Genomic DNA, 68,964 nt, shown 5'->3' on the forward strand with positions numbered 1-68,964 from the left:
AAGTTGATGTAGTTTTTGCTCTTGCAAGCAAAGATGGTGCAGCCTTTCCTGGGCACAGGAATAGTTTGTCTGACTTTGTCTGACTGCCTTTTTCTGGGATAGTCCACAGTGAAGGAGGTGTTGTGGGTGCTACAATGAAATCCCAGACCCAGCTGCTATGAGTTGACTCTTCTTGTGAAAAGGGTCATGCATGGCTTTCATCTAAACACCACTGATGGGTTTGACCTTGGACCTGGATCAATTCAAATGACAAAAACACTGTGGACAAGTGAGTGTTGACCTGAGAGCGAGGTAGGTCTGTCTCCTCTGCTGTGGACTTGAGATTTAACTTTGGATATCCCTTTGCTTCCTTGTTTTAGGTTCCCTTGGATGTGTGGCCTTGTGGTGGCAGGAGGAGCCCTACCTCTGGTTCACAAAGGATGCGGAGATGCTCACACATTGACAGGAAAAGAGGTTTCCTCAGCAGCATCCGGCCATCTGGAAATGCAGCTCTGCCTGCTGAAAATCTGCCCTTTGAAATGCCAAGTCAGTCTGGACACAGCTGTCCCCGTCTCTGTTAAACATTTGCTAAGTGTCTAAAGGGCAGGATCAGAGCACAGGTACCAATGCGCAAGTGGATGTGGGAGGCCAATGTCCTGACACTTCCCAGCACAGGAAAAAAACCCTCCCACATCTGCTCAGCCCATCACAGAGGTTCTGGTGCTGTCACACAGGCAAAGAGCCCAACTCTGTCTCAGGAAGCGCTTGCGTGGGTTCCTGGAGGCTGGAGGGGGCTCGGTACTGTCGTGTGCTGACCCTGTTCACGTGCGCCTTCCAGAGGCACCAGCTGCAGCCAGCACCGTGGAGCAGGAGCTGGAGGGGCTGCAGGCATGTCCCCATGCAGTGCCATAGCTGAGGAGGCATCCTCCAAGAAAGGTGCCACTGGAAGGGACACAGTAAAAGGCCGGCTTAATTTGCTACCACGCCGCTAACTCCCGTCAGCTCCAGAGTGTTTCTGCAAGGACACCAAAGACAATTTTGTTCAGAGTCCATAAATTTTCCTAGTTAAGAACTAAGCTAAGAACATTCCCTACTGACACAAATTGTGACGGAAAACAACAGTGAACTCTTATAACTGCTGAGAACGAACATGACCATGAAAAATTGAGCACTAGAGGGCTACCTAGCCCTGAAGGGAGAGGACTCTTCAGCTTCTTTTCCATATCCAGTTCCACACTCCTCTAGAATCTTGCAAAGTTTTGTAATGCGCAATCCATAGCTGCCCAAATACTTTTTCAAAGGGGGAACCCATAGGGAGCACCCACCATCCAAAACCAACAGAGCAGACTGCAGACAGACCATGGCTGATGTTGGCTGGGTTGTTGCCTTCAGCTAAGTGTGTGGCTCTTGGTGCTTGTAGCGAGAGTCATCTCTGCTGGAAAGATGTCAGACACCAGCTATTCCAATGTCTGGTGGAAATAGTTTGCTTCTGGCCTGCAAGCCTGTGGAATTTTCCACTCCTAGAGCAATACCAGCGTCATGGAGTGGAACGGCCTCTCCCGGTGCGTGCAGACATCACGGCAGTGCTGAGCACGGACCTCCTGCAACAGCCTCTGGCCACCGTGGGAGCAGCATAAGGGATTTGGTGAGCTGAGGGTACCCCACAGCTGTGCATCCCCTCGGCATACATTCCCCATCCCTGTGCAAGGAAGTCTTGCAATTTCAAGCTGTTTTTTCCCCTTTTCCCATTGTCCTCTAAGGCTACACAGGAAACAGGAGAACGGCTATTTCCTTGTTTCTTTTGTTCAGTTGATCCCTTAGCCATTCCCAGTGGAGAGCTTCCCACAGCCCAGAAAGCCCCTATAAACCCACCACCCCGAGATTCACTGACCAAACGTCACCTTTTCCGTTTCCTGGTTAATCTTTCTCCCTTGCATGCTCCACAGACGGCAGCTTTGCCGGGGTCAGCTTCAGACTGAACTATTTGAACTATTTGTTGACCCAAGACAGTGGTGCTTAGAGGAGGGACGGGTCTGGGGAGGCAGGAAAGGTCTTCTGCTCCTGCCTTGCTTTTCTTTCCCACTCCATCCCTGCAGACCCGAAGGCCACATCATGATCCAGCAGCAGCTGAGGCAGCTCCTGCCAGAGAGGAAGGTGGATACTTCTGCTGCCCTCACACTGCTTGGCAGGTCAGTGGCAGCTGTGGTGGTCTGGAAATGGGTGGGCAAAAAGATGATCCAGAAGAAAATGAAAGAAGCTCAGAAAACCTCGGATGAGGGTCTGAAGAAAATGGCAAAGGCTGTCCAGCAGTTCAGGGACCAGGTAACCCGTCCTTCTATAGCATCCCCATCAGCATCAAGGATCACATCAGCCACAAGGTTCTTCCCTCTGTGCCTGTGAAGTGTCCCACCATGAGCTGGGCTGGGTGGTGGAGTGGTGGGACATGGAGAATGGGGGAGGCACCACAGGAAACCTGGCCATGTCTGAGGCTGTGGCCCCACACCTTGTTGCAGCTGCAACCCTGGCAGTTAGAAACCTTGCTGTGGTCTAACCTCAGCAGGCACTCACTGCCTCACCCTCCCCCATAGGTGGGATGGGGGAAGAGAGAATAAAAAGGGTGAAAATGAGAACATTTGTGGGTTGAGGTAAAGACAATTTAATAGGTAAAGCTGTGCACACAAGCAAAGCAAAACAAGCAATTCATTCACTACTTCCCATGTTCAGGCAGGTGTTCAGCCATCCCCAGGAGAGCAGGGCTCCATCATGCGTAACGGTGGCTGGGGAAGACAAACACCACCACTCCGAACATCCCCCCTTCCTTCTTCTTTCCCCATGCTGAGCATGGTGCCATATGGCATGGAATGTCCCTCTGGTCAGTTGGGATCAGCTGTCCTGGCTGTGGCCCCTCCCAGATTCTTGTGCACCTCCAGCCCCACCACGGGCGAGGCAGCAAGAGAAGCAGAAAAGGCCTTGGCTCCCTGTAAGCCCTGCTCAGCAATAGCTACAACATCTCTGTGTTACCAGCACTGTTTACAGCACAAAATCCAAAACACATCCCACTGCTACCTACTGTGAAGAAAATAAACTACCTCAGCCAAAACCAGCACAAACCTCCATCAGCAGGAAAAAATCCAGGGATCAATAGTTATTGATTTCTCCTCTGATACATGACACAGTGCAGGCTGCACTAAAGTTGAGGGCTCTAAGCCCAAAGCAAGCCCCAAATACCAAGGCTAACTGAAGAAGGCTCTCACACTGTGTTTATCTGGGATGAATATTCCCCCCCTGAACATCCACTGATGGCTTCACTTGGACAGCAGGAGACTGGGTTTGATCCTGAGCTGGTGCACCTATGGAGTTGCATTTGTGTCAGGGAAGAGAAGGAGCATCAGCTTGCCCTCCAGCTTCTGTGGGCTGTGTGGGCTCAAACCCACGGCAGAAAGGCTCAGGTGGATTCTGGGGTCTGCCCTTCCAACCCTGCTAATTGCCAGACTCAGCCAAAGGGGAAGGTACTCGGCAAGTACTTGGAAGAAGTAGAGAGGATGGTTCTTAAGGGGTGGCTTGCTTTGCTCAAAACCTCTCCCAGCAGACAGCATGGTTAGATTTTGTGGGAAATGGACATGTTTTCATTGTAAATCTATCCTGGAGATAAAAGTAAGAGGGGGTTAAAGTGGTTGAATAATGCCAAAACGGGACATTTTTGGTTAAAACAAAACTAAGATTTGTTGGGATTTCAGTTTGAGGGGTTTTTTTTCCTTTTGGGCAAAATTTCTTGTTTCACATAAATCAAATACTTGAAATAATTTCCTCCTGGTTCTGGTCCTGAACTGAAGGCCCCGCTGTGCTATTCAAGTGTATTGGGAATATCTCCCAATTACTGAAATGACAATATACTTCTTTCTTTTTTTCCAAAAGCCTGTCTGGAGTGACTGGCCCTGTCAATGGGATCCTGGCAGGTACAAGAATTTTTAATTGCTTTTCTCTGTATCCTGTGAAAAGCCCTATGCCAGAGGAAAACCTGAGACAACCAAGACCTATCTGGAGTCCATCTGAAACATCCCACCTCATTGCCTGCCCACCCCTTGCACAGCTTCTTTAAGGGTCCAGTTGTCTTTACAGTACTGGTTTCCAGTAACATAGCTTTCTTTGAGGGCACAGTTCCTAATTACTAGGGGGGAAAAAATGGGCTAATCAGTAGTTATCCTGTCTGCCTCCTCAGTGGGCATGTAGCTTATCAGACTGAGAGAACACAGAGAAGAGTGGAGGAGGAAGGTAAACAGCTGAAGGAGCAAACAGCTGAAGATTTTTAGAGGGAGATGAGACAGGATCAGAAACTGCTGCAGCAAATAACTGAGGGCATTTCCTTTCCCTCTGCTGCAGACCAACTTCAGAAGGTTTTTTCACCTCTGTCCTTTGTAGCAGTGATTGAATCTACCGGTGTAGAGAGGCTGTGCTCTCTCTGAAGGGCAAGATAAAGAAGGCTGGAGAGAAAGGCAAGGGTAGACATTTGGGAAGGGGAATGTATGGAAACTGTAAGCAGCAAACCAGAAAATTAGTTACTCCCTAACACCTGGAGCTTTTGCCCCCTTCTGCAGTGGGTGTCAGCATGGGGGCAGATCTACCCCCAGCTGGGTGGGTGTCACAAGTGAGTGGTTTAGGTCACTTAAAGAATTACTGTCAAAGGCATTGGAAAAGGGGGCAATACCTTCTCCTCTAAGTGTCCATATTTGGGGTGGACTGGATTTACAACAGGCTCTGACCTGCTCTCTGCAGGGGTTGTCCTTCTATCCTGGACATGGCTTCAGCCTTTAGGCACACAGCTCCCTAGTGCTGCACTGCCCTTAGTGATATCCTGGCAGGACTGAGGGATTTGGATAGATAAGGTCATACAGGAAGCCTGTGGAAGAGAACGAGTACTAAATCCAGAGTACTCATCAAAGAAACCTTCTCTCCAGCACTTCCAGACATTTGCTACTAATTGCTTGGCCAGGTGCCAAAGGAAACTTTAGATTGTGAAAGCTGTATTGTTTTAAGTAACTGCTAAAATCACCAGGGCTTATCAACCCAGAGGCCTATTTAAGCAATTCCTCCTCTTAAAGCTTAAAGATGTTGCTATGATTTCCACTTGCAGGTCAGTGAAGGGGATGTGGAATCATAACCATCAAATTCAGGTATGTTTTGAAGACTTTTCTCTCTGGCATCTTGCTACAAGTTGAGGCTTTATGGCAAGTGCCAGGTTGGAAAGTCATCGGTTTGGAATGGGGTTGTGCAGGAGAGGAGGTGCTGGGGAGGAGACAGGACAGAGGGAAAGGCACAAAAGAGAGACAGGAACGGGTAGATGGGCTTCTGGGTCAGCTCAGACAGGACTTTGCCCACACAGCTCACACACAAACATCCATGTTCAACAGTCCCAGCACAACAAAGGCTGTCCTGGGAGAGGGAATGGCTAAAGAGGGACCTTTCCAATTCCTGGCCACATGCTGTAGAGGCAAACGTGCATTCCTCTGCCTCTTCCCTCGAGCACTGCTGACTGCTGCTGCCTCCTCAGTTGTGCCAGAGCCTGGTGCACACCCCGAAAAAGCTGAGATGCCCCAGGCATGGGCATGGGCTTCATGTCATCTCCCTTCTCCTCCCCAGGGTGTACCGCTCCGAGTTCATCACCCAGTGGAAGGAACTCCATCTGGACGTTGTGCTGTGCTCTGTCCCGAGGCCTGCCTTCACCACGGGATACCCTGGGAAACTCCTCAGTAAGTGAGTCTGGGACCTTCCTGGGAGGGACCACAGTGGTTGAGACTGGAGAGAAACAACTGGCACCAGGGAGCTTCACCACCCACCTAAGCATTTTATGGGAATTAGGAAGGAAAAGTAACGACCATAAAGCTATCTGAGCAGGTGGAGACAGACACACAGTTCTCAGGGGCCTCAGTGAACATGGAATGTGTAAGTTTGAAACAAGACAGGAGGCTGTGACTGGCTGGATTCTCTCTTCTGCTGCTCTCAGCTGCCATCTCCTCCACGATGCTGTACAACACCTTCAACTCCCCTGCTGGGGTTGTACCCGTCAGCACAGTGACAGAAGCGGATGAGGAAGAGCTGAAGCTTTACCAAGGATGCTGTGATGACCCCTGGGACAGGAAGCTGAAACAGGTACGGAAAGTGGTGGAGCACACTGATGACTGACATTCAAGAAATAGTTTCACTCGAAGAGCAGGCAAACCACAACCTCCCCACTCTCTGGGATGAGCCACGTGCTTACACCAGGTTTCCAGAAGTTGCTGGAAGTCTGAGCCCCTGAGGTAACCCCTCACTGCTTCTGTGCCCACTGCAGGCTGTGTCAGGAGCTGTGGGGATGCCCGTGGCAGTGCAGTGTGTGGCCTTGCCGTGGCAGGAAGAGCTTTGCCTGCAGTTCATGAAGGAGGTGGAGACCCTCAGCCATGAGAAGAGAGGGGCATAGCCCCCATGGTCCCCTCAGGGCCAAAGGGACAGCACTGCACGACTGCCACTGGCAGTGCAGAGACTACAAAGAGGAGGGAAGGAGGAAGGAAACACCATTTCCTGACCACTCTCCTTGCCAATAAGCATGGATCCTGTAAGGAACCAGGATGCCATGCAGACAGCAGGACTTAAACTGGCTTAAGCTGGGTTCAGATGATGATAAATCTATGCACTGCACCTTCCTGCAAGGATGGACATGGGTGAGTTTTCACCCCTTCACCCCCATTTCCATCGATGCTGCCCCTTGCAGAAGCAGGGTGGTACTGAGAGAAAAGGGTTACAAAATCTCAATAATACTTTCTTGCTGGCACTGGAGTAACTTCATATGGGCTGCCCTGTGAGGGATACAGCCATGTCCACCCTGTCCAGCACTGTATTTTCCTCACAGAAGTAAAAATGTAGCTATTAAGCAACTTTTATCATAAACTCCAGTAATCATTCACTGATGGCTATGGTTCTATGACTAGTTACTATTTGGAATCATACAAACACCTGCCCCCCAAACATTACATGGCATCTTGCATAGGAGCATTCACACTTTCCCACAGCCTTCCTGTCTGTGAGGGATAGCAGCAGTCACTGGCCTTTCCACAGCACCAAATCTCCAGCATCACGAACATATTTTCAGCCTCACAGGAGGGGCATTCTTAGGAACCTCTGATTTCAGGACCTCAGGCTGCTCTTTCTGAAGGCAGGAGATAAGCAGAGACAGATGCAACTCATTTATGCAGATGGTGAGATCTGGGACAAAGACTGAGATCCCCAGATGGTGTTTGTTAACCCAAACCTGCTCATGTAGGATCAAAGCAGTCAGACAGGAGGGAGAAAGCAGCACCCACACAGGGCCATTTATCCTGCCCCACACAGATGGATAAATCGCTCCCTCTGATAAGACCTCTCTTTCCTAGATTAAACACCTCAGTCTCAAACAGATAAAATATTCAGGAGACTTCACAGCAGGTCTTTCTCATTTATTTTCTACGCCTGCAGTAAAAAAGCAGGCTTCCTTTGGGACACTTTAAAAAGAAAAATAAATATAAAGCAGTTGTACTTCCCCTGGAAATTTGGGGTATTTCCTGACAGCAAACAGACATAGTCTGTTGCCCCTTCTACATCCGACGTAATTTGCAGAAATACATAGGTCCAAAGTTGGCTGTGAGGTGAGGCAGAACAAGCTCCCCCAGCCGGCAGTCTGAGAAGAAGGAAAACGTGTCCTGGAAGAGCGTCCGTAAGTGGCTCAAGTCCTCAACGTGGACACTGACGTTAAACTGGGTTTCTGCAATTTCTACCGCTCTCTCGACCACACACTCGTTCTGCAGCGGGGAGAGCGAGCACGTGGAGTACACCACGTCTCCTCCTGGCTTGGCAGCGAGGATCCCAGCCCTGCAGGCAAGATGAACACACACATCATCACAGGAAGGAGTGTGGGGCACAGGCATTACCACCCACCAAAACTGGGGAGCCAACAGGTGACTCATAGGAAGTGACAGACAAATCTTGAACTCCACAGACTCAGCAGTTTGTGTCACTGCAACGTGAGGACTGTTTTAGGCCAGGGCAATGAGTCAAATGGATGCTTAGACTGATAATGAATTTAACATGGGAGAGATGCTACTGGAGAGCAGCTGGAAGGTATAATCCTGCAGTCATGTCCAAGGGAATGGGATAAGAGCATGTAGAGGGGAAGAGACTCTTGCAGTTCAAGCACTGCCATGGGACTCTCTAATCTGTTTCCTTATTGTCACAGCACGGTGAGTCCATCCAGCCTTCCCAGCAAAACGGAGTGATGAAGCAGCCCATGTGCTAGGAGATGTGGGCACTCAGGGATCCTCCAGGGCTGATCAGTGGGATCTGGGAGACCGTCACCCAAAAGGACAACACAATACCTATCATGTTCCTTAGACCCTTCTCCCTAGCTCCTACAGCTACTGCTGGGGACAGGCAGGACCTGTCATCTGACCAAGAATATTTGCACCTTCTTACACTTATGCTTTGATGCATTCCAACTATTGCTCTTCCAGAAAACTACACATGGTTTCCACATTTCCCAGTTGGGGACAGACAAAGTAAAAAGAGGTTTCAGTGCTGGCCATGGAGAGCTACGACGGTAACAGAAACAGCATGAGGACACAGCATCGAGCTCACTCACATCAGCAGCTGCAGCTGCAGCATGGGCAGCATCTGACGCTCCTTGGTTCGCCTCTTGTGGAAGATGTTGTTGTCCTCCTCCATGGCAGAGTGCCTGTCTGTCGTGCAGGGCACATCCACCAGCACCTGCAGCAGCAGAGGTCCCTGTCAGTCCCATGCCCAGGTCGAGCTCAGTGAGTCCCCTTGTGCAGCTTCCCCGTGCCCACCTCCTCCACCCTCACCACGCACAAGCAGCTCCCGGTGGCTGAGCACGGGCGTGCACCACACTGAACTGTAATCATCTGGCTGCTCTGGCATTTTGGGAATGTGCAAACAGACCCAGAGATGGTGGAAAACATCCCGCATTCGTGCATGTCCTCGTTTAATGTTCCTCCTCTGGGTGTCTGCCTGGAAGATGTCACAGAAGCACACACAGCCAGTGCTCCTACAGCGACGCCTCCCAGAGCATCAAACCCAGCCCCTGAGGCTGGACATGGCTGAGAAAACAGAATTATCTAATCTTCACACTTAACCCCTTCCAGGTGATGGACAAGAATAGGACTTCTACATGGTATTACACAGGCAAATAAAGGTGTAACTCTGGATGCACATACGCACTGGATCCTGAAGGAAGGGATAGCAGGAGGAAATATTACTCCCTATGTATCTTAGTCCTCTTTCTTTCTCTGCATTTAAGATTGTGGAAAACTACACAGTTATACTGTAGGATAAGCTGCTGCCTTCCTCAAAATGAGGGTTTATCTTCACCGGTTCCCAATAACCTACCTTATGGAAAGTGCCACCGTCCACATCCTGCCAGTCCCTTCCGTCGTAGGATGTGACACTCACAGCTTCCCTGACTTCTCTGGGAACATACTTATGAAGGATCTGGTGCAGCCTCTTTGTCCGGGAAATGGAGACATCGTTGGCTGCCAGATGCCCTGCAGGGACACAACAGGAACACTGGGAATTGCAAAAACACACCTGATTCCCAACTCTTATACTCAGAAATGATTAACGGTCAGACATTAATGAGCACAGCACGCTCTTCCAGTCCTGTTTAAGGATGGGGAACAAGGGAACACCCACCTCCACTTACACAAAGCCCAGTCTGCAGCAGAGCCAGAGTCTTGCCACCCGGAGCTGCACAAAGGTCAAGGACAAGGTCATCCTGCTGCACATCGAGTGCAAGGACGGGCAGGACAGATGCTGCATCCATGAGATAATAACCAAGGAGCCCCAAAATGTCTGGCCTGGAAAGCACACAAGCAAATGTGCAAGGGGAAAAGAAAAGAGCAGTTGGAAGTGAGGACTGGGATGAAGGGAAGCAGCAGCCCCCAAGGCTGGCAACGCGAGTGGGTGGTCTGTCCAGGGATGTCTCACCGTGCAGGGCAAAAGCGTGTGATGTCACCCCTGGGGAAGGTGTAACACTTGATTTTGGGGCTGATGGAGGCACGAAACGGTGGCGATGTCTCTGCCTGTGTCATCGTCTCTGCCTGTATCACAGTCCTGCCCTGAACACAGCCCTCCTGGGAGCCTCTCACTGCTTCCCTCGCAGCCGCACCCCGCTGTGATTGCTGTGCCTTTTGGAGGGCTTCGGAAACGAAATCGGTGGCATTCAGCAGCTCCAGCTCTTGGGTGACGTGGTCGACAGCAGAGAAGTTGTTGAGGAGGGCGCCGTACTTCTGCTCACAGAGCAGCCCGGCACGGACAGAGGGCCACAGCTCCCCCAGGTGCAGGCTGTAGCTCGTGTCGAAGTGGTGCAGGGCCAGCCGTGTGGATGGGATGCGGGGGGCCGTGGTAGCCTTGGGGGGAAAAATACCAGAGACATTAAAAGATTAAATAGTTCAGCATCCCAGTACCTCCACCCAGCCTCCACGTTTTTCCAGGAGAATCCAGCGCTGGATTCTGTGCTGCCAGAAGTCCACAGGGCCTTTCCACTGCCCCTGAAAGTGGCAGGGACAGGTGAACCCCTACATCCACAGGCTGGTGGTGCCCTGGAGAGGGTTCAGGAGCACGAATGTGACAGGACTCGAGGAAAAAGCATGAAGCTGATTTGGGAGAATTTTAGGTTAGATATCAGGAGAAGGTTTTTCACCCAGAGGGTGACTGAGCAGTGGCACAGGCTCCCCAGCGAAGTGGCCAAGGCCGTCTGAGTTCAAGAAGCGTTTGGACAATGTGCTCAGGAACACGGTGTGATTCTTGGGGAGTCCTGCGCCGGGCCGGGAGTTGGACTGGACGATTCTGATGGGTCCCTTCCAACTCGGCATATTCCATGATTCCATGAATGGCCGAACGATTCCACGATTCCATGGATGGCCGAAAGGTGCTGGGCGCACGGGGCGGGCCCGCGGGGAGAGAACGGCCGCGCACTGAGCAGCGGAACGAGGGTGCAGCGAGAGGGGCGAAGTGGGGAGGTCAGAGGGGGGAATGGGGTGCCAAAGGGTGAGCGGGGAGGGACGCGGGTGCGAAGCAGCGCGGTGGGGGTGCGGGTGCGCCGGCAGCCCCGTCGGGAAGGGACCTCCCCGGCCCCGCTCACCCACTTCTCCTTGTGCCGGTGCCGGCGCTGCCCCGCTCCCAGCACCGCTCCCGCTCCCAGTCCCGGTCCCGGTCCCCGCCGCAGCAGCGCGGCCGCCGCCCCCCCGAGCAGCGCCGCCATCGCTCCCCGACAGCGCCTTCCGGGGCGGGACCCGGGAAGTGCTCCCGGCCAGGAGGGATGGGGCTCTGGGAATCCGGGTCTGGTGGCAGCGGGCTGTACCTAAATGACCTTTGGAGTGCCTTCCAACCCAACCGTTCTGTGGTTCTGTGATTACTCGGCCGGCTTGGGGCTGGGAAGGATCCAGCAACAAACGGGCTTTGCGGCAGGAGAAACGTGCGCGCAGCTGGACCTCGCACAACAAAAACTCCTGAAAGTAACGTTACCCTTACCCTAATAAAAATCTGTTTCGGTCCTCTAGGGATTAAGATTGAAATCCACCAGCAAAAAGACTATGGACCACTACATGAGTAAAGAACAGCCAAGTTAAAAAGGTGGCAGGCTTAATTCCACTTCGAAGAACAGCTGAGAATTTTTCTGCCCTGTGACATGTCCTAGTTTTCCTGCTACTGAACATCCTGCTCACAAAAGGAAGATGAAGAGCACAGACAGGACAGTCTTAGGTGACCAAGAAGGGACTGGTGACTCACAGAGAAAGGCTTTATGTCCCCCAGGTGACCCGCTCAGTGTTTGAGAAGGTGAACCAACACCATACGCCTCCACAGCCATGTTGTTGGTTTCCTGGGCAAGGAGGTAAAGCTGGCTGCAGCCAGGAGGCTCTTCCAGCCACTGGCAGCAGCAGGAGGCAGTGAGGGACAGGTGACAGCTTTCCCCCAAGGGTGGGGAAGGAAGTTTACTCTCCTAGAAAAGGGTCTTGAAAATAATCTTTGTGGCTCCAACAGATAAATTCTTCCCCGTGGGACTGGGCTGCAACTGCTGCATATCACGGCTGAAAAAAAAGGACACTCCCACAAGTGAGGATGACTCTCTCTGCTAAATTGGGCTCTGACACCCACTGATTTCACCTTAACCCAGTGCAAATCAGAAGCACAAGAACCTGGAAATAAACAGAAAGCACTTCCATGGGAACTGAACATTTTAATATGGAAAATTACAGAACATCAACATGTTTTTTTTTTGCACAGCTTCACATCTTCCAGGAGCACAGAGGCAGTGACACGCTGCCAGGAAGCCGTTTTATTGATGCTCAGCATGGAGGATGGACGGCAGGAAGCAGAACTGTGATCCAGGAACCGCTGACACCGGCTGTGGAAGCAGGTGGACATTCACACCCACCTTCACTTCAGTTTACTAAAAAGTTTGTGAGCAACCTGGAAAAGAGAGAGAGAGAGACCTCAGTAATTTGTGGTTTAGGGATGGAAATCAGTAGTGTTACCACCTGCCTCTTGGTTTTCTGGACCACCAATGCACACGGCCCTGCAGCTTCCCCCCAGTTCCTCTTGTGGTTCTGCAACAAGTCACTCGAGAAAACTAATGAGACGTCTTACAAAGCTTCAGCTCAGGTTAAAAAGGCTGAACTTTAAAATGACAAATACAAGACTGAAATAGCCAAGTGCCATCTGCAGGCCACAAACCATGGGTGTGACTTATTTAACTGTTTAATAACCTACTGAATCCCAGCTGGATCTGATGTAACGGGAATGAACCAAGCATTTAATAAGAAAACACAGTTTTTCAGAGCTCCCTCTGACTGAAGAGCTACCACATGTCACACTCGACCTGCCAGCACTGCCAGCAGCGTGGATGAAGGCAGCTCTGCCCCCAGCCCCAGCAGGGACGCCGCACTCACACAGTGGTCCCTGGCGTGCAGGAAGTCGAAGAGTTCCTCCGTGCACTGCTCCTCCGTCTCGGACCGGGAGGACACCCTCGCGTCACACAGCTCCAGCCGCTCCCGCGCCTTCACGCATTTCTCCGTCTGCTCGCAGTGCTCCCGCACCGTAGTTAAGGGATCCTGCGGACACGGGGCCGCGCTGAGCACCCGGACACCCCCACACGCCGCTTCCCCACGAGCCCCACGGCTTCAGGAGGGAGCCATGTCGCGGCTCGGGCTCAACCCCCCTCCCCACCGGGTCCTGGGCCGCCAGCACAGCCCGGCCCGAGGCCCCCGAGCCTGGCAGTCACCGGCGCGGCTCCCCGTCTTACCACCAACTCTTCCTCTTCCTCCTGGGGAAAGAAAAGAGAGCACAGCGTTACGGCCGCCCAAACGCCCCGTGTGCGCCGTCCCCCGGGCGGATGGGAGGAGGATCCCCCGCTCACCTCGGGCTCCCCGCCGCGTCCCATCGCGCTCCCGCCGCACAGAAGGACTCCGCAGGGTCACCCGCCGGAACTGCCCCTGCCCGCGCCGGCAGCGGAAGCGCCGCCTCGCCAGGCCGAGGCTTCCTCCCGCGGCGCGGCCCTTCCCAACATGGCCGCCGCCGGCTGCCGCGTCTATGACAGCGCCAGCACGGCCATTGCTGCGCTCCCTGCTCGCTTTATCCTTTCTTCCCGGGGCTCGCTGCCTTGGAGCCGGCTCGGCCCGGCCGCCGCCCGCCCGTCCGGCCCCGCCGCCCGGCGCGACCTCCCCAACATGGCCGCCCGCTGCCGCCGCCTCCCAAGATGGCGGCGCGGGATGGGTGGGCGGTGCCCGAGGCGGCGATGGCGGCGGAGGGGCCGCGCAGCCTGTTCGCGCTGAGCGCGGCCGCCGTGAGCCGCAGCATGGGCGCCCTGGAGCGGGACGTCTGGGGTAAGGCGCGGGCGGCGCGGGGCGGCGGGGCGCGGGGCCCGGGCCTGCCCGCACCCTGCCGCCCTCTCCCTCTCCGCAGCGCTGCCCGGGCACCTCCTGCGGGGGCTCCTGCCGCTCCTCACCATCTTCCGCCTCGAGCGGGCCGAGGGCGCCGCGCGGAGAGCAGGTGACACCGCCGGGGACGGCGGCGACCGCGGGGGGACCTCCGGGCGGGAGGGATGGGGCCCCCAAAGTGATGGGGTGGGAGGCTGCGGGGATGCCCCCAAACCTGGAGGGACGAGTCCTACACTAGAGGGACCCTCCGCTGGAGAGGGGAGCCCCGACCCAGGGGGGTGAACCCTCTGTGCAGGAGGGATACCCCCAGAGCACCGTCCCTGCCGCCGGGGCTGGGACACTCCCCTGCATCCAAACCCTCGTGCTCTGTCCCACACCCCGGCAGGGTTCCCGCACCGCTGCGGGCCCTGCTGTAACTTCGCTCCTTTTGAGGACCAACAAAACCTGACATTTTTAACTCGTGCCCCGTCAAAGGCGGCGGTTTTCCCCCTGCCTGTCCTTGTGCCGCAGGGTCTGGGTCTGTGCTCCCGGCACCCCGGTGAGCCCCAGGGCAGAGCACTGGGATGGGGAGAGGGGTGAAAGCACCCCGTTGATGGTTTTTCCCCCCCAGGCCTCTCGACACAGCCCATCTGGCGCCAGCTGTGGGATGATGTGATGAAAACCAGGCCGCCCAACTCGGAGGTGAGGAAACGCTAAGGTGGAAGAAGGGGCACGACACAGGTGCCGTTTTCCATGAGGTTTTGTTTCTGGCCACTTCTAAGCAATTGCTGGCACTTGTTTAGAAGCGTTCATAGAGCTCCGGACCAAGGCATGACCGTGGTAGCACAAACATTTTGGGAAGCAGGGTTCATAAAAGGAACAGAAGTGTGCAGCCACACCCTTCATCTCCCAACAGCGAGTTTGCCAAAAGAATAAATTCTGTCTTCAGAGATTCTCAGGGAAACAAAAGATAAAAGTATCTTATGTCGTGCTTACGCTAGTAAAAACATGTGCTCATGTGTTAGAAAGGATGAGAAAAATACTTAGAGAAGACAGTGAGTTTGCAGAATGGTTTTATGTAGGAAAACTGAAGCAGCTTCATTGAGTCATCATAAAAGAATCATTAGCAGGCAACTTAATGACAGCCTGTAAATAAATGCTCAGGAAGAAAATTGCCGATGACGTGGTTTTCAATAGGCAAAAACATGGCTCAGCTTCAAACCACTGAATATGTTTTAACTGGGCCAGAAGCAGAATGAAGACAGCCATGGGAGTAAACTCAGGTTTTCAAGGAATACACTGAGGAAGGATGTTGAGAAGTAGAAAGGTAGTCTCAGTGGAGGTAGCAGGAGGGGTTTTTGGACACTGCATTTACCAGGTTAGCAGACAGCAATAATTTATCTTAAAAAGAACAAGAAAAACGCTGAACTTTTTGTTCCTATGCCCTGTTCAATTGCAGAATATACCCTGTTGGAGGAAGAAGTTCCTTGAAACGTTCTTCTCCAATGTTCTCCACGGTGTCTTGGACGTTTCCTCCGACTGGCGCCTCAACGACCATCACTTTTCGCCGCTGCTCCACAGCTCCCCGCACGTGTCCCAGCTCACCCTCTGCAACATGCTGCAGGGCGCCGTGGAGCTCGCTGCTGAGCACAACCACAAAGTGCTGGAAAACCTGGCTGGCTCTCTGCGCATCCTGAAGTTCCAGCACCTCCTCTCCTCCGACCAGTCCATCAGGCGTTCGCTGGTTTTGCTCCTCCACCGGTTGATTCACCACGGCTCTGTCAGCCAGGTGTCCATGTATTCCTGGCCTGTTCCCGACACGGTTCTTCTCGTTCTCATTTTGAGCATGAGCGCTGGGTTTTGGCGCTCAGGAAATGCCCTCGCTTATCAGTGTGGCCTTTGCAGAGAGGACAGAGCCCCAAGCCAGGAGTTGGTGCAGGAGCGAGCAGAGAGTGGCCGTGACGCTGAGAGGGAGCGGAGCAGTGGTGAGAACCAGAAGGGATTCCCTGAGGCCTCAGTGGAGGCTGATGCTCACCTGAACTCTGTCCTCTCTGTCCCAAGAAGTTCTCCCCTGCAAAACCAACCGTGTGAGGAGGCCAGCAGCGAGGGGCCCTGTGACCACACCAGCATTCAGGGGGGATCTTCCCCTCGCTGTGGCTCAGGGCACCCGTCCTGTCACCCTGTTCTTCGAAAGACACGCAGACGGCTGAAACCCGCCGTGGGGAGGAAACGTCGCTGCCTCAGAAGGAGCAGGGGACCCTATGCTGACCCAGAAGACCTGTATGATTTTGTTTTTACTGTTGCTAGAGAGGGTAATTCAGGGCTACTTGACAAAACCAGCAGCACGGAGGACGAAAACACAGAGAACTGGACTAGTTCCTCCCCTGGATCTCCGTGCACTGGCCGTGCTGGCTGTAAGAAAAGAGGAGGACCTGCTGGGATCTTTTCTCTGAAAGCTGCTCACCGCTTCCGAAGCGTGTCCACTCTGGAATTGTTCTCCATTCCTTTGACTGGGGAGACATGTCGGACTCTGAGTAACCTGCTGAGCTCCTGGGTGTCTTTAGAAAACTTGGTTCTGTCTTACAATGGTCAGTGCTGTGAACAGGGCATTCCTTCCAGCCCTGCTCTAATGGTCTGACTTACTGCTCGGGTGTTACCCTGGTTTTGTTTTTACTGGGAGGGGCATTGTAAGAGTATTGGTGCCTCATCTTAGGTGTCAGGAGAGATGTTTAATCAGTGTGAGAACTTGTTTGAGGGAGAGGATGGGGCTCTTCTGCTCCAGAACACCCCCAGCTTTGTGCTTAAACACCCTTCAGAGAGGGCGAAGGGAAGAGCTGGATCTCCATCTCCCACGTGCACAGTGTAGCTTTAGAACGCACGGATGCAGCAGTCAGTGAGTTTAGGCTTTGACTCGGGTTGCGTGGCTGTTGGTGCAGCTCCAGCTGCATGTGCATCAGTGTCTGTACGGACACAGCTAACACCTCTCTGTACCGATGCTGTTCCAGGCCTGGATGCCAACATCTGCTGCATCCTCTCTGGGCTCCGGGCCCTCTCCCGCCACCCGGGCTGCCGCCTCCGTGTGCTGCGCGTGAGCGACGTCTTCTCCCACATGCCTTGCATGGAGCTCGTTCGCTGCATCCTGAGCGCCTTCCCACAGCTCCACACGCTCTCGGTCAGCTTCGACCTCAAAAACCAGCCGGAGGGGAACAGGCCAGAGGGAAATCCAAGTTGCAGTGAGGTAGAAATCCCAGGTAGGAATCATCCTCCTGAGTGATGACCAGGACTTGGCAGGCACATACGGCTGTAAAAGCTTGGCACACGCTTCACTCCACACTATTATGGTGGTGTGTTATTAGGCAATTACAGCCTTTCTGATTTAGATGTTGCAGTTTGTCACTTCTGGTCTGTGAGCTGCTCTGTGGAGCCTGAGTCTTGGAGAAAGCTGTATGCCAGCCTGCTGCAACATCAGCTTCGTACAGGGCCAATCATAACCTGCTGGCTGTGACTGCCCATGGGGAGCGTATCCCACCAGATCTGTAAATTGATTGGGAGCTTCCCTTTTGTCCATGCCATTGACTGTGAGGTTCTAACCCTTAGACAGATCCTTAAGCAGAGGGAAGGCATCCCTTGATCATCTCAGTACCACAGAAGGTAGCAAAGCAGTGGCCAAGCCTCTGGGTTACAGCCTGGGAGCTGCAGCAGCATGCGCTCAGCTCACAGATCCCCGTCACCCTTATTAGCCCTTGAATGGCCAGAAAAGCAGTGAGCAAAGTGTGAGCGAGTCTGCAGGGGGCTCAGCAAAGAGTTGTGCTCTGGAGAGACACTGACTGGTTTGTGCATAAAGAGTGACCTTTTCTCAAGCTTTATTTCACTGCCAGAGCCCTGTAGAAATTAGCAGCCCTTTGGTCTGGCAGGAGTCCTGGAGTGAGCTGTAAGTGACTGACATCACCACAGGTCTGAGTTGCCACGGAGCTCTGTGGGGCAGGGCACGTTTCATAAGCAATTTCTACCAACCTAAATGATAGTGGTGTCAGGCATACAGGCTTCCTGCCTGTTGTGGGACCAGCTACATTGAAGATGGGAGCTCCAGGCCAAACTCACTCATTGTTGCTTGTTTTTCTTCCCTTAGAAAGCTGCCTGGAGCAGCTGGAGATCCGATTCCCCAGGGAACCTCTGCACACCACGTTCCTGCTGCCAGTGCTCAAGGCATCGAAGTCCCTCCAGCAGCTGTCCCTTGACAGTGCCACGCTGCCCTGCTCTCAGGAGCTCGGGCTCCTTCTGGAGGCACTCAAAGGTACCCCTTGGGCAGCATCACTGGGGCACACACAGTGTAGCTTTCTTCAGTGTGGACCCTTGAAGTCTCCTGAGAAAAGGAAATGGGTGTCAGCCATGGTTCCTTTTTAATTACTCACAATCCAGCACAAATTACCTACAGTCCAGCTCAGTTTCTGGGTGTTAGCTGGTAGCTGGGTCAAGGGCGTACAGTGCTTTACCTGAGAATTTGTTTTGCTTTTAGAGTGTACTCCAAATTTGAAGAAACTGAGCTTTCATGATGTGAACCTGGCTGAGCACCAGAAAGAAGTTCTGCTTTTGCTTCAGGATCCCGTCCTGCAAGGTACAGCAAACTCCTGGGTGCTGTTGCTTGGAAAGATGCTGCTGGTGGCTGCTTTCAGCTGGCTGACATTTAAGAAGTGATCTTTGGACGTGTAAGGTTTAGCCAAATGTCAGCAGTCCCTGGAGCAGATCTGTAGCTGCTGGCAGAGTGGGAACGTGCCTGGTTCTTTGTGCCAGCAGGGCAGAGAAGAGCAGCTGCAAGGCTGATGTATGGTGCAGAGAAGAGTCTGTAGTCTCAGCTATAAAACAAAGATTTTTAACCTGCAGAGCACATCAGCCTTTAACTGGGTCAGCTGGCAAAGCCACTTCCCTGGGTGTGATCTCAGCTGTCTTCCTGACAGAGCAGAAGTGCTGTTATATGCAATCCACGGCTGGAGTAGCTTTGTTATTCCATATGGATTAGGGACTGGAGCTGTCTGCAGAATGTAATCATGGAATAATGAGGCGCAGGGAGTACTCACATGTACTGTCAATCCATTTCTTCCACAGAAATCACGTTTTCCTTCTGCCGGCTGTTTGAAAGCTCTACTGCTGAGTTTCTGTCAGAAATAATCAATACAGTGAAAAGAAATTCATCCCTGAAGAGCCTCAAACTGCCCGGGAATCGCCTCGGTGCGTACAGTGAACACTGCCGTGGGGCCTTAGACCAGCTCTCTTGGAGGTAACTTCAGGGCTGGAGTCACTGACAGCTGGGGACACTGCAGTGCTGAAATTATCACATCCATGAACAGAGTCCATTTAGCTCACAAAGTAAGGAGCACTGGGTTCATTTTTTAAAGGCAAAATTTCAGTTGTGATCAGCAACATACCAAGGGCCCAAGCGCCACATGGGCATTACAGCTGCTTTTCTCTGCAGCAAAAGCAAGTATCAGCAGGTCTCCAGATTTGACTGAACACTGATCTTCCTCAGGCTCTTGGACAGGAACAGATCCAGCAGCAGATGTTCTGCCTCTCATTCAAAGGCGCAGATTTTGCCCAAGTTTGGGCATTTTGTGTCTTAACAGCTGTTGGCAGCCACTGGAGGGATGGGAACAAGTAAAGTTTGTGACTAAGTGGATCTGAATTTTGAGAAATGATAGGCTTTTTGGATCAGAAGCCAAGAAGAAATGTTTGAGAAATTAATTTCAGGTGAATCCAGAATATTCTTTTCTGTTCTTTTAATGAAATAAAACAGAAAAGCTTGGCATAACCTGAATACGCTTAATTTCTAAAACAAAGCTGCATATGGACTTCTCAAACAAAACCAGAATTTTTCTAGTGAAACAACTGCCCTATGAGCAGATGTCTTCATTGCCTTGAACACTGTGCTCATGAGGATGAATTCACTTTAGGCCACTTAGGGGGACAAACTGAGGGTGCAGAGATGGGCCCTTTGTGCTGTGTTCACATCATTACAGCCTCCTTTCTGCACTGTTATCCCAGCCCTGTGGCCATTTAAAATTTCAAAACAGTTCCCAGTTTGCATCTAAGTGACATTTCTCCCCTTTTAGGGAATCACAGGCTGGTTGCCCTTGCAGACATTTTCTCTGAAGATTCCTCCTCTTCTCTTTGCCAGCTGGATGTCAGGTATTCTGCTGCACTAAACACTGAATTTCTTGTTTGGGGAGGGACAGAGCTGAACTGGGCTCTGGCATCATGAGAACCTGAGCATGGTTTTGTTCCTTCCTTGAGGGAATGTGTGCCCAGGAAAAGCTGAGAGTACTGCAATGGGCACGTACAGCCTCAGGAACCTCCAGCATCTCTGAGGCATCTCACTGTTCCCTTTATATATGAGTCAAGCTCCATCTTAAAAGCAGCTTTGGTTTGCTGCTCCCTTGGGAGGCTGCTGCAGGCCCTCCCCAAGCTGTAGGTAAGAAGTAACATCTCTATGTTTATTCTTAGCCCTCAGTATGAACAGCTCTGTTTCCACTGCCCCTGTGGAGGGAATGTTGTCAGTGCCTGTCAGATCCTGTGGAGGCCTCTACATTCCTTTCCTCATCTTTGGTCTTTCATCTGAAGTGCTGCTCTCTTCTTGAGCCTGAGTGGCCATAAGGATAGGCAGTTAACCTTCATGAAGTATGTGGGGGGTGGCATTTCTGCAATATTAACAACTGCATTGCATGATTCTGCCCCCACCCTTTCCTTACATCCTAATGGCTCAGGTTGCAGACACACAGGCTTGACAATTTATTTAACCATGGCTACTCCTTCAGCAGCCTTGAATCCTCATTGTTACTGTACCTCTGACAAGATTCAAGTCCAGCACGCAGCTTGATATTTATTTACACAGCTGTGCAAGGGAAGTGACCTGTGAATCTCCTAGAAACACCAGGACCTGACACATGCTCTTCAGATTTTCTCAGAAGGAAGACATAAATGATCACTTACTGCTGAGGCTGGTGCTGGGGCTTGTAGGTTGGGGTAAGCCCCTTGGTCCAGGCAGCTGACAGCTGCTGTGAGACTGAAGTGCTCCTGGCACTGCTTAGCCTGCAGCTTGGGTCCAGCAACATTTTAAGGCCACATCTAGATCTACTTAAGTCAGTGGTAAGGAGGATAATGAGTTTAACTTGTCAGCGGTTACCACCTTAGTTTTAAGATGTTTCCAGCCCTTCATATTACTGTGCTTCAGTTTTGTTTTTCACACTTTGTACTGCTGAAGGGGCACTTAGCCTTGAAACATCCCCACGTACCTGCACTGGCAGTTACTAGAGGGAACAGTAATTTAAACTGCTCAAATTATAGCCTAGACTCTTAATGACATTTTTCAATCTTTCTTTCCCTGGAAAGCTCAAATTGCATCAAACCTGATGGGCTCCTGGAGTTCACAAGGAAGCTGGAAGGCCACATCCAGCAGAGAGGGGGACAGATTCAGTTCACACACCTCCGCCTCTTCCAAAATTGGCTGGACCAGGACACAGAAACAGCTCAAGAAGCGCTTCGGCGTCTCAAAGCTGTGTGCAGTGTGGTCAACGACTCGTGGGACTCCTCCCAGGCCTTTGCTGACTACATCAGTGTCATGTGATGGACACAGGAGCAGAGAAAACCCATCAGCTTGAACCAAGCAGTTTGGTCCCAGGCCAGGACGATTGATTTCGCAGCACAGGTGGGGGTTTCTTCCCCTGCTTCAAGCAGTACAGAGTTGTTCTTGTCACTTTTCTATTCATTTGAAGGGTTATGACAGTGAAGTGACACATGAGACCATGTGGGTCAACAGCTATATTTCCAGGTGATCTAAACTCTACCATCTTCCTTTAAGTGGGACATGTATCAAAGGGGCTTCTGTGACTTCCTGCAGGTTTCTGAACATGCAGTTATTTATTTCACTGGGTGTTGTGACAAATTTCATGTTGTTTCAGCCAATGCCTCATCCATAACCACCTCCATTGTGGGAGAGACTCAAAAGCCATCTGGTTGTGGTCCTTGGCAACCAGCTCTAGGAGACCCTGCTTTTGAGGAGGGCTATTGCACAGTATCACCTGAGGTCCCTTCCAACTTCAGCCATTCTGTTAAATAAGAACTCCTTCCTCCACTTAAAGGGAGTAGAAGCTAATCTTAAACAAAGCCCCCATGCCTTTCCCTTTGGAAAATTTTACTTTATACCAAAAAAAATGCTTTATGTACCAAGTAGCTTGCTGTTTATTTGCAATCCTGTTGCCCCTTTCCAATGTCTGCAGTCATTTTACAGAGGTTTTAAATAGTCTGGTCTTTTGTAACATTTTTACAATAAAAATATATTTAAGACCCGTAATGTACTTAAGTGTGAATTTTATTTCTGGCTGGTAAGGTGATCTCAATTAAAACACTCTGCTAGATCAGGGGATCCTGCCCATAACAAAGCAAGTGGTTTTAGAAATTAGTTACCATAATAGAGCCTGATTTTCTACTGCCTGCATGATCCTTCCAGTCAGATGTTCAACATAAAAGCTAAAATTTTTTTCCCTTGTACAAATCCTGTTGTTCCCAAGTAATAAGCCAGGTTCACATTTCACAGCAGAAATGGATCCTGCAAGTTTTGATCAGCAGCTGTAAGCCATAGCTGTCAAGGAAAAAAAAAAAAAACAAACACATGACTGCACATCAAGCACTCTAAAACTCCAGGCCTAACTTACACCTGGCTGAGTCGAAGGCACAGACACCAACAGCAGGAGAACCAGTGCTAAGTCAGATCAAGCATGCAAGGTCCTGTTATTCCCAGTTCCCAAGGGGATGTTTTTCAGGCACACAATACAACAGCAGAGAAAAAGCCACGGACTCCTTGCTGTTGCAGTAAACTGAACACTGCCAAGGGCCCTTCCAGCCGCTCAAAGCCACGCTGTTCTGCTATTCCACAGCCACACAACAGTCCAGCAGGCACAGCTACCCACTGCCCCTTTCCTTGAAAGGGATTAAACTTGCCCCCACAGGGGACAGTAACCTGTTAGGGAATCCCTCGCTGCTCCTCATGGGAGTGATGATGGAAAGTGAAGGTGACGGCGGCGTCCCAGGCAGCCTTCAGCACGGAGTCCTGCAGCCCCCGCTTATCCGCACAGTGGTGCCACTGGGACAGGTCCGAGGTGCAGTCGGAGCCTTCGGGAGGGGGCCGTACCTGGTGCCCGTTCACACAGCGGCGGCACTTGATCCTGGAACACAGTCGGTGCAAGATCAGTGCAAGGCTCCTCTGCTGCTTCAGTGTATGGGTTGTTTAAAAATGCAGCCCCGGAACATTTGGATTAACTCCCCTCCACCTGTAACACCAACAACTGGATTTCCAGTTTCTGAATTACTACCGTGTTTCATTTAAACACACAATTACCTTCTGGTGAACTTGACAAATACAGAGTGACTCACACATTCTGGAAACCCAGAGGTTTTGTTTCTAATGGCACTCCCTCTCCACATTTAACCACGTGGGAATAGTCCAGCAGGACCGAAAGGAAGTTGAAGTGGAGTTTCCCCTGAAAGGTGTGGGACATTGCTTTGAGCAGCTCTGGAGTGACTGCTGCTAACTCCTTCTTAGTATTGCATCAGGATTCCTGAATTCAAAAGAGCACACTATACTCCAAAATGCTCCATCCTGGCTCCCACTACAGCCACCTGGTTGTGCTTGGGCTGTTTTGGAGATGCCCTACTGAGCTGTCACATAAGGAGACAAAGAGCAGCAGCAGCCCTGCCAGCAAGGGCTGTTGCCATGCAGACTGGATACCTACACTGAGCTAAGCTTTGAGTCACCTTAAAACTAATCCTCTTCATTTCTTGGCTGAACTAAGAATCTTAACCTTCACAGTGAAGCATTTTTCCTGCACTCCCTGTTCTCTTTCTGGTGGCTACAATATCACAGGTCTCAGGAGTGGGGGAGAAGGGCAGACAATGGAGGATTGTTTTAGTCCCTGGAAGAGCACTTGGGTTGGCTTCATGAATTCTTAGCAGATAGAGAAGCCCTAGCAGTGGGAAGCAGTTCAGCATTCAGAAATCACAGACCAACAGGAAGAGAGCGACAAGGAAGGACCAGGTTGGGCTCCACCAATCTGAGCAGCTCTGATCCATTTCTCTCTTTTCACTAACTGCAGTATTTTACAGTTTCCAACCACAGGCAGCAACAAGATAGTTTGCTCACTTGTCCAGCCAGCACAGCTTTTCTAAGACAACAAAAAGGGAGGACAGCAAGGAAGTGCTCATCCCCAGACAGTTAACAGCTTCAGAAGCAGAGACGCTTGGGCCCCCCCTCTGAGTTTCCTCCTGCAGCCTGAGGAATGCCTGAGGAATCCCTGAATCACAAGACCAAACTGTGGAGTGGTTCTTTTGCTGTCTCAGCGACTCATCATTCAGACTACTCACTTGTCATGGGTGTCACTGGTGGTGGTCTCATTCAGTGTGAAGAGCTCCTTCAGCTCCCCAAGGGAGAAGTGCCTTTCTACATCCTGCTCTTCATCCACCACACAGCTGCTGAGGGCCTTCTTGTGGGTCTGGCGTTGGAATATCTTCTCCTCTATGGTCCCTGTCTACACGGGAGAGAGTCAGAGATGAAGCACAACTGGGACACCAGTGTTATAGGAAGTGTCACAGATCAAACAGCACTAAGCTGTCAGGAACCCTCAGGGCCTTGCCAAGCCAGTACAGATGACAGGCAAGTTTTACTGTGCTGCACTCCAACCATGTCTGTTTGGTTCCTGATCCAACCCCACTCTGCTTGTCTTTCACTGTGGCTACAGGAGTGGATCCAGTGGACATATGGATGAGGAAGAGGTGGAGCTGCCACTCGTAGCTAAAGCTCAGAAGTGCACCAGGTTGTGCTGACAGGAAAGAAGGGAAAAGAGCTGAGCAGCTACAGCTGCTCCCTGACAAAAAATCCCAAACACAACCTTGCCAAAACACAGCAACAAGGGCTAGCCCTGGGTGACACAAGCATCAGAAATATTTGCTGGCTCACCCACACACAGATCAATCACACCCTGTCTGGAGGGAGATGACTGCTTGTAAAACAGATGTGCAGAAAGCCCAGTGTGCTACATTCTGAAGGCAAAAATCTAAGAGCAAAATGTCTGTTTTGCAAACAAACATAATACCAAGGAGAGGGGTGATTAGTCATGATTTGCAGACTGGTTTCCTAATTCTACAAGCAGTGCTTCCAAGTGCAGCCAGGCCAGAGAAGCAGCGTAACTCCATCAGGAAGAGATGGGCAAAGAATGTCCGTTTTGTTAAAGTAAAAATAATAATTGGTCAAGGAACCCAAGCTTACACTCAAGAAAAACCCCAAAACCCCCAAAACAACCTCAAAATACACACTATAAAAAAAATAAAAAAGAAGAAACCACAGTCTGAACTAATGGGAGGTGAATGTGAACAGGGGCAGAGAAGGGACATTTCTGAGCAGTAATCACTACTGGCATTGCTGGACAAAGTGTTACAGTAGCCTGAAAAGACTAGTCTCCTTCATGGTTTTCCACTACAGAGCAGTTACCCCACCTGCTAACTGGCAGCCCCATCCCAAATGCTGCTGTAATTCCAGGAATGCACCTGCTGTTTCTTAAGCACACGTACACCCAACTAAAACAGGCTGCAGCCCGAAAAACAGCAACTTTGGCATCAGACATCCCACGAAATTAAAGAAGTCAGATGCCTAAACGACTTCAAAGGAGCATCTCTTATCTGCAAAGCCACAGTTGTTTCTATTTCCCAGAAGCCAGACACTGTTAGAAACCAGGGGCTGCAGTAATGACCCTCCAAGCTAGAGCCTTCATGGTTTTCCATGGCAACACATCTAAGGGTAGGAAGCAATTAAGTTCCAATCAATTCTGGTCACCGACACAAAAAGGAGTTCTTTCCCTCCTGGCCCAAATCACAGCAGCTGCAGTCTGGGCTGGCACCCAGTCTGGGCTGGCACCCAGAGCTCCACGCTGGGGAGGTGAGAGGAGTCTGACTCACCGAAAGCAGTCGGTAGATGTAGCACATCTTCTTCTGGCCGTCCCGCCACACGCGAGCCATGGCCTGCTCATCGTTGGCCGGATTCCAGTCGGGGTCGAACATCACCAGCCTGTTGGCCCCAATCAGGTTCAAACCACAGCCACCTGCTTTGCTGCTTAACATGAAGATGAACTCGGGGCTCTGGAAAAAGGCAGGCTTGGATTAGACCACAGAGGCAGCCACACTTTTACTCGCAGCCCTCAGAACTGGCAGGAGACCTGCTCGCATCTGGCGGGTTCCACTCACCGAGGGGCTGTTGAATCGCTCCACAATCTTTGCTCTCTTTTTAATGGACATGGTGCCGTCCAGCCGGACATATAAATACCTAGAACAGCATTTACTACAATCAGACTGCTGCCATCTTTAGAGCATCCTACTTATAAGAGAAAAATCTGTCAAAACCAGCTCGTAATGGGCTTTAGGAACTTTTGCAGAGGGCCAGAGATTTTCCGCTAAGTGACCCCAGCAGACAAAGCTCAAGCCACAGTAGTTCCAATTCAGGAACACTTGAGGTAAAAGAGATCATGAGTTCCTGCTGATAGAAAGTGTAGAAATAGACAGTTCTTTTACAGTGTAGGCTGCAAGTACAGTCTCACAGGATTAAAGAAGCAAAGCCCAAAGACAAACCTTCTGCTCCTGCAGAGCTTTTCAAATAGATCCAGTGTCTGAGTGTAGTTAGACACTAAAACCACCTTGTCACTACTGGTGCTTTTGGTGACAGCAAGGATGTAATCCAGAACCAGCATCTTTCCTGGATAAAAATGAAAGAAAGAAAAAGCTAGAGCAGAAGCTCCCAAATTCCAGACCTTGGAAGGGCACTTGATAAGATGCTAAATACAGTCTCATGGCTGCCTGTGCTAGTCAGCACATCTGTACTGTTGAGTTCCACAGTACCTGAAAGCTGGGGCTCCACAGATTTGGTGCTGTAGCCAGCAGGGAACAAGTCCAGGGCTCCCATAAATCCTTCTTCCTCTTCCACACACTTATCATGGATAAGAGCAGGGTCTGGAGAATAAACAGAGCTCAGAAAATGTGGAGTGCACAAGGGAGACCCCAAAAAACCCCACCAACAGTGCAAAACCCGAAGCCACTACATGACTGGAACAACTCACGATTACAGAGCTTCTTCAAGGAAGTGATGGAAGAGAGAGATGACACACTGATTTTGCCCTCCTTCAGCTCCTCCACTGGCTTGGCTTGCTTCAGGAAGTTCTTGTACAGCTCAGCCTGCAGAGGTGTCAGTCTGAAACAGAACAAGAGCTCTGCAGTCTCAGCTTGCACCCAAACCAAAGCCCATCCTGCTCCACCTGCACAGTGTGTTCCTTTCAGCTTAATTTTTTTTAGCTACAGTATGGACAGACTAGAACAACCCCCAAAGCTGCTGGTAGAGCATTGCTATCCCAGCCCAGAGCTGGAAGAGAAGCCTACAGATGCTCTGCATGGCCCAGGGCTCTGCTGCACACCACCAGAACACCAGAACCACCAGTTGTGGGTTGCCCATCCTGGCTTCAGGAGGAAAAGCAACATATTGCCAATGGCTACAACTTCATTCCTAGAGGGAAGCAGCCACAAGAACTGAAGGGCTCTTTGCAACATTTTAGTCCTTCCTGTTGCTCATTCCATTTCCCAGGCACAGTACATGCTTTTTTGGTACCTGCAGCAGACCACCTGCTCAATCTTCACTGGCAGGTATTTGGACAGGATGTCTGAAGTTCTTCGAATTAAACATCTGCAGGGAGAGAAATTAAGATCAGATGCTTGGATGACATCAAACCCCTGTTTTATCACTAGTTTTCCTCATGTGGTCAAAACACAGTTCCTTTGACATCTTATCTCCAAAAGCCTGTGACAGTCTAACACATGGAAAAGGCCAGACACCCACCATCCACACGAAGCCATGTTACAGAGCTCAGGATAACCCACTGTCTTTGACAGACTTCCAAACGTGGTTCATGAAATTTGGAGGGCTCATGCTTGATTCCATCTAACAGAGCTCAGTCACTTACAAGAGAAACTCTGTTCTTTCTCAAAACACCAACAGCACTCACAGTTTGAGCTACAAAGACCAGTAGGATGGACAGCAAATGAGGACAGGAATTAACCATCACACACCGTGGGCATAATCCAAATTACAAGCAGGCAGCTCCCCACTTAGTAGCCATCCTCAGCCAAGATGGCCCAAGGTTTCAGCAAAGGGCAAAATCCTTTGGGGCTCTGGAAACGCCCCATGGAGCAGTTCTACCACACTTAAGAAAAGATGGGATGAATTAGAAAAAGTGCTGAACTGAGCAACTAGAATAAGAGGTGCAGAAACCCAGTTCTGCCAGGAAACATCAAAAATATGTTACAAAACCTACAGAAGAAAGCAAGGATGTATGACAGCTCCAAAATCTGTCAAAGGCTGGTAAATAAAGGAATAATCTGATCTCCAAACCCATAAGCAGTAGGATGAAAAATAATAGGCTTAAACTGCAGTAGGGGAGATTTATGTTACACATTAAGAGCATTTTCTAACTGCAAAGACAGTGATGCCCTGGAAAAGGTGTCCTAGGGAATTGCAAGGTCTTCAGTGCTGGGTGGGGGTTAAGAAATGGTTTAGGCCTAACATCTTCTACTTTAGGACAGCAAAACGGATTAGATGCCTTCTCTGGGGCCCTTCCAGCCTTACACCTGTTATTCCACATGGTTTTACATCACCATCCCATTTGCAACTCCTACCAAACCTATCAGATTCATCTGTTACTCCTTGTGTGCTCCATCTTCCCTATTTGTGTACTATGACTGTTGCACAATAAAGGAAGGGACACAGACCTCAACAGAGCCAGCCACAAGCATTCCTGAACACACTTTTACACCCCTTTTCCATCAGCTATAAAGAGAAATTAATGCACCTAAGGAATAAAAGCTCTTCTCCTCCCAACGTTTCCTTTTTCTTACACTTCTGCAGTTGATCTGAGTCAAGGTCAGGACTGTCTCTACAGAGACTGCACTTAGTGTGAAATTCAATTTATCATGACTATGCACTATTGTATTTGTGATGGTTGCAAAGGATTGGTTTAAAAACAAAACAAAAGAAACAAACAAAAAAAAAATTTAAAAAAAATTAAGACATCAGCAATGCTGAGAATTCAAGAGCCTTTTCTATAAAAAGCTCTTAAAGCCAAGTAACTGCCAGCAGATGTGAATAAACTGGTTGTATTCATGAAAACAGGTTTAAACAAATATGAAAAAAATCAACCAAAGGTAAGTAAGACAGCATTTTACATCACAGAGGTGCTTCTTGGGGAACAGAAGTCTCATCTCTAACAACAGTAGTCTGTCCTCTTAGCCCAAGAGAGCCAACACAACTATGAAAGAGTGAGCTGGACCCTTTCGGGTCTTGGGCAATCAACAGCACAACTGAGTAACATTCCTTATACTCCACCTGCTACTCAACATCTGGGCTGGATGGATCTCAAGTCTAACCCAGCCTACACTTGCAGTTATCTTAACACAAATAAAAGGATGCTGGCTTATTATTCAGATCCCAGGAGAAAACAGAAACATAAGAGTCAAATAACGATTCAGTACCTCAGGGTACTGCTTGGGGGTGACTGCAGCTGACTGTACCATGCCAGTACTGTTTTCCAGACTAAAGCTACATGCTATATAAATCTCTTATGCAATAAATACTTGCACAATCACTTGCTGAATAGACAGAAATGGCAAGAGAATTCATTGCAGCTACAACTGTAATTTGGAAAGATAGCAGAGCTTATGCAAAGGGCTTATGCAAAAGCTCTGCAAAGAGAAGAGGGATGAAGTTCACCTGTTCACAATACTGATCAGCTCTTTAAGCCTCTCTTCTCCCTTGTGTCTCTCAGCTTCACTTGCATCCGCATCTCTGCCTTTCAAGATGGGCATTTCAAAATGTCTTTTAAATTCCTGTGCAGTCCCTGTACAAAACAGAAGTGAGAAGGTGAGAACTACTACCAAATAACCTCTGATCAGTATCCCACAGCACCAGTTATCACACCCCAAGCACGGAGCCCAGCAGATAAAACAAACCCTCATCCCATCCATATGACTTGTTTTTTTTCTAGCCAGGAAAAAAGATTCAAACAAGGCAGGCAAATGAGTACAACAGAAAATCATTTTGTACTCCAACAACAATGCACAGCCAAAGGTCACACAATTTCATTTAAACCATCAGGCACATACTGTTTTTGTTCACATTCCAGCTGTACTTTTACTCCCAGATTTTGTCCTTGCAAACAAACAGCACAGGCATTATGTGTGCCTACTCCAAAATTATCTGTAATCAGTTGCTTATTACTGGTCACAGGCTGAAAGTGGGAAAAATGACTACTGCATGCATGCAGCTTTGCTGCAGTAGTTCCACTATGAACCTCATCTCAGGAAGAAGGAACTGGAAGTACAGGGAGACTAATCTTGCCCAGAGTACAGGTCAAGGGGGAGGTGGGTGAAACCACATCAGCTCCCTGTAATAACTACCCAAAATTGAAGCACATGGAACAAGCAGATGTAGAACACCTACCACCCATTCCATCCTTTCCTTGAGAACTCCTGGGGGCAGAACAGCTGAACAGAAAAAGATACAGCCCCAATGTATGAGGAGTTATAGCAACATGTGTGTTGCTATAACACACATGTTGTGTGTGAGGAGTTATAGCAACAAATGTGTGCTATAACTCATGTGTGAGGAGTTATAGCAACAAATAAATGATTTACACATTTGTTTATTTTAATTCCTTGGCAGAAAGAAAATGACCTCTTGACAAAGACAAGCTATTCCACACTGAAAAGTAGACCTGCTCCCAGTGATACAGGAGAGGATGCAAAAACTACTTTGCTTCTGAAACAAAGAGCTTGCAGACATAAGCAGAGCACAGAAGCCAGAGACAGAAGATTTCAGTCTGCTACCAGCAGTTGTAGAAGGTGTTTGACCCTGAAAACTCACACTAATCAGTATCTCTCCTCCAGACTCTTTTCTATCTCAGATGAAGTTAGCCCCATATTCATAGGCCTCCCTTGCCTTAAAAAACAAGAGCAGTCTTAACTCCAACTGCTAGACATCACCCTCAGCTTTCTCTGAGAGTATCTGAAAATGGGATGGCAGACTGCCAGAAATTTGGGCTTTGTTGCCTAACTCTTCCACAAGATACATTATTCCACCTTGCACCAATCACTTCATCCCCCTGATGGGGATGAGAGCAGGGAAAAGCTGTCTCCCAGGCTGTCTCTATACTCAACGCAGACACAATGTCACATCAAACCCTCCTCACCATGGAGCCTCTCTCCTACAAAGACATCACTCCTGGCTTAGGTTTCTGAATTCGCTATAACCTGGGAGTGTTGTGGCAAGTACCATTATGGGCTGGACCTTCCTGCCCAGCAATTCCTGTGGTATCTCCAAGGTCTTACTGTCAGAGAAACTCCTGGCCTATGTGGACATTTTAGCTGACCATTATAGCTACTCAAGATCAGCCACGTAGGACTCATATATTCATTTCACCTTAATTGATTTCCCTTCCAAAGTACCTGTTACACTGGTGTGCTTTAAATTACAACCTTCTTGAAACAGAGCTCTGGTGATATACAGCCTCTAGAACAGAGGACCTTGATCTAGACTTTCTGGATACAAACTGAGAATAAGTCTCGTTGAATCGCAGAACGGTTTGGGTTGGAAGGGACCTTAGAGATCATCTATAGTTCCAAGCCCTCTGCCATGGTCTTTCCTCCCACTAACGTCTCAGTTGTTGCTGGCCAGCAACTCCCCCTCCCTCGCATCTCTCACACATTCACCTCTTACCAAGGATGCCCGAATTGACGAAGTGCACCAGGCTGAAATACTCAAGCAGGTCGTTCTGAATGGGGGTGCCCGAGATCAGGACTCGTCGAGGTGTGTTTAAGCTGTTGAGAGCTTGGTAAGTTTGGTTTTCAGAGTTCTTCAGTCTATGGCCCTTTAAAAAACAGAAAAAAGGAATTAAGCCGATAAATCCAGCGGCCCCGTTGGGAAGCAGCTTGGAGAGCCTTGTCAACACTGATATGTTGTATCTCCCACAAGGCATCTCATCATTTTTCCTATTCCCGGTAGTGGAGTAAGTGTTGCAACAGACTTCTTTCAAAGGCAAGAATCTGGTGGAAAACCTGAAGCCATTATGTGAGGAAACATGACATTACAAGCTTCCCAGACCAGGAATATGAGTCACATGCAGGCAAGAAGGCCTACCATGAAAAGAACAAGCACCATATGGTATAAGAACTGTTTTCTGTTCAAGGACAGGGATGTTTTCTGCTACCTATACCAGGCACTGAACTCTGGACCAGTAAAACTGCTTCACCCAAAAATCAAGATCACAAGCAATTCAGTCCACAAGCAAAGGTCCAGGATTGCCAGACCTTTGCACACTAATAAAAAGAGGTTCTGCATCTCTCACAGGGTAATCTGAATACAGGCCCCATTTCTCATGCCTGATAAAAGCAACTTTATTAGCATCTGAGCGCTACGTAGGACAAAGCACAAGTGATAAGATGCTCTTTACAAGTGCCAAACCACATCAGAGATGAGTATTTATTGAAAGCATACAGAAGACACAAGGCCAAGGACATGCATTCCCAGCCTCCCTATCTGCTGGCCCCATCCCAGGGGCACTGAGAAGTACAGGCAGTCACGGACTGAGCAGATAAAAGGTGTATGGGAAGTACACTCATGAGGACGTTTGTTCTTTATAAGCTCCTCTCAGCACTGTTCTAGCAAGTACAAAGCCACACCACTGGGTGGCACCACTATTTAACAAATCCCCTCTATGAGGCAGTTGTGGACACCTCAACAGCCACCGAGGCCCCAGATGGACCATTTCAAGGAGGCAGAGGACATTTGTTTTATTTTGTCCTTCAAAGCATCTCTGGCTCTCACTACCTATAAACAGGGAACTATAAACGAAAAAACAACTCGATTTCAGCCAAGTGAAAGCAGAGCTTGACAACACGGGCTTGGCAAAGCTTGATCCAGCAGTTGGTGAGCTGGGAGTCATGCCAGCTCTGTTTCCTCTTGAACAAACAGCATGAAGTGACTCCTTACCTAGCTCTCGTACCTCTGCCCCAAGCATGAGACAACAGAGAGGGGAAAGAGGGTCCTGCCATGGGGGTGCTCTTCAAACTTCCCCCACAGGCACAGAATAAGATGGCCAGATAAGATGGCTGACAGCAGCCAACACTACACACAAGAAACAAATCCCAGAGTTATTTAGGCTGGGAGAGACCTTAGGGGTCTCCAGTCCAACTCCTTGCTCCAAATAGAGCCAAGTTAAAAATTACTGGGCAGAACATGAGGCCAGGCCAAACAGAAAGTATTTCTCACTTGAGTACAGACAAAACCAAATGAAAGCCAGATCAATGAGCCAGGGTCAGGATCTCTATGATCCCAACACAGTCAGGCAGGCAGTGGACCTCCTTTCTGCTATGCATTTCACGCTGAGAGGGCCCTAGCAGGTCCCAGAGGTCCCAGAGGGACCTACAAAGCAGCCACAGTTACCACCAACTGGATTTTCCTCATATCTTGGCTCACAGAGACACCCTCTCTCGTTCAGGCTCACAGAGTCAGGTTGATCTGGTTACTCAGAGCCTCTCAAACACCAGAATGGGTGCTGTCCACAGCTAAGCCTTGTTTCCCACTGTACACTTCCCTTTCAAGAAAGCAGATCAGGTTTCACCCAGATCTTGAGAAAATACCAGGAATGGATTCTCCTTAAAGATGCCCCAGTACCTCATCACATATGACCAGCCCAACACTGCCCTTCTGCAACACCTCGGCGTGGAGTCGGAAGGTTTCATAGGAGATGATCAGGATGGGTGAAGGCACTCGCAGGCCACGCTGGTTCATAAAGCCAACTGCAGATGGAAAAGGGGGAAGGAAAAAAAAGAAGGATGATGAAAAGTAATAGAAAATGAGTCAAATAGCCAAAACTTTTGCCTTAAAAATCTTGGAAAACCTGCCTGTTTCAACTGCTCTGCAGCATCCCTTCCACACATGTATATCCACGCTCCTTTCCCCACACTGTCCCCATTTCCATTACCCTCCCACCTCCTTTCCTGCCTTGTGGCTGGAGCAAAGTAAGAGGCACTGGGACTGCCCTAACTTTACACAACTGGATCTGGATTATTCCAAAATATCAACTATTACTAAACATGCAAGGGTCTGATCTAAACATGTCAGTGGAAAGACTTTAATCAATCTCCAGAGCTCTAGTGACAGCTCAGAGATGTTCCCATCAGCTGCCATGGGCTTCTCCCAATGCAAGATTTTGACCTAAACAAGTCAAATGCACAGTTTGCAAACATTTCTGTACCTAGTTTACGGTCAATCTCTTCTTTGGAGCCTCCATCAATGGCCAGTGGCTGGATCCTTCCCCCCAGCCATTTCTCCACCTCGTTGTACCAGTTTCTCACCAGGCTGGAGGGAGACACCACCACGGCTTTCTCGATTTCAGGTTTGCAGTCCGGGCTCTGCCGGAGGAGCGTCCACATGAGTGTGATGCACTGCAGAGTTTTGCCCAGCCCCATTTCGTCTGCCATGATACAGCCATGACTCCCGGGGATCCGCCGGCTCGTCACACAGTCCCACAGGAATTTCACTCCCTGCCAAAAAATTGTTCTCTCAGAGCAGGATGGGGACATCAGCAGCAGAACGACAACTTCATTACCACAATGCACAGGAGTGATACTGCAACAACCAGCGCACACACACATCCCTGGGGACATGCAGTGTTCTAATGAGACGGAGGGAAATCACCCGAGACACAACTAAAATGCAGCCACATCTGGTTTGGAACGACATTGCTCGTGCCAACATGTACCTCATAACACACAGGAAATCATACTACATTTTAATTGTACAGTTATAACCAGTTTCCTGACATGAATTCCCAGAAATTTCTACCCTTGACTGCATTAGGCAGGCCCAGGCCATAAATTAACATGCATTGATCACTTCAAAGAGGTTAATCATCTTAACGACACCCAATTAGGTAATTTTAAAAGCACAGAATTATAGAGCGAGCAGAATTGTTTCTGCTGCCCGATTAATTCCCAGAATACTCTTAGCAGCCTTCATCACTTCTGCCTAGAAGCACAATGACTCACCTGGGGGCTCAAGGTCCAAAGCAGATTTAGCTTTAGAGAAGGCACAGGGCTGAGGTTATAACCCACGTCACATGGTGGGAGAAGAGCTCAGCCCTGCATTAGGCTCTGACACATCACTGAGACAGATAAAAGGGGGGGGGAAAAAAAGAAACATTCTGCAAAATGTTCCTCTACCATGTGATGATAAGAGAGTCAGAGAAAACCAGGGCATTGTGCTGGGAAAGTACAAGCTCCCTGCATTGTGTCAACAGAGCAGGGAGCAAGGAATACAACCTAAACACACCTGCACAGATTCACCCCTCTGTACTCCACTATTAAGGACTGGAAGATGGAGCACCTTCACTTACATTCTCAAGTCCTTTCTTTCTTAGGCCCTTAGCAACAGGCTAATGGAATGTATTTAAGCCAGTTGAACAATTATGACTTATATTACTATCCACAAGCCTGCATTTGGCTGCGGATCCAGCACCCGGGCAAAAGTCACAACAAAGCTGGAGCAGAGCTGTACAACTCTCTAGGAGAATCACCTGCATAAAACAGCACAGGAATCTTAGCAGGAAGAGACTTACTCGTCAGACTAGAACAGAAAGTGTTGTATCAGAAATATCTACCTGCCAAAAACCAGCAGAGACACCAACATAACTTCGAGTACTTGACAAAAGCACCAGCAGGAAGTAGCTCACACAAAACCAGAGTGCCTCCAGCCATGTAGCCAGGGACGAGCACTACACCGGGTCACAGGTTCAGGACCAGCTCTGAGATAAAAGTACAAGCTATGAGCAGCCTACAGCACCCTCAGAGCCATGTGAAGATCTGCCAGGCAGGGACACATCCAGCTTGACCTGCTTAGCCTGCAAGATCAGCAATCACAGCTTCCATCTGTGCTGCCTCCAGGCTCAAATGATAATATACTGCATCTGGGATGAACTTCTAACTGTCCAGATACCTGCAGTAGGTATTTGGAGGTTTGTACCCACTGCTGCCATACTGTGATGTTGCACATATTTACAACATATTTTTTGGCACTGTCCACTGTCATGTGTAGGTCAGAGACAGCTCACACCTACAAAGGGCAGCCTCCAAATAAAGCATACTGAAGTAGGAACCTACTCCACACTTTGTTGGGTAACATGGTACCAGAAAGAGGAACTTCAGTGTTTCCTGGCTCAGGAAGTGCAGATCCAATCAATTCTGCTGACCAGTAAAACAGTGGTGGACAGTCTGCCTTGCTTGACTCAAGACTGGGTTGCAACAGAGTTTATTGCAACTATATCCAATCAGCAGATCTCCATCTCCAGACATCAAGTTAAGTAAAGGCAGGACTTTCAGCCCCGACTCTTTGCTTAAAAAAGGGACAAAGAATATTGGCAGCATTCAGGCATCTAAGAGGATGGTTAAAACCATGTTCAGTTCACATTTGCAACAGACAGTCCTTTAGACTGTCACAGACTGTCAGTCTGTGAGGTCTATGCAGACCTGTAACAATTCCAGCAGAGGAACTGCAGCTTTTTGAAATGCACCAAGCCCTTCCACCACACCCTCAGGTCCCGATGGAAAACTTACTTCTCTCTGATGGGGTCGTAAAACACGGCTGAGGACAGGATCCACCACAACATGGACAGGTGCTTTGTCCCTGCAGGAGGCAGTCGAGGAAGAAGATTGTGATTAATGAACCCAGCACAGCATATGTTTAAGTTTTGTTAAATCTCACTGTTATCCTGAGGACTTCCCTCTGGTACAGGGGAAGTAACTGCCAAGAAGAAAGTGAAAAATGGATTAATTCAGTTCTGAGAACGAAGTCACAGAGGCCTGATCCACAGTCCAAACCATCAGTGAAACCATGTAGGTGGGCTGTGGTTAAAACAAGGGCAGAATGTTTTTCAGAGACACAGTTTAAAAGTCATTATTGTTTTTCTTGTTTCAATAACAATATTGTAATTGTATTCCCGGAGAGAGAAACCCCCTCCTCTGCCCATGAAGATCTAGCTGACAGCCCTTTTAAGTTATAACAGCGGCTTAAAAGAAACTACTTCAAAATTAAAACCATTAGGCAGCCTAACACTGAGTGTCAGTCATCTCCCTCTGCTTGTCCTTAGATGCTGATGTTTCCTGACTGACAGCTAAGCCATAGGATTTTCTAAACAGCTTCTCCATGCGTGCAGGCTCATTCCCTGCAACAGATTTAAATTTTTGATGCGTGGGAGATGAAACAGTCTATGGAAGAACACAAACAATCCTGCATGGGTACATTCTTTCTTTGATTGTTACCATGCCTGAACCAATTCAGAGGCAGAACACTTGGAAACAAACTTCCCTTGATGTTCAGACCCCAGCTCAAGCACGTATGGGAGAAAAGCACATAAACCTACACCTAGCAGGAGGTCAGAGCTGCAGCATTTCTGCCAGGTGATGACTCACTTGTCTATTTTCAGCTGGTCGTGGGCACTCAGCACCGGGGGCTCGTACAGAACCAGAGCTCCTTCCTCAAAGGGGTCATGGAGAGGACTCCTCACTCCCGCCCGTTTGATCCCCAGCGCGCGCAAGCCCAGGGGCCCTGAAAGCGAAAAAAGGCACAACTCAAAGAACAACATCTTCCTGGAAGAGAGCTGAGCCTTGCAGGGGAGTTGGATTACGTTTAGGAACAGTGAATTAATTGGGTGCTGGAGTGGAGGTGCACGCACAGCTGGTGCAGACAGCAAACTAAGCAGGGCCATTGTTTGGCAGCGCTCTGCGGGCGCTCAGCGGGAAGCTCTGCGGCAGGGAAGAACAGAACAGAAGGAACAGAGGAAAAGATGGAGCAGTGGCACTGCTGCCCGAAGATGGTTGTTCTGGCTTTTTGAAAGCCAAGTAGGGCTCCAGAATGTGCACCTCAGCAGCTCAATAAATACACTCCCACATACAGTATATACTGGATCAAATCCTCTTTTGGGATCACCTAACCCAGACTTAGCCAGAGATGCATCTCTGATGCAAGGTCAGGAATTGATCTTTAACAGCGATGAAGTTCTACAGTATCACAGTTAGCATCACACATACTGCCACTACTTACTTGCTAGAGTACAATAATATTCTAACATTATTTCCTCTCTGATGACCAACAGGAGATGTTTGACCCTGCAACCAATTTCTTTGAATAACAGAAACCAAGCTCGAGTCCCTTTTCCTAGTACTGTATTTTGATGTCACAGTTTTGGAACGGAGATGAACACAAAAAGAGCATAAGAACAAAAAGAAATCCCCTTTCCCACCAAAACTCGGGCAACTGTGCTCCCAGGATTGATTTTGCTTGGAAAAGATTCAGTCAGGGTCTGTTTGTCTACTGCTTGCTAAGGTTCCTTGCAAAACAGGAGTGTATCACAAACTGAGGCAGCAGCACACACACACACACACTCCAAGAAAAGAGCACGCTGAACAGCCACACTTCCCAAGAAAGAGAGGAAGATAACAGCCAGAGAAAGCAGCTCTCAGTTATAGCTCTGTTTCTGCCTCCTGACAAATCCGCTTTTCCACAAAGCTAACTCTGCCAAACTCTTCTGGGGCTTGTCATTCCATATTCAGTGTCTGCTTACAGGCGTATTTTTATAACTAAGGTTTGAGTGAAACTGGTTGATCTGCATTCGAGTTTTTCAGCTGGAGGGTGAAGGGGAAACGAGGGACACGAACAGGCCCGTTTGTTTCTGAGATCTTGTGTTTCACTGATTCAAACCAGCTGAGGCTTTGAACTTCAAAACTGTCTTGTTTTGAAGATCACCTTGAGGCTCAACACACCAAGCCAAGCAGAAATAAAACTGGCACACACGATCTCTTTCACCTCAGCCTTCTGTCTGTTAGTATCATTATTTAAATGGTAAACCTTCGTGGCTTGGAATTCATCTTGCTTTTGTATTCGTGATACAGTGTAAAATCTCCTGGCACTACATCAAATGCATAGCAGTAAGACTACAAAATCCAATTCTGAAATGTAGGATTATCCAAACTAAATACTAGTAAGAAATATGAAGACTTTGCTAATATGCCAGTATTTTTCTTTCAAAATTAAGTCAGGATTTCTGGAACACATGCATCAGTGCAAAAAATAATAATAATCCCCACAGATGTATTTGACAGGCCTAAGCATCATCTGTTTTACCCGAGTCAGCCAACACAGACAATCCTTAAACCTCCTCATCTTACCTTTATAATTTGGAATGGGGACTTTGAAGGGTTTGGACAAAATGCTGCGGATAAAAGCCTCCTAGGAATTCAGAAAGAAAACACATTTAAGAAGCCTGAAATCAGAGATTGCTCAAGAAGGCAAGTCCAGGACATTTTTCAAAAACTCAATTTTGCCAAGTGCTCAGAGTTCCTCTATTTAATCTATTCAAGCTTCAACTCCAACTATTTTCAAGAAAATCCAAAAGGATGAAAGTCACAAATCAGCACTATTCCCTCCACCAACTCCACTTTTCAAAATGATTTTCCTTTGGGTTTTCTAATGCATGAAATTGAACTCCCATCTTCCTAAATCCACCAGCTTTATTCATTTCTTTAAAAGCTATAGCTTCCCCCTGCCTTGGTAATTCAGTCAGGCAACTCATTTCCTGTAAAGGATCTGGGTTACCATTGCAGGAACATCCATGCTGGATCAGCAAGCACCCAGCCAGTCCAGCATCTGGTCTCCAGCAGTGGAAGCCTGGGGAGAACCAGGCAAGCAGCCAGCACTTGACCCACCTGGAGGGAAAGTGACCCATGTCCCTGGGCATTGTCCTTCAGCTGGGCCCCACAAAACTCTCTCATTCAGGATTTCCACTACAGGAAGCTCCCCCACCACACCTCCTTCAATATTAAATGGCTGGAGCTGGCAAAAGACCTCTCCTAAAGACTCTGTGTGTGTGTGTCGCTTCCATAATACCTCCGATTAAACGGGGCCACGGAAGCACTTGGACTTCCCCGATGGATGAGCACATGCTGTGGTGTGCCAGCAGCAACACCCACTCACATGCTGAGCGCTGTCCAGGCAGTGGGGTCTGTTGGTCAGAGCAGCCAAGGGTTTTCGGAAAGGCGACCTGTAACACTCCCCGCTCTCCGTCTCACCGCCGGCCTTCTGCCTCTTCCGAGCCTGGAAAAACGGAACCGCAACAAAACAACTCAGGGGCATCTGGCGAGACCAGAAAGATGCATCGCTGTCACACCCAGTGAGCACCAAACCACACAGACCATCAGCCAGGCAGCTGAGCAGCTCTGAGCAGACACAACCACCACTCGCCCCCGCTGCCAAATAACGGAGCCAGCAGCACCACCAAGGTCACTGTGCCCTGAAGTTTAACCTCTACCTGAAGCTTAAAATATTCTCCTAGCTAAGAAAACAAGAACCACCTGCTAACCTGTAAAAGGGCAGGCTTGTCCACACTAAGATTAGTCCTGTCCTATCCCCTCGAAAAAGCGGAATTAAGATAAGGAAGGGTCAGTAGCAGAAAACGAACTACATGCACGTCCCCAGAGGCTCTCATGGCACCTGTTGTTGTGCAGGTGAAAGGCCTCACACTGAAACCTACATTTCAAACACTTAGAAAGGCATGAAAATAAACAAGTCGTTGATCTGTTTCCGAACTTAACACAGTTAAGTCAGCTTCTTCAGCCTCTTCACCTTGAGGCATGGTTTCAACCACCTGCTGGCATAGAAAAATGGATTTGACACAGAGAACACTAGGTGAGACTCTCTGACCTGTCTGACATAGAACATAATTGTAAATTAGGATTAGAGCTGGGACTAGTGTCATTATGAATGGCTAAACGAGGTCTTAACTGTGTCTTACAGATAATTGGTGAAATTGATGCTCCTGTGTCCTGTTACAAAAGAGGTAACCTTCTGTTTTGTCTAAAAACACTGACCTATTCCCAGTTACCCACCCCTTCACAAAGCACTGGGAAGCTCTCCCGGGGACCACTTTTTCCATAACCACGAGCATCATCGGTACACAACGAAACTCTTCCGTCAGCCGCATGCCCAGACACAAACTTTTAGCGCAGGTGGTGAAAACAGCATAAACGTGGGGGCTGATGCCCAGACACAAACTTTTAGCGCAGGTGGCGAAAACAGCACAAACGCGGGGGCTGATGCCCAGAAGGAGGATCCGGCACCGCGGCGGGACTTGGATGCGCCGCCGCCGCCCCGCATCCCCCTGCCCACGGCTGCGGGGGCAGGGGAAACACACACACCCCCCTGCACACCTCAAACCCCGCCGGGGCCCCTCGCTCACCGCCGGGGGGTGCCAGTCCTCCTCCTCCTCTTCCTCCTCTTCATCGCCCGCCTTCCTCTTGGCCAGCTGGCTGGGGGCCAGGCTCCTCCTCTGGGACAGAGGCACAACACACACGTTCACACAGAGTGAAGGGCCGGGGGACCCCGGCGCAGCCCCCCCGGCCCGGTGCCCCCCACACACACACATACACCACCACCACCCCCCTTTTACCCACCATCGCCTCACGGATCCTGATCCCGGCCCCAGTCCCGGCCCGCGCGCGCCGCGCCGATGGCGGGAAAAGCGGCGGGCCGGCCCCGCCCCACGGCAACAGGCGTGGCTAAGCGAGCGCCGATCCGCATCGACCCGCTCGGCGCTCTGCGCAGGGAGACGGGGAAGGGAAGGGGGAAAGTGAAAGGGGGGAAGAAAAAGGGGGAAAGGAAAGGAAAGGAAAAGGGGAAAGGAGGAAAGAAAAGGGAAAAGGAGGAAAGAAAAGGGGGAAAGGAGGAAAGAAAAGGGGGAAAGGAGGAAAGAAAAGGGGAAAAGGAGGAAAGAAAAGGGGAAAAGGAAGGGGGGGGAAGGAAAGTAAAAGGGGGAAAGGAGGAAAGAAAAAGGAGAAGGGGGAAAGGAAAGGGGAAAAGGAAAGGGGGGAGGAAAAGGGAAAGGAGGAGGAAGGCATGGTGGCTCAGGCACTGTCAGGGAGTTGGGTGCCATTTCCACGCAAAGGTGTGAAGACGGACTTGGGCTGTAAAATGAAGCAAGCTGGACACTGGATCCGAAGGCAGACCCCCAGCAGACCCCCATGGCTGCAGTGATTCCTGGCAGCAGGAATTACAGCACTGGGTGTTGTGACAGGAACAGGCAGGTGACCCTTGGCACTGAGGAAAGAGGAGAGGGAGGTGCCATCCCTTCACAGTTGTATCTCAATTTGGCACAATCTTAGGTTATTTTGCAAGTTTACCTGTTCTGACAGGTTTGACATTATATATTGTCTATGACATTATGGCTGATGCAAAATCTCTGATGATGGGCCAGCATCATTTTCTGCACTCATGGAACAAAAAGAAAATCCCTTTGGTACACTCTAAAGGGTATTTGTGGGGGTTCGGGGTGAAAAGCAAGCTCAGGGCAGCAGCTATTTCAGCATAGATTTGTTTTGCATCGAAGAGAAGGGCAGGCTAGTCCTCAGGAAAGATCAAGGCTGTTGCTGTTCCATGGATCTCAGCTGACATGATAAATGAGGACTGGCGCTCACCAAGCAATTTAAAGGCCAGACATTTTACAGGGTGCAAACCTACAGCATTTTGAAGACACACAGCTAAATTACCCTTCTGGCTACACAGGGAAAACCCAAAACAACTCCATGAAATAAGCCATGTCCTCTGACACATGCAGTTAACCCTTCTGTTGTCAGACAGTGAAGGCATCCTCAAGATGAGATTCCCACGCACCTTGTGATACTAAGATGTGCTGCTCAAAGGCCTTGGAGCACATCCTCTGGAGCCTATGGATTGCTGGAGGCCTCAGCAGCTGACAGTGTTAATAGATCCTGGGAAATCTGGCAGATCTCCAGGCCCTGTCTGTGGAGCACCTGGGGGCAAGGCAGGGAGTGAAAGGTGGCCTTCAGTGCAGTCCAGCAGAGCAAACATATGCAAAGCCCTCCAGCTCTTGAAAGGACTTTGTTTTTCCTTCCTTTTCCCAAAGGAGAAAGGGAATGATGGATTTTCCCTTTGTTGGTTGTTTCACTGGTAAACCTAGGGAATAAACTAAATGCAAACACTTACTTTGGTCACCCGCAGTTGCACAGCTGACCTTCTTAAACATCAAGAAAGCCCCTTTAGCAGTATCCCCACCTCAGTTACATCCTGTTTTACTATTCAGTTTATTAAACATCTACATTAATACAGTTATACACCTTTAAAACATAAAATAGGGTGGATATAAGACAAAGCCAAATCCTTGTGTTTGTAGGACTTGAGGTGTAAGTGGGCATAGATCCCCTGCAGCCATTTTTACACCCCCTGAATATCTAGTACCTTAACTTTACTTTTTTCCCCCCTTGTCTTTTTCAAGTCCAACCATTTGCCAGCATTTTATTCCTCAAGTGCTTTCAGAGCTCCGTGATGAATGTTAGATGTTGCAATTACTGGCTCACTGGGCAGAGAGTGGTTCTATAGGAAGGTAATTGGCTATTTTTCCTGTCATGAATAATATTCACATTAATAGCCTCCCTCACCATGGCTTTGAGAGCAGTTCTGCTCTGTGCTTTTTTTTCCCTGCAATGGGAACAGACACATTTTCTGGCCCAGGCCGGGCTGAGTCAATAATGAGGGGAAGGGGAGGAAAAATTCCTGCTCTGTGTAGAGCAGCACGAAAGATCTTAGTCATCTTACACCCAACACAGAACTGCTGAGGACTGTGTCCTGCCACAGCTTTTCCTCTCAAGTCCCAGAGGGAAATTTGGGGTGATGCCAATGTCTGAGTGCAGCCAGCCCGCTCAAGACTCAACCACACTACAAGCCTGGGGCAGGGTGGACATGCATGAGAGACACCTCCTCTCTTCCCAAAGAAATTTGCTAAGAGTTAGAGCAGAAAGAAATACATTTTTCTTTTTCCTGAAGGGAAGACCATAGGGCTTGCCCAAAGCTTCAGGAGCAGCCAGGGACCAGGTCAGCCCTTTACAGGGCTGTGGGTCCCAGGGCAGACGCCACTCAGTGTTCTCTTTTCCACTCTTCTCTCCAAACTAGCACCTTCAGGCAGAGGTTAAGTCCTCCCTCTCCCCCTTCTCTAATTACACAATTTACTCCTTTTCTACTGTAATCAGCTCCCATTTATACAGCCCTGAGAGATTGCAGGATAATCACTATGGGGAATAATCCTGTCATTTCCCTTGCTGTCTCTGCAGGATATTGAGTCCCTCCAGTACAAGAAAGGAGAGGGGAGGATGCCAAACATCTTCCTCAGGGACTCTATAGGATTAGCTGAATAAAAACAGTCAAAAAATATTTTAAAATTATCAAACAGAGCCTGTCTTCCAGTCACTACCATGGTCTGAGCTCATGGCACTCCCTCGGTGACAAACACCACCACATCTCAGTGGGACCACAGCAGCTCTTCACTGACCTCCCTGAGCTATGGGTTCTCTCTTCTTTTACACCCTCCTCATCTCCTTTTTTTTTTTCTTTTTGAGGCTCCTTCCTTTTCTGTGGAGCACAGACCCTCTCCAGTTCCCCATGAAAACTTTGAAGAAACATGTTGGAGGAACTGAGGCCTCTTACCCTGCTCTTCACAGGCAGGAATAAGGACAGGTCCTAGGCAAGAGAACTTCTGACCTTCACAGCAGGCAGAAAACAGCATGAGGGAGAGATAATGCAAGAAAATATCTCCTAATGGAAGGACACCTCAGACCTTGTCTAACAGCTTCAGCCATTATGCAGTGAGAAGAGGAGGTGAACATCTGTAATTATGATCAGAAGGGCAGAGCTACAGCTTTAACAAACTCTGGCAGTGCCACCTGCATCTTCTTGGGTGAAGCTCTGAAGAGACCAGGACTGCAGGATGAAGATCCCGGTGCACCAGCGTAGTTTGACCATATTCAGTTGAGAAAGTAATTAAATATCCTTCCAGTTAATTCCTTTGCAAACCACGAGAGGGAAACTGAGTATGATCATAACAAGTTACTGTCAGCTGGAGTTGTGATCCCGTTTCATCACCACCAGAGACAGCTCATCTGCCCTTCCAACAAAGCCACTTACTGAGAGAGGAAACATTAAGTGCTTTAAAAATATTAACTCCAGGGAGAAGAATCTTCTTCCTTTCTGGAGGTCAGACACCATTCCACCCGCAGCCAGGCCGCGCGCTGGAAGGAGGCAGAAGTTCAGCAGCGAGGATCCCAGCGCTGCTGCTGCTGCTTTTGGCATGTTTGCATGATTATCACCCAAAAGAAAACTGAGTCATGAGCCCAGAGTGATGCGAGTCAGGCGGCTGAGACACATCCCACCCCCGGCCGTCTGGCTGCTGAGCTGCCACAGCACTCTGAGCACTTAGAGCTGTGCCCGGAGGCTGCAGCTGCGGGGCTGACCCACATCCCACCCAGCCATCCCTGCAGGACCCTCTGGCACACCTTGAGCCCCCTGTAGCCTGAGCCCCAGGTGAGCACACCTGGACATGCACAACAGCTCTCGTGTCCCACAGCAGAGTGGCACAGCCGGGTAACCCCTGCCTGTGTTGGTCATGGAGCCCTCCACCACCACGCATTACATACCAGATTTCACAGTTTTCTTTTGATTCCTTTATGACTGCTGTCCCTTTGGCTCCAGTGGTACCTAATCCTTATTACTGTTAGAAGAGAGAAAAATAAATCTTTGCTAATCTTGTTTATTTACAAAAAAAAAAAAAAGACCCACAAAATCCTATTTCCTTAAAGTAGCAAAGGCAGAAGAAACAGGGGAAAAAATCTGCACAGCCACTGCTCCAGTGAGCTCTGAGCCCCAGAAATGCTGCACACTCACTCTCTTCCTCATGGGTTTGGTGCATCCCTCTCCAAATACCTCCTCGTCCCTTGTGCTGGAAATCAAGCTGCCCTCGAGGACAGAGACCTCCACACCGTGCTGAGCCACAGGCCATGGCCTGAAAGCCATGAAGTGGAGAAGAGACCTGTGGCAAAGGGACAGAAGGAGGATGCAAGAAGAGGGGTGGCCTCCAGGTAATGCAGACACGTCCTCCAGAGACAAAACCCTGGGCTTTCTCCTTCTACGTTGTTGCTGCATCCAGCACTAATTACAGTCTCTGTCACTAATTTTATATTAATCAGCTGATTCCTCCACAGGCTCATGGTGCTGACTGAAGAGCACCTGTAAATGGAGGCTCACCCACCAACCTGAGTTTAGCATCACTCACCTACAAAGCAATTTCCCCCCATTGTGAGAAAAACCTGCAAAAGCAGCTTGAGTGCTTCAGGCATTTCCCACTCCTTGGGACTGCTGACTGCTTTCAGGAGCCAGCCCTTCATTCGAGAGGAAGGCTGTCCCCCACAGGGTATTTTCCCCTGTACCACCTTTGCATCTAATTTAATTTTTTTGCCAAAATGTTTTTAAACATGCATAAGTCTGACTCAGCAACCCAAAAGATTTCATTTGACGCAAAGCGAAATGTTCTATTTTGTTTATAAGCTAATTAGCTAGTCTTATCTCGTGTACCTTTATAAGCACATGCAAGCCAACAACACAAACTGCAAACATGAAAAAGCCTGGATTTAGGAAATGTCAGAGTCGAGCTATACTGGCACTTAAAAAAAACACTCCCTCATTTCTTAAGGCGAGGAAGGGAGGCTGAAATGCCTTCCCAAATTCAGCTTGATTTTGCAAATTATTTTAGCCCTGCTGAAGGTCCATTTTTTGCAAGAAATTTACAATCAGTCGCAATTTTCCTTGCCGAGCTCAGACACAGAGCACTCAGAGAGCTGCAGAACAAACCCAAGGGCAGATCTCAGCCCTATGGACCGTGATCCAGCTGGGTCCTCACCACTCACCCAGCACCACCACCAGGATCTTTCGGGGCTGCGTTCAGTGGTGCTGCCCGTGGGTACCAATACTCCTTTAATGCAAATCAAGTTGCAGGACCAGGACTGAAATAAACAGAATTGCAACCATCTTCCCATAAGAGCTATCTCCATTACATCACTTTCATGATCTACAGAAACACCCACCATAGTCAGCCTGGGTGTGAAAGCTGAATGAATATATATGAATATGTAATACATACACACACACCCCACTTACTTTCTAAGCAGTTAATCTACCAAGCACCCTCCACCACATTTAGAAGTATTTGCTTATCAGCTTGAATGACCAAGAAGGACTTTCCTGCAAAAGTGTTTTTCTCCAGGGCAGGAGTATTGACTTCCCTCCCTGCTGCCTGTGCCCTGCAGAGACCAAGTGCTGGCTCCCTTTGGAGAACAGTTTGGGCCAGGACCTTCCCTCAATGGCACCAAGTTGCCCTGTATGGCTCCAGCGAGCTGTAGGGCCAGCCTGGGAACTCACAGCATGGACCATACAACCTTAAATGCACCTGGCCCCACTGGGTGGGCAGACCATCATATTGCTCAGCTAATAAGGGATATGTTACCTCTAACCATGTGTGACTGCTCTCCCTCACCCCTTTGTCTTTGCTTAGAGAAGTCCTTCCTCTGGCAGGAGGCAAAATATTATTCTCACTGCTCCTGATTAAATCTCAATATATATGAAAAAAAATCTGGCTTCTATAAGTAATGGCTCAGGACAGAGAAAACATCATTTCATTGGGGCAATTAGAGCAGTCTAATTAAACCTAAGTCTTCTGATCAGGCTCTGCTGATTAAGTGGGTTACAGACACTCTGGATAATATTAACAAAATGAATCAGTTAATTACATGACAATCAATAAGAAGCAAAAAGTAGGACAAGCAATTTGCCTTTAAATGACCATCTAAATTCATGAACATGATACATGTTTGTAAGTGTTAAGAGAAGGGGCAGACATGACAGATCTCTTAGGCACTAAGATAATTTCTGATAGTTGCAATTCCTGAAAAGCAAAGAATTTACAGCATCTCCCTGAAAAAAAAAACCAATTACTTTTTTATAATAGCTTGCAAAACAAACAGGGCACCAGTGAACACAACTACTGGGGAAAAAAAAAGACACCTTCAAACTTAGGGCTTTAATAAAAGTCTTAGTTTGGAGTTGTGACCTCAAATGGTCAGCACTGCTTTGAACAAGAGACATTGTGGTCTTGAATGATTATCTGACTTAGAGCTCCCATCCAAATTGAAAATCTTGGTGAAGTGGGAGCTGGAAAATGACATTGTTAAAGAGGCAATTTTTTGCCCTGAAAAGCTCACAGCCTGAATGGAAAGACTTAAAAAAAAAAATAAAGGGGAAAAACTATCTTGTGAAAAATAAAGAACTATCTGTTGTTTTCTTTTTGCTGAGTTCAAAACAGGCAGACTGTGAGGGACTTACAGCATTTGTAATGAGTGCTTTTAATCGTTTGGGTTTTTCTAAAAGACAACAAGAGAAAGCGTTATCAAGATGGCTATTGAGAACTTCTCCTCTCTGAAAGCAGGCTTTTCAGTCAAGCTAAAAAGCAATAACATTTTCAGGAAAAAAATTCAGTGAGAATGTCATAAAAAATGAAATGTCTGACAAGCACAACAATCTTCCCAGCCTCGAAAAAAGGGATTGGGTATTTTATTTTTGACTTTCTGCTTTATGATTTCAGCTGGATGGATAATGCAGAATCAGGAAGGTGACTTTTCCTTCTTCCAGAGGTGGAGACCTGAGGACCAGACAGATGAGTCTTAGCCCAAACCACACCTGCAATCACAGACTCATTTAGGTGAGGAGGGGCCCCTGGAGGTTTCTGGTCCAATCACCCGTTCCAACTTCCAAGGACCAACTTCAAAGATTGAATCAGTTTGCTCTTGGCTTTTTCTGGTTGAGCTTTGAAGGTCACCGAGGATGGACACTCCAGCACTTTCATCATGGTCACACTGATCCAAGTTTTCAGCCTTCCAGTTCAGTGCCCTGATGAAAAGATATCCTAGTGTCCCTCAGTGCCCTGGGATTGTCATGGAAGAAATCCCAGGAGGGCTGGAATGCGCAGAGGCATCTATAGTCACAGGGGAAGTAGCCTTAAAAAGAAAGATGTGTGAGCCAGAGCTTTTTGAAGCCTTCAGGCTCTGTCCACATCCTTCAGCAGGGCTGGGAGTATTCGAGTCTGGGTGCTCTCCCAACCAGCCTCATCCAAACCAGCCATGCTGTAGATACTGAGCCCCACCACAGCCTTCAAGCTGGCTATCACAGCTTCCAAGGCTGTGGTACCTTGTTTGTCACCCTTGTTTGTTTTCTCCACCTGTGTGAGACTGTTTATGAGCCTCTGCAGCAATAAATCAAAAAGGAAGAAGCTCAGTGCCACAACTTGGACCCAGGCAAGGAACTGGCTTGCCATTCATGAGCAACCATTTGCTATCTTGCACAGGAAGTGGATCAAGCTACTGAGGGACTTTCAGCTCCAAAAAATGCCACTATAAAAAACCTGAAACTGCCAGGAAGTGGAGGAAAGAGGATTGCAGTGAAATGGGTTGGTTGTCCCAGCAGCAGGTTTTATTGACGCTAAGAGCTCCGGGCTCCTGGAATTGCTTTCCCAAAGTCTCTCCAGCTGGCTGCTGAGTTAGAGAGTCAAGGCAAATACCTTTCATCTTTTTAAAGCTTTATTTTTGAAGGAAGCAGAATTATGCTTCTGTTCTCTCTCTCTTTTTCTTTTTTTTTCCCCCTAATAACTTTTAAATCCTTTGGCTGCTTGCACCAAATTTTTCACAGGGAGAACAGACATGCAGTTCTGACAGGTCTGGAGAAAACAGGCAGCTGAGGAGAGGAGAGAGAAACTCTGCTAGTGCAAAATGCCTCTCATCAACAGCCACTCCAGAGCATGGAACATCTCATTTACTGAACACTGTGGAGTCCAACCAGAACTCGCCCCCCAGGAACAACTCCATGGGAAACGGGCTGTGCTTGGTTCAGCCCATCTGTCTCCCAGGTAAGCTGTCCTGCTTTACAGCAGGGTTTTGCAGTTTCCCCTGAGCAATGCTTTTGTGCAAGCAGCAATACAGAGGTGATTTCCAGCATGGAAGGGGGTTGTGCTCAGGGCTTCTTTAGTCCTAAGCTGCTGGAGCACCACATGTGCAGCTGTTAAAGAGTTCTGCTGCATCCTGGAGTGTTTCATCAGGCATAAGCCACAAGATGCAACACGGCATCCTTTCTCTCAACACAGCTGAACACCGTGCCAGGTTTTGGGTACCTGGTCTCAGTGTGTCAGGAGGTGAGAAGAATGACCAGCAGTAGCAGAGCCCTTGAAAATAAGAAGGGCAGGAGGAGATTGAAAAGGCTGTGATTGTTTTAGTCTCAGAAAAGGGAAATACAAAAACAATCTGCAAATTTACAAGAAGTTCTTGTGAAGTAGGGAGTCTTCTCTGTGATGACAGCAAGTAGGAAAGGAAGTGGTAGGCTTCAGTTGCAGCTCAAGAGGATATGGGTTAAAAATTAAGGAAAACTTTATCTGGACAGGGATGGCATTCTACCTTTGCAGTTTTCAAAAGCAAGCAATACACCCTTCAGCTGGGTTTATGCTTTGGGTGGAGGTGACCCCTAGACCTCCCTCCTGACTTAATTTCTAGTTTTCCATAAGAAAGCCATTGTCACTCAGGAGACCACAAGCAACTTAATGCTCTGCCTGAAATAGATGGGCAGGATACAAACCTTAGAAGAGAGGATGCTGGTCTGTCAGCTTGCCTGGTGTGCTCAGTGCTGCACAAAGCCCAAGGACAACTCCTGCCCCATTGCTCTGAACAATAAGGATGCCACAAATTCCAGATTATCATTCATGCCTAAAAGTCCTGTCTGTATTCAGGAAAACCTTAGGGCTTTCCTCCACGCCACAACAAAACTACAGTGAATTAGCATTTTAGAAGCTCTGCTGAATCTATATTTGGTAAGAACAATGGGATTGTTGCTGATTTAAACTCAGTCAAACCACCATCCCACTATATAGTGGAGAATTTCAGTCTGGATCTGGACTTTACCATTTCTTTCCAGAACATTTGACTGTCTGTAGTAAATCAACCCTTGCACATTGAGTTGCAAAACCTCATTCACACAGGAAGTACTTATAACATAAACCCAAAATCTCCTGCTTGCCAGAGCAAAGAGGCCCATGCCCATGCCCAGAATATATGTGCAGTGTGTATGGATGCTCATGCTGGACGCTACTGATGCCTCTCTGAACATTAAGAAAAAGGCTTTTCCCCTTCAAAGGCAACCTACTAACTTGTTCTTCTTGGAGGGTCTCTTTTGAAGGCACAAGGACTCTAAAGCAGCTGATTGTGCCACACAGACTCTCATCAGCAAACCTGGCACGTCTGTGTGCAGGAAAGGAAAAAAAACACCTTGATCACTACTTCCCATTTACCTTAACCAAGCCTGCCTTGATCTCACAAAACCCAGGGTGCTTGGAGTACAGAGGAACAAGTTCAAAGAGACAGCAAGAAGTTAATCTGAAAGCAAAAGGTGCTCTTCAGGCAGGTCGGAAGAAGTAATTAGAAAGCACAGCTATTCCAAAGGTTTAATAAATGACATTAAGGCAGCCATTATACACTCACTAAAGCACGAGGGTCCTCCACTCTTGTCAATCAAGGAAAAAAAACCTGCAAGACTGTAGACATAGGGACCAGACTGCAAAGGCAGGAGCTCTGGGGCTCCTCATCACCTCACTCAAGGAGGTGAAGGCAGAGACTCTGCAGGTGAGGCAGGAAACAAGGAGCTTCAGGAGGCCCACATCTGTCAAGGCTTTTCTTTGTTTGTTTACTTTTGCTTCTCCTACCCCCTCCACCATCAACATTTACTGTGGAGCTCCATGAGCTTCCCCTTTCCATAGGCAATGTCCCATTTTGGTGTTACACATCCAAAATACACTGACTTTTTAGTTCAGCATTTTAGTTGTTACTTCATTTACCTTCAGAAACCGTAGCCTGTCCCACTCCAGTCCTGTGAGGCCAAGTGACAAATCAAAGGGCACTTACACTTTTGAGTCTCCCAGCCCCAGGCAAACGTAGCCCTGGATTCAGGATCCTGTTGCTTCAAAACTGCAGATGCAGAAGATCTCCTTCTGCATAACTCTTCCATCTCTAGCTTCTTGTCTGCAAAACACAGCTAATCATTGTGCAGGTTTTGTCCACGTAGCTCTTAGGGGCTATCCAAGGACACGGCGCGTGAGGAGCCCCTCTGTCAGACAACACAAGACCTGCATGAGCTTAATTGCAGGCGAGGCTGGCAGTGAGAGATTGCATCTTTTATCAGGAAAATTGATTCGCAAAAGCCACGAGGAGCATCTTTCTCTCTGCAGGCAACATCAATGCACACACATGGATCCAGAGCTAGTGTTTTTCCTGCAGCATTTCACCACTCCCTTTCAAACCACCCCTCTCTATCCCTGTCCCGCAGCAGCGTGACATTCAGACAACTGCTTCCCGACTCAGGCTTTTCACACCCCACAGCCAGGCCTGAATCCCACAAGGCAGCGATGCAGATCCAAACCCTCTCTTCTGCACCAGATGTGTGCCAGCTGAGCAGCACGAGCTGTAATCCTCTGCTCAGCTGCCTCTGGCTGAGGGAGCAGGCAGAGGTTGTGGCACCCGGCTGCTGCCGAGGGGCAGGAAGGGAAGGGGTGCCACTGGGCAGCACAGCACGTCCCTTCTGCAGAGCAGCAGCTTCTCCCTCTTTCTCCCCCTTTCTCCCCCAAGCCCGGGAGGCACCAGCCATGTTATAGAGTGTGATGCTGCTTCTGATGCTCGAGGGCTCAGAGAATCACCTGGACACTGAGCAGGCTCCTGCTGGAGTTAGTGAGGTGCCCATGTGAGTGTGTGATCCCTGATGCCACCCTCTGCTGTCAGCTCTGCTCACAGGCAGATCACTGTAAGCTTCCCAAGCCGCTGTGGAGCTGGGACTGCTGGCAACAGTAGGAGCCCTTTCCCATGCTGTAAGCACTGATCCCTCCTAAAACCTGAAGCGATCGCATTAATCAGTTTGCTTCGAAGTAGGCCATGCGAAATGTGTTTGAGCCTGGCTGATAAAATGGGGGGGAGGAAGAAGTGCAAGGAGATTAGAAAGGAATCGTGCTTAATTTGGGAACATCTCTGAAGATTTATTCCAAAGCATGAAAGCCATGGAGAACGCTCCCGCCCAGAGATTAAAGATGCTGTGACTCACATCTCTGAGGCCTGACAATAGCTTATTCAGGAGAGCTGCCTGTAGCCACGAGACAGAGGATACAGTTTTCCCAAAGCATTTCAACTTTCAAGAGAAAAAAAAAAAAGACTAGACTTCATTAATTTCACCAAATAACATGAGGTGCCTTCATCCCCATCTCTCCTAAACTGGCTATAGATCCCTGAGCTTTTGTTGGCCTGAGAAAAAGCCACACCCAGCAGCTGGGGTCAACTTCTGAATCGCCACCTTCTGGCATTGCCAATTGCATTTGACCTTCAAACAAAGCAGAGAGAAGAAGCCAGTGGAAGGCCCTTTCCAATCAGGGAGGAATGAAGCAACCATCACCCCTTGCTTGCTGTGTCTCTGCATGTCTCCTTCTTTCACAGAAGTGAATTCCAGGCGCTTCAGCTGTTTTATCATGTTCTCCCTGCTGCACATCCAACTGTGTGAGCATCACATGACCCTTGAGCAGGTGTCCCCATTCTGTGATTCCACTGAGCACTGGGTGGGTGAGTGGATGGTGCCAGGATCTCAGTATCTCTTTCCCTGCAAGCTCATGATGGTCCCACTGTCCATGACAGCTCCAGGTGAGCCTCCAAAGGAAAGAAGGTGAGGGCTCAAGAGGGTGTGTGTAGGAATTGGTCCTGTGTTCTCTGCTTTACTTCTCTCATCAGGCGCAGAAGGGAAGGGGATGGTGAGTTTGGGAGAGATGGGATGGCAGGTATAGGGAACAGTGGGATTGCTCCCAACAGACTGCCTATGCTGGAAATCCCTTTGGGAGTGCTGGTGTGATCAAGCCTTGGGGATGAGCAGCAGGACACGTCCAGGACATCACGAAGAAGGAATCAGATTCAATGCTTGATTGATGTGGGCACAACTTTGACATCATTTCTCACAACAGTGTAAACACAGCGCTGTGTTTTTACTGACAAGGACCTTTTCTCAGCTCACCCAGCGAGGTATTTGTGGCTGATGTTATTGACACTGAGGTTGAGGCTGACATGGGGTGCAGGATTTGGGGGGTGTCAGCTCTTGTCTAGGGAGCTCAGGCTGCTGCTGCAGAGAACGTTACCAGCCGTGTCCCTCCACAGGACCCTGTATGGGACAGCACACCAGCAGCCTGGGGACAGGGGGAGCAGAAGGCAAGAGAGCAGCCGTGGTGCTGTGCTGCCGATGCATGAGAGGTTCTCCTGCATCACTGTGCAACAGATCACCTTTGATACAACATTACAGATGGTCCTTTCTGAGTAGCTGCCACTGCTGCTCCTTGAGAGCAGTTCTCCAAGAGAGCTGGAGCAGAGGCAGGCCCAACCCCATAAGAGGCTCTGCAGAGTTTGTTTTGATCATCCTGCTGATGGGGAAGGACAGCCAGAGCCTGCTGAACCTAAAAAGGCTGTGTACCAGCTTTAGGCATCCAGGTAATTGTACTCATCTCCCATCCATCATCCCAGGAATGTCAGCGTCTGTTGCCAGAGCTAATGCCCTTTATACCATTTCTTTCATGGAACCAGCTTGAAATGGATTTTGAAACAGAAGCAAGAAGCTGTATCAGTTTTCCCCTTGAGGTGTGACAGTGTGTCTGCTGTCTGCCAGGTTATGTTATTTCTGTTCTCTGCTGCATGTGTGTGTGTTCCCCTGGCTCTGTTCACTGAGACAGGTAGAAAGGATCCCATCTTTCCAAAGTCAGGCTGACGGGGAGAGGAGATGACTGATAACATCATGTAGCAGAATGACAGCCCTCACACACACTTCACACGGTGTCCATCACCTGCACTTTGTTTGCCAGGGGAAGGGTTCAAGGAAAAGATCTGAGGCACATCCCTTCTCTACAGCTCAGTCAGCCCTTTCCAAATCAAGAAATCCATCCGCCAAGCTGTGGAAGAAAATTGAGTTTAAAGGCTAGTGCACAAGGTTGCCTCACCTTTGGCAAAAGGACCTCATCAAAAGGCATCCCCAGATTTCTAAGCAGTTCAAGGTCATAGGATTGTTTTTTGATGTCTTTTTTGAGATTCCTGCTTTAGAATTTGTCTCTCTAACTAGAAGCTGTAGCATTAAGAACATGCAAAGAAGTGACAGCCACGCCCACAGGTGCCCCTGCTCTTCTGTTGCTGTGCAGCAAGATTACAATCTTCTGACTGGAGATGGAGTTGCAAAGGGAACCAAAAACCAGAAAGAGTGCAGTATTCTTTTTTTTTCCACATTGCTTGAAGTTTAAATATTAACAAAGCAATCAAGATTTCCCCCATACTTAAGCAGAAATCTTTTAGCACGAGCACAGTGTCATTCAGCAAACACAGCTGCCAGATCTGGTGCAGTGGCAGTCTGAGACACTGGTGTAGACTTGCTGTGAAGACAGTCCTCTCAGCCCCAGCCAGGATCCAGGTGGGGATCCTGGAGGAGCCTTCACAGGAGACTGAAGATATATTTGTTCAACCTCCCTTTTAAACCCTCCACAGAATCATAGAGTGTTTGAGGCTGACAGGTACCTCTGAAGGTCATCTGGCCTGGGTGGCTCAAGCAGGGCTGGTTGCCCAGGACCATGTCCAGTCAGCTTTTGAATATCTCCACAGGTGGAGACTCTGAAACCTCTTGGGTCAACCTGTTCCTGTGCTCAGTCACCACAGTGGTGGTACCTGGGGTAATTCCTCAGGTGCAGGGCTTTTCACTTGCTGAACATCACAGAGGTCCTGTCAGCCCATTCCTCCAGCACATCAGCGTCCCTCTGGATGGCAGCATGACCTTCTGGTGTATAGCCACTCCTCCCACGTTTGTATCATCAGCAAACTTGCTGAGGGCACACTCTTGCCCCATCATTCAGGTCATTAATAAAGACGTTGAACAAGATTGGGCCCAATATTGACCCCTGGGGTACACTCTTACCTGCTGGACTCCAACTAGACCTCATGCTGCTGATCACCACCCTCTGGATGTTGGCCTCCAGACATTTTTCAATGTATTTCACTGTCTGTTCAACACAGAAGTCTTGCTTTTGTCTGCAAATCTGTTGTCATGCTTCACTATCCTCCCTCTTGGGATTTTTTTCCTTCCCCACTGTGTTTTGGAGCTGACTTTTAAGCAGTCTCTCCTCGTACCTGGCTAAACCTTGGTACCACATACAGAGGAAAGTGGGGAGAGATGCTGCTTTTCACAACTTGCTCTGTCACTGAAGGGAATAGCCCTGGTTTGTAGCATAGGCTTGTTCAGCAGTGTTTCATGTCTATGCATCTGAGCCTCTTGTTTTCAGATTACTCCAGGGCTGGTTTTATTATTGGTTGATTGAGTAGTCTCAGCATGGCTCTTGTGGAATACCCGCATCTTCTGCTCACCATGGAGCAGATGGAAATGTTCTCAGTGAGACACTCATGCATGTGCAATATCTACAGAGGAAATATCCACATCTCAGCTCTTATTGCTGCTGCCAACAATGCCACCTGTCAGCTTCTGGGGGAACTCGACTGATATTTATTTGGGCAGTATCAGAATGGAGCACTGGCAGAAAATTCCCCAAGTCATGTAAAAATGCCATTGATGCTGGTAGAAAATCTTCAAATGCTGTAAATACCCTATTGAAATTGCTTTTTTGTCACTGAGTGTTGAAATCTTGACAAAACGCCTGAAAAAAAAAATTCCTTTTGAATGTTTTGACCACCTTTTCAAAAAGACTGTGATTAATAAATACAATGGGGTTTTTTCCACTTGAGCAGCCCTTTATACCTGCTGGAGTCTTCTGGGTGAACAAGATTAAGGTATGAAAGTCTTTAGGAAGCAAAACTACCAACAGATTTGGAAAGGACAGAACATAAAAAAGGGTGCCAGACACCTGCATTTAGGGATATTCTGGAACTGCCATTAAGCCATTTTTGTGCTGCCCAGGGGTTATGTGGCTAAAAAAGGACATACAAAGCAGTCCTATGATTGGAGTTGTAATTTTGGCACCCTAATGTTAGGAGGAACAAGGGAGTGAGGAAACAAGTGGAACTGCACTCTCAGCAGCTGGAAATGAATGCAGGTTGATGGACCTGCACAGAATAAGCACATATAGATTTACATGTATGACTGAGTGAATTACAACCCTGCATATTCCTGTTTGTCTGTAATACAATAAACCAGTTCTCCTCTCCCACCTACCATTTTTAATTATTGTTGTTCTGGGGTTTGTTAACATTAAAAAAGTCATGTTTTCCATCAATGTCCACTCTCCAACCATCATCCTAGATCCAGCCTGTCCCTCCACTGACCACAAATATCCTACAGTCAAAACTCAGTGTTCTCAAAAGACGTAAATGTTTCATATTAGCAGAAACTGATTTTTTTTTCCTCATCTTTCACATGTAGACACAAGTTTCTGTAAATCCTGTTCTGCAGCATGTGAAATGCTGAGTGGCCAAACAGTGAGGCACCAGGCTCAGGCAGTGCTTGCACTGATTAGCTGAGCCCCGACTGATGTGTGGATGCTTTATGCTTTGTTCGCTAATGTACTTCCAGCAGCACTAATAAAATTTCCTTTGAACAAGCGGGAACAGGTGATCACACAATTATGTGTCTTGTCTGTCTGGATGATTCAGCCTCACATTGTTGTCATAGCAGCATGTCCCCCTCGTGGGCTCACAGGTTGAGGTAGGGCTGGTTTGCAATTTCCAAATAATAAACAAAACCTGGTGTCCTGATTTGATAGGAGAGAATTTGTTGTGTTGCTGGAGTTGTAACTGTGGGAGGAAAAATGGAGCTGATTGTCAACACCCTTAGGACATCCTTATAAGGACTTCCAAGGATGCAAACACAGCCTAGATTTGAGTTTGGGAGTCAAAGAATAGAGCTGTTAAATTTGTTTCTATATTCCCTGGAGTAAGAGTCTGGTTCCCTCCCCTTCCAAAGGGAGCACGTGCTTTGGCAGTGCTGTGCCAACATGTCACACACTGACACGGTGTTGTGTGTCCCAAGGAGCAGCACTTGGATTATTTAACCAGTCCTGGCACATGGTACTCTCCAGCCCCTGAGCCTCAAGTTCCACACCTTGCTCTGAGTTTGTGCTGACCACCAGTTATCCTGGCACTCTGCACTGGGACCACTAGCTGGATCCTAAGTGGGATGCAAGGCCATGGAGTGTGATGTCATGTCATACAATGTCATGAATTGCGAATTGTCAGTGGGGCATTAACTACCTGGAGATGTTCAGGCATGAAAAAAGCCCACATCTGGTGCCACAGCTGCAACCCTTGCAGAAGTGACCAACCAGTATCAATTTGGAAGTTCCCCCAGTGACAGAAGTGTTGTGCCAATCCCAACTGGGACACAGCACCAGGCTGTGACAGGGCATGTGGAGGACTTAAGTAAGTATGACACGCACATCCTGAGAGCCAGCAGCTCTTTGGGGGACACAGAGGGAGCACCTCTGCTAGGCAAGTGTCCTGTTAACGCTTTTGAAGAGGCAACTCTCCTTGCAACTGATTGATCCCTGCAAGCCCAAAGTGACATCCATGAAGGAAGATTCTCAGTTGGAGTGGATCACCATCTGACTAATTCAATTTATTCCGTACAGGGCCTGGGCAGCTGCAAGTCCATTTGAGGTTGATTTCAACCAGTTGTTTCTTTGAGGGATGTGTTAAAACAACAGGAAGAGCCAATGCACGTGCACACAGGATGGGTAAGGAAGAGGAGAACAGAGATCCTGAAAGAACCCTACATGTAGGATCAATCTGAGTGCCATTAATTTTCCTTCTTCTTTTTCTCCGGCAGACAGAGCCCAGTGTGATTCAAGAGTCTAAGGAAATTTTCAATCATATTGAGAGAGAGAGGAAACTAGAAAATGGAATGGGATTGCACTGCGAGGCTGTGACCTGTCTGTGCCCAGAGCTCTGCCTTAAATTGGAAGAAAAGTGCCAATTAATCTGACACTGAGGAAGGCATAGGCAATGAAACCATTTCATGTCTGCTCGTTTCCCCCCATGACATGTAGTCCTCTCCACCTTACTAATTGGAGAAAACTTGCTAACAGCTCTCTGATGTGGGTTTAATTAAATACCTTTTGAATGCCTCTGAGCGGTGGGAGAAGCTGGTGGAGTCATTCCAAGTCTGACACACTCAGGAAGGGCTTCAAATCTGGGGCTCCTTGCTTCATCGACCAAAAAACACAGAGGCTGTGGGAGCAGTGGAGGATCTTTAATAAAAACAGAGCTGGAAACTAAAGGCTGACAACATCTGGCTGTGAAAAGGAGGATCTTCCACATCCTGCAGTTCTTACAACACTGCAGAGAAGATGCTTGGTCATCCTGCGGCAAAGAAAGGGCTCTGAGGGAGGGAGACACCTCTGCAGGGGACATATGGAGGGCGAGGATGTCATGTCCCAAGAAGGGCTGCAGGCCCATGAAGGGGGTGAAGCAGTGAAGGGTGGAGGAGGTGAGAGGAGGAAGATGTGCTCTGGGAGGGGACAGCCGAAGAGAGGAGCAGCAAGCACCGGATGTGTTGGGGCACAGCTCTGCCCCAAGTCCAGGGGAGACACTTCAGCAGGTCACTTCTCTTTGGTGGGTGTTAAGTGCTCCAGGTGCATTGCCCGAAGAGAAAGATTCCTTCCTGGGAATCAGGGCTGTGTACTGAGACCAGTTGTGCTCTAAATAGGAGGGCAAAGAATGATTGATTTCATGAAGGGTGAGTTTTGGCACGTGTAGATAAAAGGGGAGCACACCACAGGTACCAGGTAGGCTGTGGACAGGTAGATGCCCTTGCAGCAAAGCCAGACCCTAAGCCAAAGCCTCAGCTACGCCACAACTTTTCCCATTTCTTTAAAACACCCATTTGCCCTCTCCCCATCCCAGGGAGTGGAGTGTACGGGCTGAGTGCTGCAGGAGAGAGCTTGCAAATAATCTGAGAGCAACAGAAAAAATTTCAACAAGACCTTGAAAGAGTCTATTTAGCTTATCAGAAAGGGGGTCAAGAGGTGATTTGATTACAGTGCATAAGTGCCGTCAGCAGAAGAAAACACCAGTTTCTAAAGAGCTTTTTAATCTATCAGAGGAAGCCAGAACAAGAGCCAATGGCTGAGAGATGAAAGCAGACAAACGCAAATAAGACATAGGGAGTGTATCTTTAGCAGAGGGGAGATAAAGGGGAAGAGCAAACTCAAGGAGACCGGCCTTGGTATCTCAGGGTGCCTTCAAGTGGGAGCTGGATAATGTTCTTAAGCCAGAGAGGAGACGGGTTGGTTCCAAGGTGGCATTTAGGACCCAGTGGTACATGGGTATATGTATAAAGTGGCCTGGTACTTCTTTGTCCCCTAATAAGAAGAAAATCCAAGTTCCTTGGTCTTGTGGGGACAGAAAAATGTTTGAGCGCAGGCTCTGGGCAAAACCTGGTTCAGTCACCAGGAAGAATTCAGCTCAGTGTTCGTGGTTTCTAACTCAAAACCGAATCCTGGGGGCCTGGTGGTCTGAGACTGTTTGGTGTTCTTCTTGGCAATGGACCAGCCGCATGCTGGTGACAAATTCCAGACTAGTGGAAGGAAGAGCTGGCATGGGTAGGAATTAAGGCATTGCCAGTGAAGAGCACAAAACAAAAAGGATTTACCAGAAGTCCATCTCATCCTGCACCTGTGTTTGGCACTGATAGGGAACTCTAGCAGGGGTTTCTTTGAAATAAAAAAAAACTGTCTGGAGTGAGTCTTCCTTGCAATTTCTTCCTTGTTTCAAACAATTTGTGGCTGATGGACTCCTGAAGTGGAGGTTGGTACATAGCTATTAACAGGCCCTGATGCTTCTCCCATGAAATTTTCAGGCTACTTTTGGATCTATTACACTTTCCCTGGAGCAATAATATTCATCATTTAATAACACAATGCGGGGAAAGGTATAGCTTCTTGCTTGTTTCAAATCCTCTGATCCTCTCACTGGTACCCCTTATTTTTTTTAGTGGGAGGAGCACAATATACTTACTAATTGCCATTTCTTTGTGCTATTCAAGATTGTTGAGGCTTCTCTCCCACCATTTTGTATATACAAATAGTATGAGAGAAAATACGACTTATCTTGGATTGGCCAGGAAACTTCTTACCTTTTAATTTTAATTTGACCTATTTCTAACTCAAACATCTCTGGGCATCTCTGGAGAATGGACACTAAGCTCAAGCATAAGAACTTCTAAGCACTAATTTCTGTGTTTCTCATCTGAATCCCTCCTGTTTGGTGATAAGAAAAGGTTTCTAAGCCTGGATCCTCCTGGGATTTATGGGCAGCTACCTCTTTAGTATTGTTGGTTTTTTCTCCTTTTTTTCTCTGTTCATCTGTGTTCAAGAAAGGAAAACTTTTAACAAATAAACCAAGCAAGCCCTTTTTGGCCCAGAGGCTGGTGAAACCAGTATTTAAATATTTACTACTTGAATGTGTAGGAATTTCCTGGGTTGTGCTGTCTGGCAAATAAGACAGCTTATTCAGCATACAGTTAAAGTTGTGGTTAAGTCTAGGAAATAATTCCCTATCAATAATGAATGTTTACTAGTGAGTAGGTGAATCATACTGTGACATCCTCATTCTCCTTAACTCTATGAGCTGTTGCAATGAGGGTCCATGTGCAGGTGGGAAAAGTGGATCACCCTGCCAAATGTTTGCCAAAGCCTGATAAAGGTGGCTATTTATTCTGAAACATCAAAACAAAACAACAACAGAAACAACAATAAAACTCCCCAAAACCCCCACAACAAACCAAATCAAACCAAACCAAACAAAAAAATCAAACCAAACCAAATGAAAAAATCAAACCAAATCAAACCAAACCAAACCAAACACCTAACCACAAAAAAACCAAAAAAGAAACCCACTTTGATTCAGTCCACATTCTTTTTTTTTTTTTCCATATGGCTATAAAAATAAAAAAAAATTCAGACATCAGCATTTTTAAAAATTAGTAATCTTTTCAATTTAATTAATTTAATTTATCAAATAAAAGTTCAAATAAAGTTTAACCAGCTAAAAAGAAAATAAAAGATATCAGGATATCTAAAAGAAACATATTACTTGACCCATTCTGAGGGTTAAGTAGTTTGGTAGTGCAACAAAAGTCAACATTGAGCTTTCCAAACCATCCCATGCTTGGAAAGTTTTTTCAGCTCTTGAAAGGTATGTCAGTTTTGACAGCTGTTTCCTCTATTTGTTTGGGTGGGAAACCTGGGTGATTAATCCTGCCTATTCGAGTCATTAGGGACATATTGGAATTTACTTTACTGTTGGTTACAAAACAGCATGTGCCGAGTTTCCATCCGAAAATTAGACCACCAATTCCCAGCTGGATAAACTGGGAAGTAGTCTTGACGTGGAAGAGTTTGCAGTGCAAATACACAGACCACAGACCATTAGTTGTGTTTTACCAAGTCCGTAATAAAGCCCAGAGCCTTAAAAACTGGAATTTGATGATTCCGGTAAGGGCTAGAGAGTCTGCACAGAACTTTCCTTTGATTTTCTGAATCTGTATCTTTCTTTGAGTAGATCATTCTTCCTCCAAGAGGAAAAAACATGCCCAAAACATCCCTTAACATCATTAACTTTTTCCTCAATTACCTACTTAAGGGTAAGCAAAACACACTGTGAAATGGGGCTTTTCCACAAGTTGAGTTTAATCACTCTTATTCCTTGGAAGCCATGTGGGGATATAAGCGTGTGACAGCAGCCATCTGGAGATGATTCTGGTCCAGCCAGACTGCCCCAATTCCACTCATGCTCACAGCTGTGCCACCCATCCCAAGTGTGTGGCAGGGATGGCATGAGGTCCTGAGCACACGTTGGAGTTGTGCCTGTTGGGATGCACATCGGGCTGTTTGCTCAGTGCCGCCGGTGCAGCTTCTCTGGAAAGCAGGAGTGGAGCTTCTCTGGAAAGCACAAGTGACAAAGTTTTTTTTCCTCTGACCCTTTTGGGGACATCCAACGACATTTCCCAGTTTGGGACTTCGTCCCATCACTGTGGGGCTCTAAAAACCAAAGCAGAAAGGAAAGGCGGGATCTCAGCTCACCCCGTGGCTCCTCGAGACTTTACCCCAGGCACTGGTTCTCATGAGGCTTGTGCTACAGCTCTCAGGGAAGACAGTGCCAGCAGCCACAGCATGACAGCATCCAAATGCCATTCATTAAGACAGCATGGTTTGCTTTCAGCTGCTTTTAATCTTTCCCGGTCTCTCAGAGGGAACAGCTTGGATCCTCCTGTGAATTGGAGAGTTCAGTCTCCCTCAGCAGACCCCAGACATGGGCGCTTAACAGCGACAGGCTTTTCAGCAGCCACAGAATAAAGGGCTGGATTTTTTTTTTTAAATGGATGCTATTAGTGTTCTGGGAAGAGCCTGGACTCATGCTCATTAAGTCTGCAGTTTCCAAAGTATTTCTAGAGAGAAAGAGAGCATAACTGGTTGAAATTCTTATTGTGGTAGTAAATGATCAATGCACTTATTCACAGGGCCATAGTGGCTGTGATTAATTCATAGCCAGAAATAATAGTGGAGCACCTGCTGCGATGGTATTACCTTATCTCTGCCTCACTGGTTGATTTCAGGTACAAGCAAAAACAACCCTTAATTACTTGGTTAAAAATCTGTCAGCTGCCGGGGAAACAAATGGAATGATACAGCCACCTCTGCTGCTACGCTTTAAAGCTCCCAGAGATAATTGAATGGAAAGAAATGCACTTCAAAGTCCTCCAAGAGCCAGCACTGAGAGGAAAAACCTAGATATGCCCTGAGGAATTGTCAGTGACCCAGGAATGGCCAGCCACGGGGATGACCTCCACTGACAGCAAACCTCCCACAGCTGCAGGGCTGGGTAATTCCTATTGTGCTTTCAGGAGGACCTTCACCATCCCATTCAGATGCCTCTCACCAGTTTTACAGTCATTTGTGCTGTTCTCTTTTTTTAGAGAGAAGTTGATGCCCTCAGGCACTCCTGCCATGTCTGCCCTGAGGCAGGAGCACCACTGTTTTGAGGCATTTGTCCTTGTAACCCTTCCCTGGTGCTGCAGCACAACCTGCTCCCCCTGCAGACAAGAGAGCAGGCAGTGTTGCCCACAGCCCAGGCAGCAAAGCTCAAAGGCAGCCAGCACGCACCCATCACCTTTCTGGTACTGGCTAGGGAAAGCTTCATCCAGTCAAGTCTTTAATATCCCTAAGAGCTGGGATTCCCCACCTCCCTGGACCCCTGTGCCAATGTCTGACCATCCCAAGGGTAAATTTCTTTCTGAACATCTATTTGGAATTTCACTGGCCACAATTCACATCCACTGCCCTCTTCCTTTCTCTTGGCATCTCCAGGAAGAGATTGGATCCATCTTCTCAGGATCTTCCCACCCCAGGACAGAGGCCCTGTCCTCATAATTCATTTTCATCCTCCTTCCCTTGCTGCCTAGCTGGCTACGCCAACAGCAGATCAGCCATCTCATATGGAGACATGCCTGCACAGTGGGTCTCCAGCTGGATTAGGGGGTCCTCTTGGAGCCCAGGTTTTCAGGGCTGTGTTACTGTGGAGGAGACATTCAGATGCCCTTGACAGTGGCAAGCAGCTGGGCTTGTTCCTGCTGCAGTAGGACACTGCTGCGGGATGGATGTGATTGCTTCTGAGCCACCCTCTTTAAGGACACAGCCAAATAAAAATGCAGGAGAAAATCAGCCACTTTACATGGTGATGCTTTTAATTGCCTTGGCTAAATGGGAAATTAAAAGCTGGAAACTTCAAGTCCTGTTTGATGTTTAGCATCCGTGCTCCAAAAGGACGGGTTCTCCGGGCACGGCTTTGGTTCGCCCAGGAAGCGTGAAATCGCTCCCAAATTGCTCGACGTGTAAGGTAATTGGCCTCCATTGCCTGAAACGCTCTGGCTGCAGACTCAGGGAGCAGGCACCATCTCCCAAGTGGAACAAACTCAGAGATACCTCAGAGGCTGTGCACATGGCACTCGTGTGCCTGGCATTGAGAGCTCTTGTCTGACTTGTGCAGAGACCACCCACTGCTTCTCTGGAGGAGCTCAGTGCCTGGCAAGCTTGGAGAAACAAGTCACATAAGATACAGAGCAAGAGAGAGCTGTCCTATCATCAGCCCTGTGCTATGAATTTTCCATTTTCTCATTGTTATGCTCAATCAAGGCACATTTAATTTTATATTAGGAGCATCTGGAAAAAGATCCTGTGTTGAAGGCCACACGTATTAAAGCATTATCTGCTGACAGAGAAGCACATGCTCACAAAGGCTGCCACGGTCAGAGCTATTCTCCCCCCAAGCTGGAATTTTTGTTCTCTGTAACAGGATCTATGATCACATCTCACCTGCCAGTTTTGTTTGCCTCGTGGCCATTTCTGCTTTCTTCAGCGATGACAATCTTCTTCTGCTTGTGTCCAGTGACAACGCCGTGGGCTCTGCACATCTGCTGACTCCGGTGGTCACAGGGTCAGCCAAGGGGTAGCCACTGTCTGCAGCAAAGATGCTCCAAGACCAAACAGTCCTGTCCCCCTTGTCCTTTGTACAGATACCTCAAACACTGGTGGCCATCCTTGCTGCCTCTCCCAGTCCTGCCATGCCTTTGGAGTTGAGGACTTTGAGTGTGGGGATGAAACACAGCCTTCGAGATTCATCTTCATGGTGAAGCCATACAGTGGCTCAGAGACATTCCTTGCTCTCATCTTTTGTCCTTTCCTAATAACTCCTTGCAGCAACAGGAGAGGTCACAAGAGTGCTTTGCAAACGTGTGCAAACTGCTCAGGACCGTGGAGCAGGACTGAGATTCAGTTCCAAGCTCATGGACGAGCTTCACTAGAAATCCCCTCCTCACATTTCAGGACCTTCTCTCCAGAGTTTCTGAAATCTCCAGAAGCCCAGACACCCCCCAGTGAAGGTGCAGCAGCTCCCAACCTTTCTCACTTCTCCAAGCTGTTTCATTAGCAGTATTCCTGGGCGTGATCTGCTGCCAGACTGCAGGAAATCCTGGCAGGCTCATGGAATGTCAGGGCTTGGGAATCAGCACAATGGTCCCTTTCCACACACATCACCCCTGTGGTCTGATGCTGTTTGCCTCTCCTTTTCACTCTCCATGTATTCACTTAGATGTTAGGATCAGAGGATCAGAAGACAGCCTGCAAGGTCTCTGTACAGCTGTGAGTCTTTCAGCAGGGAAAGGTGCCAGTGGCCAACTGAAAGAAAGAGAAAAAATGGTATTTGCAACCTTGGTTCTTTTTTTTAAGTATTTTTTTTTCCCCACTCCAGATAAAAAAGGCTAGACTGGTGTAAATGGCTGAAGCTACATTAAAACCTATTTATAGCTGTTGGGAAAATTCATGTCATCAGATTATTGTTTTTAATCACTGGTCATTAGGAAAACAGGGGATGGATCTTTGTATCAGTCCACTGAAGAAAGAAAGAGTGGGAAGACATCCTGAGAGATCATCTAACCACCCTTCCCTGGAATGCTTTTCCAGCATGTCCTCCGTGCATAAATCCAGTTGCTTGAGGCACCAGGATTCATTTTTCTGCATCCTCTAGTCCCTTTGCTGACTCTTCACAGCCCTGCTCCTTGGGATTCATTCTCTCAGCAGCCTTTCTCAAAGGGGAAGCACCTTGCTGCTGGGCTGATCAGAGGAATGAGGAGAAGGAGGGGAAGCCTGCATCCACCTCCTGCTCCAGAGGTCTCCAGGCAGGGCCCTCTGGCAGGCAGACCTGTGCCCTGCCAGCCCCAGCCTGGAGTGACATTCCTTTTCTCATGACCCCAGGTGGAAAGAGTTAAGAGTCAGTGTGATTTGCTTTCTGATTTTCCAAGTTCTGTCAGGGACACATTGTCATGAAATTATAAAAACTAGGGACTTCCAATTGACATCTATGACATCTCCTGCCCTTTGGAAGGACTCTGCTCCACCCTGTGCACAAACTGTGGCAGTGTGACTGATATCCCTTCTCCAAAACTTTCAGAGAAGGCATTTCCACCTCTTCCCCCGAGGAGGTAAGAGGCATCAGTAATCACCACGCTGGTGGGAAAATACAGGTTAACAGGCAAAAATAACCCCCCTTCTGTGCCAAGGGAGGGGCACAGCCGTTGGCAGCAGGAGGGATATCGGGAGCAGGGATGCTCCTCCGGACACTGCGCACTCAATGTGTAAATTGCTTTTGCTGGCAAGCAGGAGAGACGGAGGGAGGCAGCAGGGACTGCCCCATTTTTCTAGTCCAAGAGGGATAGCCCCAGCTGATTTCAGAAGCGATAAAGATCAACTCATTATCTCCAACAAAGACCACACAATTACAGTGTCTCTGATGGGAGTGGTGATAAGCACCAGCATGAGCTCACCTCCTCCGCTCACTCATTTGTTTATTTTGGAGGTTTCTTAATATGCCAAGAGCCATTGAAAACAGTGCTAATTCAACCCCCACAGCAGCACCTTGGCCAGGAAAGAGGAGCTGTCATCACCACCACATCCTTCCAGCCAGACACTAGAGATCAACAGTTGTGATACTGCAGGGAAACTCCCAACATCAGCTCCTGGCACCAGAGTCTCCTCCCTGCAGTCCGGGTCCTTGTTGGACCCCCTGTAACCAAAATGCCTCAGCCACCTCCTGTCAGCCGAGTGCCAGGGGCGACCCCAAGGCCTGGGCAGATCCTGTGAGAGCTCTGGTGACACCGGTGCTTGGCACCATCCTACCCACCCACTCTGCTCTCTCCTCCCAGCCTAAATCCTTTCAAGAGCAGGTGGGTGGATCTTCTCAAAGCCCCTAGGATTTGTACAGCTGATCCAGCACACAGCTGGCAGGGGGCACATCCATCACACGTTTCCAAAAGCCCACGGAGTTTTTCTCCATGCTTTCTTCCTCTTCTTCCTTTTATTTTTTGTATTCTCAGGTGAACAGAGGATATTTCAAAGAGATCTCTGCCACCACTGAAGCTTTGAAGCCAGCTGGTGGAGCAACCTCAGGTGACATGGAGAAGGAGCGGGGCCTGGCTGGGTGTCTTCCCAGGAGAACTTAATCAAAGCTAGAAGAAATGACAGCACAAGCTGATCTGACTCAGTCTGTCTGGGCTTTCTCCCTCCCTCTGTTATTGGGCCCAGACCAATAGCCCTTCCTGGTTTTAAATTAGTAAAACCTTTGCTAAGCTTCAGATTAAGTTCCTGAGTCTCCAGCAGAGATGGCCTGTAGCAAAGCCCTGGATTTTATCTTTAATTATCAGCAGGAATATTACATTTTTTCAGAAACTGAGCTGAGAAAAAGCCAGCATCTGTGATCCCTGCCGTGGATCTGAGCATCTGCTCAAGGGAAGGCTGCTAATCAGGAGGAGAGGGGTCAACAGAAGATGATCTTGTAAGTCTTCTTCTATAGACTGAATCTCTAATATGTTTACTTAGCCAGATGCAAATCCTTTTCACAAACTCGTGGCACTGCTGAGTACAAGTACGCGCAGAAAATTAACAAAGCTGGAGCATCAATTCCTCGTCTACCACCAGGATGAGACTCTTGGTGACTACGTGGGAGGAAGGAAAATGTGCTCTTTCCAGTGTCCAGGGAAACAACGCAGAGTTCCAAGAAGCATTCTCCTATTCTTAACCAAGAAATCCTGTCCAGCACCTCACCACTTCCCTCTCTCTCCTGGCTGTTCTCCTTCCCTGATCTGCTCCTGGGCTGCTCCATCCCTGGGTCCCCGGGGGTTGAGTCTTGCCCTTGTCCACACCCAGCAGCAGAGTCTGCCCATGGCCAGTGAACTAATGCAGGAGACCTTCAAAAAACAGTGATGACGTGAAGTGCAGAACCATTGCAGGGCCAGGAGCTGGACTTCAATGATCCTTGTGGGTCCGTTCCAACTCAGGATATGATTCTGTGGTCTCCAAATATGTTCAGGAGCAGATGGAAGAGTATAACAGCAGCC

At 48.5% G+C, this 68,964-nt stretch overlaps 4 protein-coding genes across 6 annotated transcripts; 1 reads left to right on the forward strand and 3 right to left on the reverse strand.

Annotated features, from left to right (window-relative positions):
• Nucleotides 1-7,424: 7,424 nt before the first annotated feature.
• Nucleotides 7,425-11,275, reverse strand: NSUN4 (NOP2/Sun RNA methyltransferase family member 4). Of its 2 annotated transcripts, XM_017824655.1 has the most exons (6): nt 11,141-11,275; nt 9,985-10,406; nt 9,691-9,854; nt 9,388-9,542; nt 8,624-8,748; nt 7,425-7,857 (listed from the first exon to the last, which is right to left on the reverse strand). In XM_017824655.1, exons 1-6 carry the CDS (start codon nt 11,258-11,260, stop codon nt 7,584-7,586), a joined length of 1,260 nt encoding a protein of 419 aa, XP_017680144.1. In that variant the 5' UTR covers nt 11,261-11,275; the 3' UTR covers nt 7,425-7,583. The 2 variants fall into 2 exon arrangements, with proteins under 2 accessions (XP_017680144.1, XP_017680145.1); XM_017824656.1 differs by lacking the exons at nt 7,425-7,857; nt 8,624-8,748 and adding an exon at nt 8,764-9,009.
• Nucleotides 11,276-12,215: 940 nt separating this feature from the next.
• LOC108502113 (cytochrome b-c1 complex subunit 6, mitochondrial) lies at nt 12,216-13,532 on the reverse strand. The gene is made up of 4 exons (XM_017824657.1): nt 13,415-13,532; nt 13,301-13,321; nt 12,948-13,109; nt 12,216-12,468 (listed from the first exon to the last, which is right to left on the reverse strand). The coding sequence occupies exons 1-4, from the start codon at nt 13,436-13,438 to the stop codon at nt 12,436-12,438; spliced, it is 240 nt and encodes a 79-aa protein (XP_017680146.1). The 5' UTR covers nt 13,439-13,532; the 3' UTR covers nt 12,216-12,435.
• A 260-nt stretch (nt 13,533-13,792) lies between these two features.
• On the forward strand, nt 13,793-22,205 carry LRRC41 (leucine rich repeat containing 41). Of its 2 annotated transcripts, XM_017824652.1 has the most exons (10): nt 13,793-13,880; nt 13,960-14,046; nt 14,545-14,615; nt 15,373-16,501; nt 16,919-17,164; nt 18,043-18,207; nt 18,430-18,528; nt 19,017-19,139; nt 20,018-20,093; nt 21,294-22,205. In XM_017824652.1, the coding sequence occupies exons 1-10, from the start codon at nt 13,793-13,795 to the stop codon at nt 21,526-21,528; spliced, it is 2,319 nt and encodes a 772-aa protein (XP_017680141.1). In that variant the 3' UTR covers nt 21,529-22,205. The 2 variants fall into 2 exon arrangements, with proteins under 2 accessions (XP_017680141.1, XP_017680142.1); XM_017824653.1 differs by lacking the exons at nt 13,793-13,880; nt 13,960-14,046 and adding an exon at nt 14,145-14,472.
• Nucleotides 22,206-22,667: 462 nt separating this feature from the next.
• RAD54L (RAD54-like (S. cerevisiae)) lies at nt 22,668-41,626 on the reverse strand. Its single transcript, XM_017824654.1, has 18 exons — nt 41,544-41,626; nt 41,330-41,419; nt 40,069-40,188; nt 39,264-39,324; nt 37,509-37,644; nt 36,654-36,723; nt 34,298-34,586; nt 33,715-33,839; nt 31,759-31,909; nt 29,755-29,881; nt 27,601-27,675; nt 27,059-27,189; nt 26,841-26,951; nt 26,574-26,697; nt 26,193-26,271; nt 25,908-26,087; nt 24,321-24,484; nt 22,668-23,125 (listed from the first exon to the last, which is right to left on the reverse strand). Exons 1-18 carry the CDS (start codon nt 41,544-41,546, stop codon nt 22,924-22,926), a joined length of 2,238 nt encoding a protein of 745 aa, XP_017680143.1. The 5' UTR covers nt 41,547-41,626; the 3' UTR covers nt 22,668-22,923.
• Between the last annotated feature and the right edge of the window lie 27,338 nt (nt 41,627-68,964).

This window comes from Lepidothrix coronata, unplaced genomic scaffold (genome assembly GCF_001604755.1).
Source record: "Lepidothrix coronata isolate B3197 unplaced genomic scaffold, Lepidothrix_coronata-1.0 Scaffold112, whole genome shotgun sequence".
In the NCBI taxonomy this organism is placed as follows: domain Eukaryota; kingdom Metazoa; phylum Chordata; class Aves; order Passeriformes; family Pipridae; genus Lepidothrix; species Lepidothrix coronata.

What these genes read in the sequence shown, in the direction of transcription:
- NSUN4 (XM_017824655.1), bottom strand. Translation starts at nt 11,260, where the DNA reads ATGGCGGCGCTGCTCGGGGGGGCGGCGGCCGCGCTGCTGCGGCGGGGA. An exon ending in TGGGCTTTGTGTAAGTGGAG is followed by an intron (nt 9,543 to 9,690) that starts GTGGGTGTTCCC and finishes GTGTCCCTGCAG; the next exon opens with GGCATCTGGCAGCCAACGAT. An exon ending in CTGCAGCTGCAGCTGCTGAT is followed by an intron (nt 7,858 to 8,623) that starts GTGAGTGAGCTC and finishes TCTTGCCTGCAG; the next exon opens with GGCTGGGATCCTCGCTGCCA.
- LOC108502113 (XM_017824657.1), bottom strand. Translation starts at nt 13,438, where the DNA reads ATGGGACGCGGCGGGGAGCCCGAG. An exon ending in GACGCGGCGGGGAGCCCGAG is followed by an intron (nt 13,322 to 13,414) that starts GTGAGCGGGGGA and finishes TTCTTTCCCCAG; the next exon opens with GAGGAAGAGGAAGAGTTGGT. An exon ending in TGCACGCCAGGGACCACTGT is followed by an intron (nt 12,469 to 12,947) that starts GTGAGTGCGGCG and finishes TCTCTTTTCCAG; the next exon opens with GTTGCTCACAAACTTTTTAG.
- LRRC41 (XM_017824652.1), top strand. Translation starts at nt 13,793, where the DNA reads ATGGCGGCGGAGGGGCCGCGCAGCCTGTTCGCGCTGAGCGCGGCCGCC. An exon ending in CAGTGAGGTAGAAATCCCAG is followed by an intron (nt 17,165 to 18,042) that starts GTAGGAATCATC and finishes TTCTTCCCTTAG; the next exon opens with AAAGCTGCCTGGAGCAGCTG. An exon ending in TCAGGATCCCGTCCTGCAAG is followed by an intron (nt 18,529 to 19,016) that starts GTACAGCAAACT and finishes TTTCTTCCACAG; the next exon opens with AAATCACGTTTTCCTTCTGC.
- RAD54L (XM_017824654.1), bottom strand. An exon ending in GACCAGCTGAAAATAGACAA is followed by an intron (nt 36,724 to 37,508) that starts GTGAGTCATCAC and finishes TGCCTCCTGCAG; the next exon opens with GGACAAAGCACCTGTCCATG. An exon ending in AAGCTCTGCAGGAGCAGAAG is followed by an intron (nt 26,272 to 26,573) that starts GTTTGTCTTTGG and finishes ATGCTGTTCTAG; the next exon opens with GTATTTATATGTCCGGCTGG.